The 72,089-nt window shown below is 39.8% G+C and overlaps 4 protein-coding genes across 5 annotated transcripts; 1 reads left to right on the top strand and 3 right to left on the bottom strand.

Moving 5' to 3' along the window:
* Window positions 1-5,788: 5,788 nt before the first annotated feature.
* Window positions 5,789-7,355, top strand: BEX4 (brain expressed X-linked 4). The gene is made up of 3 exons (XM_079911083.1): window positions 5,789-5,946; window positions 6,345-6,422; window positions 6,758-7,355. The coding sequence occupies exon 3, from the start codon at window positions 6,763-6,765 to the stop codon at window positions 7,123-7,125; it is 363 nt and encodes a 120-aa protein (XP_079767209.1). The 5' UTR covers window positions 5,789-5,946; window positions 6,345-6,422; window positions 6,758-6,762; the 3' UTR covers window positions 7,126-7,355.
* Window positions 7,356-32,191: 24,836 nt separating this feature from the next.
* Window positions 32,192-34,390, bottom strand: TCEAL8 (transcription elongation factor A like 8). 2 transcript variants are annotated; one of them, XM_079911376.1, is made up of 3 exons: window positions 34,270-34,390; window positions 33,797-33,868; window positions 32,192-33,183 (listed from the first exon to the last, which is right to left on the bottom strand). In XM_079911376.1, the coding sequence occupies exon 3, from the start codon at window positions 33,139-33,141 to the stop codon at window positions 32,788-32,790; it is 354 nt and encodes a 117-aa protein (XP_079767502.1). In that variant the 5' UTR covers window positions 33,142-33,183; window positions 33,797-33,868; window positions 34,270-34,390; the 3' UTR covers window positions 32,192-32,787. The 2 variants fall into 2 exon arrangements, with proteins under 2 accessions (XP_079767502.1, XP_079767503.1); XM_079911377.1 differs by lacking the exon at window positions 33,797-33,868 and having other exon boundaries at window positions 34,270-34,379.
* Window positions 34,391-52,462: 18,072 nt separating this feature from the next.
* On the bottom strand, window positions 52,463-53,144 carry TCEAL5 (transcription elongation factor A like 5; the record flags this gene model as incomplete). The annotated part of the gene is made up of 1 exon (XM_079911082.1): window positions 52,463-53,144. The coding sequence occupies one exon, from the start codon at window positions 53,142-53,144 to the stop codon at window positions 52,524-52,526; it is 621 nt and encodes a 206-aa protein (XP_079767208.1). The 3' UTR covers window positions 52,463-52,523.
* A 15,612-nt stretch (window positions 53,145-68,756) lies between these two features.
* On the bottom strand, window positions 68,757-70,371 carry LOC307180806 (protein BEX1). The gene is made up of 3 exons (XM_079911308.1): window positions 70,195-70,371; window positions 69,719-69,796; window positions 68,757-69,385 (listed from the first exon to the last, which is right to left on the bottom strand). Exon 3 carries the CDS (start codon window positions 69,378-69,380, stop codon window positions 68,994-68,996), a length of 387 nt encoding a protein of 128 aa, XP_079767434.1. The 5' UTR covers window positions 69,381-69,385; window positions 69,719-69,796; window positions 70,195-70,371; the 3' UTR covers window positions 68,757-68,993.
* Between the last annotated feature and the right edge of the window lie 1,718 nt (window positions 70,372-72,089).

Below are 72,089 nucleotides of genomic sequence, written 5' to 3'. Positions count from 1 at the left end.
TACTTTGGACAATGCAGTAAAAAACTAAATGGTGATGTGATATGACTTGTTTCAGTATTGCGTCATTCTTAATGTAAGCTAGTCCATCATTCTTGCATTATCTCAATTTTTTTAGTCTTTTTAGTATACCTGGGAATAATTAGCTAACAATAAAATAATTCTTAGGATGATGAATAGCAAAATGTCTCAAGATATAGAAAAAATAAGATCAATAAGATCCCATATGTTAATTTTACAAAAGGGCCCAGTTGTCCCACGTGGTGTGTGCAAGGTAGAATGAACACACCATCTCTATTATTATTATCTCTATTTAAAAATAAGAGATAATATTCTCCTCATTCTTAGGAAGATTTCTAAGAAAGAATAGAAAACATAAAATAGCAATCCTTAAAAATACTTAGAAATGCTCAAAGAAAAGCTCAAAAACAAAAATTGGTTGCAGTGGACCCTGATAGTTTGTTTACCAAGAGTTAAATGAGATCCCATCTGGAAAAGCAACCTGAGGTCCTAGATGAACACTGTGCTTCCCAGTAATTACACCAGCAGTCAAACTGAAGATATCATAGAACTCTGCATAATAGGTAACAGACTAATGGTATAGAAGCAATTTCCCCTAGGAAAACACCATTTTTAAAATTGAAGTATAGTTGATTTACAATATTGTGTTAGTTTCAGGTGTACAGCAAAGTGATTCCATTATATATGTACATATATATAAATTCTTTTTCAGATTCTTTTCCATTATAGTTTATTACAAGATATTGAATATAGTTTCCTGTGCTATACAGTACATCCTTGTTGTTTACCTATTTTATATATGGTAGTTTGCATCTTTTAATCCTATACTCCCAATTTATCCCTTCCCCCACTTTCCCCTTTGGTAACCATAAGTTTGTCTTCTATGTCTATGAGTCTGTTTCTGTTTTGTAAATAAGTTCATTTGTACTATTTTTTAGATTCCACATGTAAGTGATATCACACAATATATGTCTTTGTCTGACTTACTTCACTTAGTATGATAATCTCTAGGTCCATCCATGTTGCTGCAAATGGCATTATTTCATTCGTTTTATGGTTGAGTAATATTCCATTTATATATATATATATATATATATATATATATATATATATATATATACACACACACACATATATATCACATCTTCTTTATCCATTCATCTGTTGATGGGCATTTAGGTTGCTTCCATGTCTTGACTGTTGTAAATAGTGCTGCTATGAACATTCGGGTGCATGTATCTTTTTGAATTAGAGTTTTCGTCTTTTCCGGATATATATCCAAGAGTGGGATTGCTGGATCATATGATAACTCTATTTTTAGTTTTTTAAGGAACCTCCATACTGTTCTCCATAGTGGCTGCACCAATTTACATTCCTACCAACAGTGTAGGAGGGCTCCCTTTTCTCTACACCCTCTCCAGCATTTATTATTTGTAGACTTTTTGATTATGGCCATTCTAACCAGTGTGAGGTGATACCTCGTTGTAGTTTTGATTTGCATTTCTCTAATGATTAGCAATATTGAGCATCTTTTCATGTGCCTGTTGGCCATCTGTATGTCTTCTTTAGAGAAATGTCTATTTAGGTCTTCTACCCATTTTTTGATTGGGCTGTTTGTTTTGATATTGAGTTGTATGAGCTGTTAGCATATTTTGGAAATTAATCCCTTGTTGGTTGCATCATTTGCAAATATTTTCTCCCAGTCTGTAGGTTGTCTTTTCATTTTGTTTATGGTTTCCTTTGCTGTGCAAAAGTTTATGTTTGACTGGGTCCCATTTGTTTATTTTTGATTTTATTTCTTTTGCCTTGGGAGACTGACCTAAGAAAATATTGCTACAATTTATGTCTGAGAATGAGAAAAACAGCATTTTAAAAGGTATTTGTTGGTCTAAGCATGAAGCACAGGCCACTTTTATAAGAGTCATCTGGGCTCTTGTTAAAATCGCAACTTTTAAGACCTTACCCTAGACCTTTCCCTGGAGTTTGAGGTTCAAGAATCTGTATTTTGAACAATTTCTCTGGTAGATTCTGATGTTCACTATAGTTTGAGAACTGCTGGATAGCAAATGTCCAAGATTTCTTTAAATATTTTGCATACTGTGATCTCTGATTCCAATGTCAGTTGGTTTTGCCATTCAACTTTAATTATGTTTCTGTTTTGGTGTATCTGGTAGGTAACAATTGAGACATGCAGCACTTGTTTACTGAGTCCTTAAGACAGGAAAGGCCCTTCCCCTTATGGGGTTTACATTCTCTTTTGGATACACATAAAATTAAAAAATAACTAATGTAATTTCAGTGAGTGAAGAATGCCATGAAGTAAATAAAAAAGAGAAATGGGATCAAAAATAATATTTATGGAGAAGGTAGTCAAGGATTTCCAGGGCCACCCAGTTTGACAACTTCAAAGACCATCACTTACTTTGACTACACCATACATGATGATCCCTGGAGCTGTGCCATGCTTTGTCACTAGAGAAGGCCATGCTATGGACGTGACTTTTCAGCTGAGACTTGGATGATAAGAATGAGTTGAGGGTGTGTGTGAAGAACCTTTGATATTAGCCTACGGAACAGCACACTCTGATGTGGGCGTGAGTATGACTTGTTCCAGAAAAAGACAAAAACCAGTGTGGGAGCCTGGTGGGAAAAGTGGGGAGAGACAAAGCAGAAAGAAAGCTATTGTAAGATATGGGAAGAAAACTCAGGCCTAGCAGGCAATTTTACCACATTTCCATAGTCAGTATACTTCTTCAATATCTGAGACCACTGGGGCACAACATCTATTCTGTGCACAAACCTTCAACACTCTCTCACACCTCAACATTCTCAACTGCTCTTTTGGCTTCTTGCTTTTTTGGAAAAATAAATGCTATCACAGAAGAGATTGTCTATATGTCCCCCAGCACCAAACATACCAATTTACCTGCCTCAGCACCTATGCTCACTACTTTCCCTGCAGTGACAAATCTTCCTATGGTAGCCCTTCTCCTAGCAATGGATCACCTACTCCAGGACTCTGATTGTGTGATTATCCCCATTTTCCCTTGAGCCAGCAATATTCCTCTTTCTACTAGATGAGTGAATATATGCATGAATGAACAAACAGATGAATTCATGAAAGATTTGAGAGTTGGGTTGGGGGTATAGAGGGAGGTGTTAGTGTGATTCTCAGATGTTTCACCTGATTATCTGTGTGACAGGTAGTGATATTAACTGGGATGAGCAACATGTAATGGATCCTTTCTGGAGGGAACATGATGGGCCATCCTGATTTCTCAGTACCTTTGTACACCCAAGTGGGAAAGTTAAGAATGCAGCAAGATATTTAGATCAGAGACTGAGCTAGAGAGGGAAATGCAGGAATCATATGTGGATGGACAGCAATTGAAGATATAAGTATAGATGAGATGGCTGCCAAAGGAGAGAACATGGCATGAAAGGGAAAGGTGGGCATGTGCTTTACAAGCCTGAGGAGACCCAAAGCTTTCACCTTGGCTGTCCTTCAGGCTCAGGCAAGTAGGAAGTGAAGACTAATGCAGAGTTGTAAATGGCCTGGCTAAGACTGAATGAGTTCCCCAGCAAGGACCAATTTGCAAAGACTGGGAGAATGTTTCTTCTTTTTTCTTCTTCTTTAACTTTTATTGACTCCAGGTATTTAAAGTAACTGTCAAAACATCAGCTGACCACTAAGCTTAGGCAACAGACTTTAATTGACACACATGATAAAGAATACAGACTTTACAAAAATTGTTTTAAAAAAATCACTAAACAAACAATCAACCACAAACCAATAGCCAGCAACAACAAATCTTGGGGAGAGGGAAGAATATGATTTCCAGAGTCACCACATAGTAATATTCAAAATGTCCAGTTTCAATAACAAAAAATTATGAGGCACACAAACAAAGTACAGCTTATTCACAGGAAAAAAATTAATAGAAACTGTCCCTCAAAACTGTAAATCAGGGCTTCCCTGGTGGTGCAGTGGTTAAGAATCTGCCTCCCAGTGCAGGAGACACGGGTTCGAGCCCTGGTCCGGGAAGATCCCACATGACGCGGAGCAACTAAGCCCATGCACCACAACTACTGAGCCTGAGCTCTAGAGCCCACGAGCCACAACTACTGACCCTGCATGCCACAACTACTGAGGCCCAAGTGCCTAGAGCCCGTGCTCCACCACAAGAGAAGTCACCGCAATGAGAAGCCTGCACACCTCAATCAAGAGTAGCCCCTGCTTGCCCCAACTAGAGAAAGTCTGTGCGCAGCAACGAAGACCCAACACAGCCAAAAATAAATAAATAAATAAATAAATAAATAAATAAATATATATATATATATAAAAGACTTTAAATCAACTGCCTTTAATATGACCAAAATGGTAAAGAAAAAGAACTAAAATAAACCAGGTGAATGATGTTTTGCCAAACAGGGGATATCAGGAAGAAATTATAAAAAAAAAAAAACAATAGAAATTCTGGAGCTGAAAAGTACAGTAGCTGAAATGAAAAATTCAGTAGCAAGGTTCAACGTCAGATGTAGACAGGCAGCAGAAAGAATCAGGGAACTTTAAGATAAGTCTATTGAAATTACCCAGTCTGAGGAGCAAAAAGAAAAAGGAGAAAGAGAGAAAGAAGAAAGATTATTTGAAGAAATGATGGGTAAAACTTTTAAAATTTAAGGACAGTCACAAATACATCCAAGAAGCTCAACAAATTTAAAGCAGGATACACTCACCAAGACACGTTACAGTCAAATTCTCAAAACCAAAGACAAAGAGAGTATCCTGAAAGCAGCAGTAGGTATCAGGTTTTATTTGGACCCTGGTCCAGGCAAACTGTTAAAAAAACTATAACAGAATTGGGAATTTGAACACGGATTGGACATTAAATGATACTAATGGATGATTAATTGTTAGGTGTGATAATGGTATTATGATTGTCAGTAAAAAAGAGTCCTTGTAGATGTGCACTTTGAAATACTTATGCACAAAGTGATATTATGTCTGGAATTTGCTTCAAAAATAATCTCTAAGGGTGGGAAGTGGGTAAGGATATAGATGAAATAAGATCGGCCATGAGTTGTTCCAGTACACTTTCAGTTGTTGTGTACACTGGGTGACGAGTACATTGCCTTTCATTATACTATTCTATTTTTGCATGTTTGAAATTTTTTCATAACAAAAAATAAAGTTAATGTAAACTATAAATAGAAGGAATTTTTAATCAAAAACAGGAACAAAACAATAAAGTGTTAAGAATAATTAGAAACAACTCCATCTCCTTGATTCACTTACTGTTGCCCCCACCATGCATTTGCGTATAGAGAAAACGAGAAAACAGTGGGCATTGGTAACAAGGAGGACAACAGTTTGGGGGTGGGGTGTTTGGGGCACCTTGCTCATCATAGATATTCTTGCATTAATTTTGTTTTTTGAGAATATTGCATTAAAGTGCGATTTATCTTCAGTACAGAGGGGTTTTGCACCCCCTAAAATGTTACGCCTGAATCCTGGAAGGGGGAGGGGTGTATCCTGGGAGCAGAGGAGGGCAAAGGCAAGTCCCCTGAAGAGCAGTGGGAATGGCCAATGGCCCCCTGGGAAGATACTGTCCTTCTACGGCCGTTAGAGAAAGGCCCAGGAACACACAAAAAAAGGAGAGCTTCGGGGCCCAGGCCGGTGCTTGGACAAGTGACACGGGGTGCAGGGGGAGGTGCGCACGGCCGGCTCGGCGCGACCCCGTAGTGCAGGAGAGGGCGTGGCAAAGGCGTGGCGTCCCGCGGTGACGGAGGCCTCACGTGAACGGCCAGCGCCGACTGGCGCTCGCCGCGCTCTAACGGTAGACCAAGCTGTTGCTCGCTGCCTTCTCGGTCCCTGCGGGAGTGCGGGCCGGGGTCGGCCCCCAAAAATAAGAGGCGCGGGAGGAGCAGGTAAGGGACCCGGAGGGGGGTCCCCAGAGGTGGCGTTGGCGAACGGACACGGCCTGCGGACCCCTCCCCGGGGATCCGGTTGCCCCGGGGCGGAGACTGCAGCCCCCATGCCCCCTGCGGCCTAGCGTTTGGCCACAGAAAACGGTAGGCCTTCTCTGGGGGCGGGCCGCGCGGCCCTGAGGCGACTGCCTGCTTCTCGCAACACAGCGAGCTTTTCCGACACCCCCGCCCCGCCCCCTTTCTTCTCGGGGTAGAAAATGGTGGTCGGCGCGGGGGCGGCTGAGGATGGGAGCGGGGGACGCTGGGTGGGGGTGGCCGGGGGTGGGAGATGCGGGGCTGAGAAGGGGCCGAGCGTCCGGATGCAGCAGCCCCCCTTCCCCCACCCTTACTCTCTGCAGGTCTGCGAGTCGAAGTGTTGCGGCGGCGCACTTGCAGCAAGAATCGGGAGGAGCAGGAGACCGCGAGGATAGGCCCAGGTCTGTGCGGGGGACAGTTGGGATGTGGGGGGAACGTGTGGATAGCCCTAAGAAGCCCCAAATACTGCCCCCTACCCCATCCTCCATTTTGGTGCTTGCAGAGACGTGGGCATGGATAGGCAGGGCAAATGGTGGGTTTTGGGCGAGGGAGGGGGAGAGCTTGGACTGGGGGCCCCCTAGAGGGCATAAGGAACCTCTCAGGTGGGAAAACGAAAATTTGAAGAGCCTTTACATCCGGGGCTGGAAGTCTTGAGAGGTGCTTAGTAGGGCCTCTGTCCTCGGTGCTGATCAGTCCACCCAGAAAATAGTCCATTCTCTTGTCTTTTGTCTTCTAGGAGCAATGGCGTCCAAAGAGGAACAAGCAGTAAAAAATCTCAACATGGAAAATACCCAACAGGAAAAGGAAGGCGGAGACCAGGCCCCTTTGCAGAATGGAGAGGAATCACGCGATTTAGGAGGGGGTAGATGCCAGAAGCCTGGAGGAAATGTCAGGCTGGGACGGATTAGACGACTTGTCCCTAATTTTCGATGGGCCATACCCAGCAGGCATATTGATCACAATGAAGTGGGGGATGATGTAGAAAAGCACGTAGGGCAGATGATGGAAATCAGGAGAAAGACTAAGAAGCAGCAAATGAGGCATCATTTGCGCTACCAAACTCCTGAACCTGACAATCATTATGAGTTTTGCCTTATACCTTGAATCCTAAGATTATCCCTGAGGTCAGTAATGTGGCCTCTGCTCTACATGCTTGTAGTTTTTCTGATTTACTTTTTCTGTAAACCTTTTGGTGTTTCCACTTACCAGTTTCTAATTGAATATTGCTTTGTCTCTGTGAAACTTTCTGTCAGCAGGGCAATTTCATCCAGTTATAGGAAAATTATTCTTTTCATAATACGAAATTAATAAAGCAGTTTACAAAGCAATCTTCCTGTGACACACAAGTCTTTATTTTTTGTTAATGTTACCTTTCCTCTCCTAGATCCCTGGACTCAAAATCTCAATTGTCTTTTGACTATTTTTTCTTGTCCTCAACCAGAAAGGATCATATTCATAATTCAGTATCTTTTAAGAATGTATGTCGTACTGTTTTTCAAGGAGTGTGAGTCCACCATCTGCATAAAAATACCTTGATGGGGGAGCTTTTTTTTTTTTTTTTTTGCGGTACGCAGGCCTTTCACTGCTGTGGCCTCTCCCGTTGTGGAGCACAGGCTCTGGATGCGCAGGCTCAGCGGCCATGGCTCATGGGCCCAGCCGCTCCGCAGCATGTGGGATCTTCCCGGACCGGGGCACAGACCCGTGTCCCCTACATCGGCAGGTGGACTCTCAACCACTGCGCCACTCAGGGAAGCCCGATGGGGGAGCTTTTTGAGAATGTAGGACCTCTGGCTCCTATCTTCCAGACCCACAGAGTTGGATTCCAAAATTTCCATTTATTAGTAAACTCTCCAGGTAATTCTAGAGTACACTGAAGTCTGAGGCCACTATTGTTTGTATGTATGTTGGATATCTGTGTACATATGTGTGTATCATTGTATGTATATTCCATGAACATATGTGTGTTTCATGTCATTAAGTGTAAACAAAGTACGTGGAATAACAGGATGAATACTTCCTGAATTCAATGGGCAAAAATGTTAAAAAAGTAGAAGACCCTAAAATAGACTGATTATAAGAGTGGTAGGGACAGTGGCAGATGAGGGTACTGGAGTTCAGAGATGCTAAGTACCAAGGTTACCCTCTGCTGTGCATCTTGGTGGGGGGGGGTCTGATCTGGGACATTTTCTATAGGACTTTGTCATCTGGAGGTGGAGAATATTTGACTTTTGTAACTGATAACAAGCTGAGGAAGATCAAACTCAGCAAGACTGAGGCTGTTGTTCTATATTTTGCTTTTTAGTGTTTCCAATGTAGACACTTTGGAAAAGTGTAGACATTTTAATTTTTAGAATAGAGCAGAAAGAAATCTTAAAGTTTCTTCAATCCAGTGTACTTCAAAGTGAGAATTGCCACCTATTACAACTCTTGAAATCAGTTTTGTGGGTCACAAGCAATTTTTTAAAAAGAATAAACCAAAAAACATCAGAGTTCATCACCCATGAGTAGTGTTAAGAATTATCATTTTGAGAAACTTGTTTTAGTTTTACATGTAAGAAATATTGTCACCTTATAAGATGTATTTCTAACTAGGTCACAGGGTAAAAAAACGAAGTCATTTTATCAGTCCAAACTTCATTTCACAGATGAGGAAACTGGTAGGAAAGTGATTTTTCCAAGGTCACACAGCCAGTGAGTAGTAGAGCTGGGACCACAGTTTCCAGTTCAGGGTGATTGTCTCCTCACCACAGTACCTTCACAAGACATGACTTGGAAATTTTTGCAGTGTGTGCTTATTGCCAGTGGTGTGTATGGACAAACTTACACAACTTATACAAAATCACTGTTTATTTGATGTTCACACTTTAGTCATCAGAGTCCCTGCACGTTCAATTGAGAAACATATTTAAGGAGGACTCTGACCGTTAATATTTTGGGGCTGGAATGATCTTTCATTTTCTGTCTAGAGGAAGGGAGAGTCTGATAAAAAAAAATGCACAGGTGAACTCATAGGCACTTCATAAAGGCTAGCTGATGGAGTGATGTTCGTAAATGGCTTTTTGGTCCCTCAGAAAATCAATACTGTGCCTTCTACCCCAATCCTAGATTTCCCAAAGCAGCCTCAATTTTTTTAAAATATGGGAATGAGATCAGAACTTGACTGGTGGAAGGAAAGCAAGGCAGCTTCACCAGGGTTTTTGGGGATGGTGGGGGATGAGAACAGACTTTCTGGAAGAAGTAAGGGTCAATATTTTGGTTCAGAGTATGGTTTTTTGAAGAACTGAAATCCCCTCCCATTGGTGTTTCTGAGGGAGCGGGATGATGCAGTCAGAACTTTCTGGAAGTGATAAAGTTCAAGGAATAAGGTCACAATGTGATTGTGGAAAGAGAAATTAACATCCCTCTCCTGGGAGTTCCTCTTATGGTAGGGGATGAGTACAGAATTTTCTAGAAGCAGTAAAGTTCAGGGACCATGATCAAAACATGATTGCTTAAAGTCGAACTGAAGGAAGTGCCCTTTCCTGGATGTTTCTGTAAGGGTGGAATGAGGCCAGAACTTTCCGGAAAAAAGTAAAAGTCAGGGAGCCGAGTCAGAAGGTGATTGAAGGAGAACTGAGTATCACGTGAATGTTTCCATTAATTTATATATCCCATAGGAGAGTCAGTTTTTCCTGATCTTGGTGAACAGTACAATCTGACTTTTTAAGGTAATGATGGAGAGATGTCAGTGGGAGTGTCCTAAAGAAGCCTGCAAGGAAATAAAATGAATCTCTTATGAAAACAAAAGAAAAGTGAGTCAACCAGGAACAACAAAAGGAACTAATACATTCATCCCTATCAGTTGTTTATACTTTCATGTTGGTAAATTTTTAGTATCTTGAGGAAAATATGTATGTTTTTACAGATTTTCAAGCAAGGATTGGGATAGAAGTCTAGTAAATAAGGAGAAAACGGGGAGATCTCTGAGGAGGGTCAACCTTTCAGCAGCATATGCTGTTTTCTTCAAATTACAGAAAATGGAAATATCACTGAGGGAGTATTTAAAGAGACCAGCAAGGAAAAAAATGAACTTACAATGAAAAAAGCAAAAACAAGTAAATCAAATATCATGAGAATAAACAACAAGACAGGTTATCACTCTCAGCCTTTTCAGTTAGTACCTACAAGTGAGTAATTATTTTAGCTTTATTAAGGTACAATTGCACAACATTGTGAATCATCTATACTTCAATTTTTTTTAAATGTACAATTAAAGTTTTAGAAGTACCTAAAGTATTCAATTTGATCTGTTTTACATATATTTAGGCCTATGAAACCATGATCATAATCAAAATAGCAAACACTTCCATCATCTCCCCAAATCTCTTTCATCCCATGTGTAATCTCTCCCTCCTTACACCCCCAACCCCACTCAACCTCTGAGCTGTTTTTTGTCACTATAGTTTTCATTTTATAGTATTTTTAAATATAAAATGAATCATAGAGCACATGCTCTTTTATTTTTGTCTGGCTTCATTCTTTAAACATAACGATTTTACATGAAATAATAGCATATTCCTTTCTATTGGTGAGTGGTATTACATGGTACGGTGAATGCTTATCCATTCATCTGTTAATGGACATTTAGGTACGTTCCAATTTTTGGCTATTACAAATAAAGCTGATATGAATATGCACGTACAAATTTTCGTGTAGACATATGTTTTAATTTTCTTGGGTAAATACCTAGGAATGGAATGGCTATGTTGTATGGAAATTGTAAGTTTCATTTTTAAGAAACTGCCAAACTGTTTTTCCAAGGAGGTTTCACCATTTTACATTTCTATCAGTAGAGTATTGGAGTTCTAATTTCTCCTCATTCTCAGCAATACTTAGTATGGTCACGATATTTTTGTCGATATTTAAAAATTTTAACCATTCTAAAGAGTGTGTAGTACTATCTTGTGGTTTTCCTTTTCATTTCTCTGGTGAATAATGATACACAGCATATTTTGATAATGTTTTAATTGAATTTTTTGTTTTCCTTTGCTGAGTTTTAAGAGTTCTTTAAATATTCAAGATATAAGTATTTTATAAGATGTGCAATCTGCAAATATTTTCTCCCAGCATGATTTGCCTTTTCACTCTCTTAACAGTGTCTTTCACAGAGCAAAAGTTTTCATTTTGATAATGTCCAATTTATCATTTTTTTTTCTTTTATGGGTGTCATACTTGTAAATATTTTCTTCTGGTGTCATACCTGAAAACTCATTGCCAAAACCAAGATCACACAGATATTCTCCTATATTTTCTTCCAGATTCTTATGCTTTACATTTACATTTTATGATTTACATTGTGTTGTACATGTATATTTAACACATTTAGATATATTTCAATGAAAATTTAACATTTAAGTATATTATACTTTGAGTTAATTTTTCTATAAGTTGTGAGGTATGTTTTGAAGTCCATTTTTTTTAGTTATGTGTGTCTAGTTATTTTGGTTTCATTTCTTCTTTTCCAATATATGTTTCTTGGAACTTTGTTCATAGACAATAATGTCATCCACAAATATGGAAAATTTTCTTTACTTTACAATTCGTATGTCTTTTATTTCTTTTTCTTGCCTTGTTGCACCAGATAAGACTTCCATTATGATGTTGAATAAGAGTGCTGAGAGTCGATATTCTTGCCTTGTTTTGAGAGAAAATATTCGGTCCTTCACCATTTAATATGTTAGCTGAAGGTTTTTTGTAGAAGCCTTTTATCAGGTTGTGGACGTTGACTTCTATTCATAGTTTGCTAAGAGTTTTCATCATTAATAGATATCGCATTTTGTCAAAAGACTTCTTTGCATCTATGGCTATGCTCATGTGTTTTTTCTTCTTTGGGTTCTTAATGTGATGGATTGCATTGCTTGATTTTCAAATATTGAATTAGCCTTTCATTCTCAGGATAAACCCCACTTGGTTGCAGTAGATTGTTCTTTCTATGTATTGAAAAATTTAATCTGGTAATATGTGGGATATTGGTTTTAGTTTTCTTTATTTGTACTATATTTCTCTGCTTTGGTATCAGAGTAATGTTGACATTGCAAAATGAGTTGGAATGTATTTCTTAGTTTTGTATTAGTTTTCAAAACTATACAAACTAATACAAAAATGTATTAGTTTTCAATTACTGTCATAAGAAATTACCACAAACTTAGAGCCTTAAACAATACAAATATATTATCTTATGATTATCTAGGTCATAAGTCTCACCTGCCAAAAATCAAGATGTCAGCAGAGCTGTATTCCTTTCTGGAGGCTCTAGGGGAACATCTGTTTCTTTTCTCACAAAGACTGTTGGCAGAATTTAGTTCCTTGTGGTTGTAGGACTGAGATCCCTGTTTTCTTACTGACTGTCAGCTAAAGGTCATTCCCAGCTTCCAGAAGTCACCCACATATTTTGGCTCATGACCCTCTTTCTCCATCTTCAAAGCCAGCAATGGCTGGTAAAGTGCTTATTACATTTTGAATTTCTCCTCCTCCTTGTATCTCATCTCTCTGACCTAGATTGGAAATGTTCTCTGCATTTAAGGATTAGATTGGGCTCACATGGATAATCCAGGACAATCTCTTCATCTCAAGGTCCAAACCCTTAATCAAATCAGCAAAGTCCATTTTGCCATGTAACAAAACATGTTCATAGGTTCCAGGGATTAGGGTGTGGATATTTGTAGGACCATAATTCTGCCTACCACATATTCTATTTTCTGGAAGAGAGTGTGTACAATTGGTGCTTTTTCTTCTTTAAATGTTTGGTAGAATTTGCCAGTGTAACTATCTGGGCCTAGAGTTTTCTTTCTGGATGGTTTTAAACTATGAACTTGATTTTTTTAATAGTTGTAGGGCCATTGAGTTTATCTGTTTTATCTAGGGTGCTGTTTAAATTAGACAATATCTATTGATTGTGTTCAAATTAACTGTCTCCTTCCTCTGTCATCTCCATACTTCCATTGAATCCATCATGTCAGTTTTAAAATTTAGTTATTGCATTTTGCAGTTCTAAAACTTACATTAAGTTCTTTTTTATATTTATTTATTTGTTGATAATTTCATTTTTAATTAGTTTTTCAAGAGTGATGGCTCTTTTGAGCATTTTTATAATAGTTGCTTTAAAGGCTAGCAAATATTTACAGACAGCATCTGTCATCCCATCATTGGTGTCTGTTGACTGTCTTTCCCCATGCTTTTTGAGATTTTCATGGTTTCTTATATGCTGAGTAATTTTGGTTCGTATATGGGACATTGAATATCATGTTACTAGATTTTGGGTCTTGTTTAAATCTATCAGTTTGATGGCACTTTGGATTCTGGTTCTTTCCCAATACATCTGCCATTTAATGTTTCCTTTACAGAGAACTCAAATAGCTGCACCACACATTCTGTCTGGTTTTTCACAACTGTGTTCAGTGCTACAGAAAGCTAGAATGTGCCTATTCTATCTTACTTGGAACCAGAACAGCACTGTTTAAATCTTTATGTTTACTTTTAATTTTTTAACTTGAAGAAAAATCACAAACTTAGAGAAAAATTGCAAAAATAGTACAGAGAATTTTTTTCCCTGAATTATTTGAGAGTAATGCCAGCCTGATGCCCCGTTAATCTTATGGTATGCAGAATTTGAAGAGGGCCCCTATGTCTTTCACCTCCTACCATTATGTTACATATATGGCAAAAGCGAGATTATTCAGGTGGGGCTAATTTAATCACACAAGCCCTTCAAAAGGAGAAACTTTTATATGACTGTTGGCAGAAGGGAAGTGAGAGAAATTGGAAGCATGATAAAGCTTGGATGCATCACCATTGCTGGTCTGAAGATGACAGGGATCAAGTGCAAGGACAGAGAGAAACCTCTAGGAGCTGACAGCAACCCCCTGTCAAAAGCAAGCAAGGAGATGGGGACATCAGTCCTGTCACTGCAAAAAAATTGAATTCTGCAAACAACCTGAATGAGCTTTGAAGGGGCTTCTTCCCCTGATCCTCCAGATAAGAGCCCAGGACAGCCAACACCTTGATTTCAGCCTCGTGAGACTCTAAGCAGAGAACTAGTCAAGCCCTCCCAGACTATTGACCTACAGAACTGTGAGCTAATAAAAGGCATTGTTTTAATCTGCAAAGTTCATGGTAATATATTACACAGCAGTAGAAAATGAACATAACCCCAAGCATCTTTAGTGCACATTTTCCACAAACACAGACATTTTCCAGCATAACCACAATACAATTATCAAAATCAGAAATTAACATTGATACATTACTACCATTTAAACTCAGACCCCAGTGGATTTTTAGCAGTTATTCTAACAATGGCAAAAGGATCCAGTTCAGAATCACTGGTTGCGTTTAGTTGTCACGTCTATTATCCTTCAGTATAAAGTATGCCCTCAAGTCATGACTTTCATGACGTTATAGTTTAGTTATTTTTTACATTGCCCCTAAATTTGGGTTTGCCTGATATTTCTTCTTGAGTGGATTCAGGTTATGCATCTTTGGCAGGAATGTCACAGAAATGTTGCTGTAGTATTTTCTTTCTATCCTATCAGGTTTGTGAGGAGCCTCTTCAGACTGACCTCTGTGTCCTTTTGGTATGCCTCCCCCCATCATTTTTTGAGCACTTTGCTTTCTGGCACAGCAAAATGTTCCAGGCCCATTGTGTTCTTTACCTGCCCCATCCATGTAATCAAACATTTCTCCAAGGAATTCTTGTTCTTTTTATTGAATAATGGTATTTAGAAGACAAGATATGGATACTAGGTGTGCTTATTGCTATTGGGGTGCTGGGCTCCTAGGCTCTCTGGGAGAAAGAATTAGAGTGAATTAGAATTAGAGTGGAAAGAATTAGACAATATTGGTATGTGTATACATACACACGCAGACATAGGTACTCACACATATATATCAATACATTCACACATTTACATCTATACTGGGGCATACCTCAATTTGCTGCGATTTGAAGACACTACTTATTTTACAAACTGAAGGTTTGAAGCAAACATGCATCAAGCAAGTCTACTGGCACTATTTTTCTAACATTTGCTCACTTCATGTCTCTGTCACATTTTAGTAATTCTTGCAATATTTCAAACGTTTGCATTATTATTATATTTGTTATAGTGATCTGTGATCAGTAACCTTTGCTGTTACTACTACGACGCAATGAAGACTCAAATGATGGTTTACATTTTTTTAGCAATAAAGTATTTTTAAATTAAGGTAGGTACTTTTTTTTTAGACATAATGCTATTGCACACTTAACAGACTACAGTACAGTGTAAACATAACTTTTTTTTTTTTTTTTGGCGGTACGCGGGCCTCTCACTGTTGTGGCCTCTCCCATTGCGGAGCACAGGCTCCAGACGCGCAGGCTCAGCGGCCATGGCTCATGGGCCTAGCCCCTCCGCGGCATGTGGGATCTTCCCGGACCGGGGCACGAACCCGTGTGCCCTGCATTGGCAGGCGGACTCTCAACCACTGCGCCACCAAGGAAGCCCTAAACATAACTTTTATATGCACTGGAAAACCAGTGTGACTCACTTTATGCAATATTCCCTTTATTGTGGTGGTCTGGAACCGAGCCAAAAATATCTCCAAGGTATGCCTGTATTCCTTTAATTATGTGTATCATAATGTATTGAGCCAATCCTCTACTCATGGGTATTTGTGTTGTTTTCAAATTTCAATATTATCATTATTGTTCTAATTGACATCTGTATACAAACCCCACTCCATAAAGGTTGTGCTTATATATTACTCCCACCCACAGCATATAATAGTTCTATTTACTGACACCCAAGCAAGCACAGAATCTTATCAACCTTTTTAATCTTTTCTGATTTGATTAGACAAAAGAAGGATTTCTTTTGTTTTCGTTTGTAATTTTTCTGTTGTTAGTTGAGTTTCCATTTGTTTATTGGCCCTTTATGCTTCCCTTACTGTGAATTTCCCATTCATATCCTGAGTCCGTTTTGCTATTGAGTTGTTAGAGCCACTCAAATATGATTAACTCCAAATCTATAATACATGTTGTAAATATTGCATTGCATTGCATTGTTTATATGTATTTTAACATGCTTTATGATGTTATTTTGTTTTATGGCATTTATAATATTCTTTATGGAATTTTCTGATTACAGTAATAATACATGCTTATAGGAGAAAAAGAAAAGGAAAAGAAAATTTGAACATGCTAATAGGAAAAACATTCAAAGACTAGAGTATGGTAATAACTTTTCTAATATCCTAAAGTTAAAAACATTAAATTGGCCCAGAGGACACAGCAAGACATAGTTGTTAAGAACCGTGACTTTAGATATAGGCAAATTGGGTTCAGTTCTTACTTTGCACAATTCACTTAACTCCTTTGTCCCTCAGGTGTCCTGTTTGTAAAAAGTAATTCTAATGTATTTCAAATAGTTATTGTTAAGATTAATTTATTTCATTAATTTATTCAACAAATTTATTGAGTACCTACCAATTACTATTTTAGGTCAGTAGTTCTTAAAGTGTAATGGCCAGACCAGCAGCATCACCTAGGAACTTGTTAAAATTGCAAATTCTCATGCCCCGCTCCATACTGAATCAGAACTCTGGGGGTAGGCCTCAACCATCTGTGTTTACAAGTCTGCCAGGTGATTATGATGTGCTCTAAGGTTTGAGAACCACTCCTCTAGGCATCAGGGTTATAATGGAGCCCAAGACAGACAGAAGAAACAGATTGAAGGTTACAAGTATGAAGCACTTGTCTCATAAGCACTCAGTCAGGACAGCCCTGAGAACCAATAAAATGACATTATGTACTATCTTTTCACTATGCTTTTCTAAGCAGGAATTTTCCAAGCACATTTGTTGGTCCACCAAACAGCATGAACTTCTGGAAAGGGAGATGGAGGTTGCAGTACTCCACTATTGCACTAGTTGTAATAGTTGTGGTGAAATTATGGTAAACATTCAACCCAATAAAAAGAACAAGAACAAAAGCCAAATATCAAAGGAAAGGGCCTTTTAAAAATTGATCCCAAGGTAGGTAGGAGTGGTACATTCCTGCCTTGATGGGGTGTTTAATATGTGTAAGATATCTAGATAGTAAGGTACCTTAGTAGGCACTTAGGAGACCAAGATGACAAAAGATATCTTTGTTTTAACTGGGCACAATATATGGGAAATAATGATACTTAACACAGTACTTAGCCTTATAGATTGATTTGTGGGATATAGATTGTGTGAGAGTAAGGAGTGTAATGTTCCAGCTTGAACTTAGTGGGCCTCTATAAAATGAAAAAGTTCAGATAAGCCTCCTGACCTGGAAGAGTGGCCTTAATAGGAGAAAATATAATGACTTGAACTTAATGAAACAGTCAGGCAGACAGAGTTATGCATGTCAGAGTGGCAAAGCAGGAGCAATCCTCACTATAGTGTGGTGCCTGTTGCTCAAATTTAATTGCTTCCCCACCTCCCTAGCCCCCAATGCATTCATCATGGATAGGAGGTGCCTGTAAGTTAAAATAACTTTGTGTTTGTATGTATGATGCATCAGGGCCCAAGCAACAATACCTATCTGGGTAAATATTAAAGTGGAGAGAAAAACATTTTTTGTATTTTTTGCATATCTGTATTTTCTCATTTTCCTGAGAACATGTTTTACTTGTGTCACAAAAATAATAAAATGTTTAAAAATAAAAAAGTGAAAATTATTAAAATAACAAGTCAGTTGATACACACACACACACACACACACACACTACTTTTCAGCCTCCTTTATTCACAGTACAATATATAATGACTTTTTTTCTGTGAAAATTGGAAAAAAATCCCCTACTAAAATGCAAACTTGCATATAGAATCACAAGACAAAATCCAATGAGATACTGCTAATAACAGGAACATCTAAAACCAGTACCATCTCAGTCTCCCAAGGCAATAGAAATAAAAATGAAAATAAACAAATGGGACCTAATCAAACTACAAGCTTCTGCACAGCAAAAGAAACCAGAAACAAAATGAAAGGCAACCTACAGAATGGGAGAAAATATTTGCAAACGATGTGACTGACAAGAGCTTAATTTCCAAAGTATACAAAAAGCTCATACAACTTGACAGCAAAAAAACAAACAACTCACTCAAAAAATGGGCAGAAAACCTAGAGAGACATTTCTCCAAAGAAGAAATACAGATGGCCAATAGGCACATGAAAAGATGCTCAATATTGCTAGTTATTAGAGAAATGCAAATCAAAACTCCAATGAGGTACCACCTCACGTGGGTCAGAAAGACCATCATTAAAAAGTCTACAAATAACAAATGCTGGAGAGGGTGTGGAGAAAAGGGAACCCTCTTACACTGTTGGCGGGAACGTAAGTTGGTGCAGCCACTGTGGAAAACAGTATGGAGGTTCCTCAGAAAACTAAAAATAGAATTACCATATGATCCAGCAATCCCATTCTTGGGCGTATATCCAGACAAAAGTATAATTCAAAAGGATACATGCACCCCTATGCTCACAGCAGCCCTATTCACAATAGCCAAGACATAGAAACAACCTAAATGTCCATCAACAGATGAGTGGATAAAGAAGATGTGGTACGTAAGTACAATGGAATACTACTCAGCCATAAAAAGGAATGAAATAGGGCTTCCCTGGTGGCGCAGTGTTTGAGAGTCTGCCTGCTGATGCAGGGGACACGGGTTCGTGCCCCGGTCCAGAAAGATCCCACATGCTGTGGAGCAGCTGGGCCTGTGAGCCATGGCCGCTGAGCCTGCGCGTCCGGAGCCTGTGCTCTGCAACGGGAGAGGCCACGACAGTGAGAGTCCCGGGTACCGAAAAAAAAAAAAAAAAAAAAAGGAATGAAATAATGCCTTTAGCAGCAACATGGATGCAATGAGAGATTACCATACTAAGTGAGGTAAGTCAGTAAGAGAAATACCATATGATATCACTTATATGTGGAATCTAAAATATGACACAAATGAACCTATCTATGAAACAGAAACAGAATCAGGGACAAAGAGAATAGACTGGTGGTTGCCAAGGGGGAAAGGGTGGAAGAAGGTAGCAGCAGGAGTTTGGGATTAGCAGATGCAAACTGGTATATATAGAATGGATAAACGACAAGGTCCTACTGTATAGCACAATGAACTACATTCAGTATCCTGTGACAAACCATAATGGAAAAGAATATGAAAAGGAATGTATATATATATGTATAACTGAGTCACTTTGCTGTACAGCAGTAATTAACACAACATTGTAATTCAACTATACTTCAATAAAAAATAAATTAAAAAAATAAAACCAGTACCATCAAAAGTTCAAAAGTAAGATGAGCACAGTTATAACTAGAGAATGCCACCAAAAATAAAAGTCAGGCTCTAATTACATAGGAAAAAAAAGAATTGAAGGCAAAAAGCATTAAATCGGATATGGCTGCTTCCTGGACTGTCGTTGCTTCCAATGCATTACTCTAAATTTATTTCTTAATCTTTTTTGTCTCTTCCAGACACTTTTCTATTGTGTTGTTCATTCCATCATCCATCTACTTTCTTGAATCAAGTAAGGGGTGTAAATGTATCTCTCATCCTGTAATTCACTCCTCTGTTCTCTTCAGGTTCTTTCTTGCCTTTCTCCCATACCCAAAGGGCACCTCTAGATTCCCTCAGTCTCTTTCAACAATTTCCCCTTTAGTTCTTTCTATGAGTCTTCTTTTACTGACTGAGGGGCAAGTAGGAGCAGTGTGAAGTCCTAGTTACGTTCTGGCCTGGGCCATATCCACTCCTTCAGCCCACCAGCACCAGGGGCTCCAGTCCAGGGCACTGTGTCATACCTACATGCCCCAATCCCAAGCAGTTTCCTCCTCCTTTTTTCCTCTTGGACTGAGACACAGCTAATGGACATTTGGACCTGCAGACAGATGAGAGACAGTGTGGTATGGCAGTGCTTGGTGAACAGACCAGTACACTAGACAAGGGTCTCCTTTAAGACTGGCCTACACCATCTCTTCAAGTCTCAAATCTCCCGCTCCCCGCCCTGCCTCGCCCCCACCCCCAGCCATGAAATACCCACCTTATTGGAGTAGAGAATTCGTTTTAATGATTTCTTAGTCTTTGTTAATGCACTGTGCGCCCCTAGATAATCATTTGTTTTACCTCCTCCCTCTTAATTTCAAGGCTCATCTCCGTGTTTATCCACCGCTTCCCTGTAGACAGGCTGTAAAATCAAAGGATTATTTCCAAACTATTCCCAAGTCTCTGTGTTCCCTCCTTCCCTCCTGACCCTTCTTCTCCAGCCCTTCCTTCCATCCCAAGGCCCATCATTTTTGTTCCAAAAGGTTAAAGAGGTGTCGATGAAACAGGCCCAGACCGACTTCATTCTTTGCCTTCCTTCGCCTCCACGCACCCACTCATGCCACCATCAACGCAGAGTTCCTGGTCTAATTGCTCACACAGACCTGCTTTGTTCTGGGGAAGTATGTTCATCCCCCTCCCTCTCTTGGCCAGATGCCAGCCTCACTCGATGGAAAAGGGGAGTGAGTACTGCAGAGAAAAAGACCTGAACTAGAGGGACTTATGCACACCTTGGCTCCTGGTCACAGGAGGTCCTCGCGTCATTACCGAGCTTGCCAACCGCCCCACCCCCCTCAACTGGCTCCGAGGACCCCCACCTACCTCTCAGCCGGCAGGCTGTGCATCAGGAACTCCCACCACACTCCTGCCACATACACACTCACAGAGACCGCGCCCCTCCTTACACCCATCTGTATGGGGAGCCCCGACGGCGCACTGCCCTGTCATTCATTCTAGTCCTCACCAATCTGAGGAACTACAAGTGACATCACAGCCTGAGGTTGGAGTTTCCACTTCTCTGGTTTTTAATGAAGGTCTCCATCCACTTCCCATCCTTACTCCCACCAGGCCTTGGCCTTTTCTGCTTTTCTGTCCTCTGCCTCTCCTGCCACCTCCCTCCCTCCTCCTACCTTTCCCCCCAGCCACCAATGCCTACCAAGTAACTTGCTTTTGTCATGCAAGGTGGCAGGGATCTAAAGTGTGATTTTTACTAATTCTCAAGATTTTTCTGCATAGTTTCTTTTTGAAATCATAAATACAATAAAGCTATTTTTTATTTGGGAGGAGAAAATGTTTTTTGTTTTGTTTTTTTTTAAAGATTGTTAACATTCCTCCAGCTCCAGATTCAATTTTAACATTATTCTTTTCCCATTTCTTGGTCATTGGTTGTTTTAAGTTCTACTTTAGAAACTTTAGAAAGAATCAAGGGATTTGAAAAACAGTTTGAGTTTATGCTCTTCCAAAGAGGTAACTTATCATAACTTATCAACTTTGTAACCATAATTCACTTGCATGTAAATGATACCTGAAAATTTTAAGGGGATCAGGGAGGAGAGAGACCTTAACAGAGAATGTGGTGTTATTATCACAGTCATCAAGTAACTATTAAAGTAGAAAAAGATGTTTCTGCCATCTCATATCCTCAACAAACTGCATTTTTACCTGTTTGTTCCCAAATGTATATATGTATGCCACACGCATATACACGTACGGCAGTCCAGATGGATGCATTCTTTATTAACAGTGCAGGCCTTGGCATCAAGCCTCATATAGTCTCTTACATTGCTAAACTGAGCTGGACAAGCTAATACAACTCCTCTAAAAAATAACATTGAGTTTTGGTTCATCTCCACATTAAAACATTTATTAACTACACAATAATAGCTATAAATCACGCTTACACATGTGGCTCTCCAAAACTACCATCTATGAAGTATTTGCTATGTACCAGGTACATTAGTTGCCTATTCACCTCTAACCCTCACAAAAGTCCTTTGAGGTATAGTGTTATTGTCCCAATTTTACAGACAGGGAAACTTAGGTATATAGTTTTAAAAACTTGCCCAAGGTCACACATCTCTTAAGTGTAGAGCTGAATTTGAATCCAGATCAGTTTGACACCACCACTTGTGGTCATAGCCAGTAAGCTATATTGTAAGCCCCCTGAAATATTGGTATACCTTACAGTTCTTTCTAGACCTTTTTTTCATTCTCAAAATGTTTATATTAGTTGCCTATTGCTACAGTATCAAATTACCACAAACTTAGAGGCTTAAAATGACAGAAATATATTCTCTTAAAGTTCTGGAGGTCAGAACTCCAAAGTTTGAGTTTTACAGGACTAAACTAAAGGTGTTGGCAGGACTGGTTCCTTCTGAGGGCTCCAGGGGAGAACCCATTGCTTTCCTCTTCCAGCTTTTAGTTGGCTGCCTGCTATCTTTGGCTTGTAGTTGCACTATTATACTTTCTGCTTCCATTATCACATTGCCTTTTCATCTTCTGAAGTCAGCTCTCCCTTTGCCTCCCTGCATAAGGACACTTGCAATTGCATTTTAGGGGCCACCTGAATAATCCAGGATAATCTCCCCATCTCAAGATCTTTAACTTAATCACATCGGCAAAGTCCCTTTTACCATATAAGGTAAAATTCACCTGTTCCAGGGATTTAAGACCTGGATATCTTTGAGGAACATTGTTCAGCTTACCACAATGTTCAAATAATCTTATGATGTTTACTTTCATATAAGCATTGACTCCTAAATCTGTGTCTCTAGCCTATATCTCTCTTTTGAGCTCCATATTATTTTATCTAACTTACTTTTGGACTTTTCCACCTAAATGTCCTACCCTGAGCAAAGTGTTTTCTCACTTCTTCTCTCTCCACACCCAAAATCTCTCTCTGGGGTCTATAGCTAAATTAATGGCACCAGGATTCAGCCAGTTCCCCACACCAGACTTTCTCCTAGTGTCCCCATGCAATCAGTCACCAACACCTGCTGCTTATCCTCCTTTAAACTACTGTAACAGCCTCCCTTCTGTTCTCCTTTCAACGAAAAATTAATCAGTCCCTCTAAGAAAGAAATGGAAAATTTTATTCGAACCAAATTGAGGATTATAACCCGGGAACAGCCTCTCAGAAAGCTCTGAGAACCGTTCCACCCATAAGAGGTCAAAGCGCGGTTATATGTTTTTGAGACAAAGGGCTGTACATGAAATGACGTATTATTGACAGATCTAAGTGTACAAAGTGAGTAGTGGATCTTGGGTTGTCATGGCCCCTTACAAGATCAAGAAGGAATGTTATCTTTTAAAGAGTTGTCTTATTGGTGCCAGGAGAATGTTGCTCTTTATGGATGAGCAGGTATTTCTGCTGATGAGGAGGTTTGGTCAATGCATAATGCAGATGCACAATGCAAAGTAGAGGGGAGAGAGGAGGCCAAAGGGCAGAGAAAATTTTTTATGTTTAAATTTTTCTTGTCTTACCATAAAATATGAATTTTATTTCACACTTTCTACCTGAAGCATTGCCCCATCCCGTAAAAGGATGATTCCTGAATTCCATACAGGAAGATGTCACATTTAATAATCCTTAAAACAGGCCTATGAAATCAGCATCTCTTTGGGAAATTCTCATTCTGCTTTTGCAGAATTCTCAAAGATAAGAAGAACCTGATGTGTAAAGAACATTTTCGTATATTCTCATATCAACTTTTAGCTGTTACTGGAGATGAACTCCATTTGTGTAATGTTTAGAAGATGAGAGTAAAATGTGGCTCTTGGGGGGCAACTTTATGTCCTGAGAGACCACTATACTATAGCTCTGGTATATTTCTAGTCTGAATCCAGTTGCACTTTTAGCCCTTGTGTAAATACGGAATACAGTACTCTTGCTTTGGATTCTTTTGCTCTACGTCCATCCTTGCTACATCTTCACACCCTGTTACTCCATTCCTAGCATTCTTATGTTTCCTTCCACTCACTTTCTGAACACTTACTCTGGGGTTCCAGACCACTGCTTTCCTCCTGCACTGGATGGTGACTGAATGGGACAGGGCCAACGTTGATCCCTGTGACTCTCTTTTTTTGATACTTTCACTGCTGGCAAAGCAGCTCACATAGTCTGTCCACATCAAGATCTGATACAGTACTATGGGTTTTTCTAATTAAACTACATTCTTCTTTTTGTCTTAATCCTAATGTTGCTCCTAGTCCACTTTAACTGGATACTTAAATGCTCTCAAGTCCCTAACTCTCTTCCTCCCACAGGAGTCTGATCATATTCATGGTGTGTAGATATTACTATTTTAACTCTCACAAAAAAGTTTTGGTGACATGTGGTGGTCTGTCCCAACAAGCTGGCCTATGGAACGATTTCTTACACTATTTGCAGAAGCAGAGTTCAGCCTGCTGTCCCTGTCTTTGTGTTCCTCTAAAGTTGTTTGCATAACCTATCACCTGTGGACAAAGAATGTTACCTGTCATTTCAGTAAACAAAGAATGTTGCCACCAGCAAGCCACGTGCAGCCACCCCCTAACAGTGCACCCTGAGGAGAATTCAGGATGGAAAAGAAAAACAAGATATAGGCCCTAGATAATTAAGATACATATCTAAGGAATAATTTCAATGAGCCCAGATTCGTGCATCTTCCCATGCATAGGAAAGTAAAATCTTTAACTTGAAATGTCTGGTTGTGATTAGCAGTAATCTCTCGTTCCACTACATGTTTTCTGGGGGAGGGTCAGCAAAAACTCCTATATATCCTGGCTCCTCCCTTGCCTCTTCAGAACGGTTCCTCATAGCTATCTGAGAGGCTGTCTCTTGGGCTATAGTCCTCAGTAAGGTCCCCGAATAAAACATAGCTCACAAAGTTTAGGTTGTTTTTCTTTAGTCGACATACCTCATGCTTGAAGATAACTAAATTTGTCAATCTTGATTCTAGATTCTCATTCCGCCACCTTTTCTCCTGGAGAACTGACCAGATATCTCTGTCTTTTCCCCAACCACCACTACCACCAACTTTTTATTTTGAAAAAATTCAAACTTACAAAATATTTCAAGAATAGTAGAGTGAATGCCCATATACTCATTCCCTTCATCTAGATTAGACTCACCAATTAATATTTTCCAATTGCTTTCTCTCTCGTTATGTATTTTTCTATCTTTTTTTCAATGCTGAACTATTTTAAGTTAATCACAGCCCTTATAATACATCAACATTTTGTATCCTAACAACAAGAACAGTCTCCTAAACAACCACAATACAATGATCACATTCAGGAAATTTAGCATCAATATAATACTATTATCTAAACTATAGTCCTTAGTCAAACATTATATTTAGTTGTCATGTCTTTTAATCTGTTTTAATCTAGAACTGTGCTCTAGTCTTCTTTCAAGGCATTGACATTTTGGTGAGAATGTAAGACAACTGAAATTGTCAAACATTGCTGATATGAGTACCAAATGGTACAGGAAATTTGGAAAACTCTTCAGCGATTTCATATAAAATCAAACAGTTGCTACTTCTATGCCCCAGCAATTTTACTGCTGAGTATTTACCCAAGAGAAATAAGAACATATATGCACCAGAAACTTGCACAAGAATGTTCATAGCAGCGATACTGGAATGGAATATTTACAAATGAAATATTTCCTGCCATATCAGCAAACAAAGGGTGTCACAGTCATCAACGATTTCAGCCCTCCAACGTGAGCCTGTGAGCCCTGAGGAAACTCAGGATTTGAAAACACAGGATACTGGCCCCAGAGAGCTGAGGTGCATATCAAAGGAATGATTTCAGTGAGCCCTGACTCTTGCACCTTCCCATACACAGAAAAGCACTAAATTCCTTAACTTGAGATATCTGGTTTTCTTTACAAAACTTCTATGTAACCTGATACCCCGCCTTGCCTCCTCGGGGCAGTTTCTCAGTTACCTGAAACTGTCTCCCCAGCTGCAGTCCTCATTTTGCCCCAAATAAAACTTAACTCACAACTTTCACGTTGTGCATTCTTTTAAGTCAACACAGCTTATAATAGATTAAAAATGGAAACAACTCATATGTCCAGAACATCTGAATAGAAAAACAAATTGTTGTATATTCACGCTATGGAATACCACCCAGCAATGATTTTAAAAGAATCAACTGCCAATACACACAACTATAAGGATGAATCCTAAAAAACATTATATCGAGTAAAATGAGTGACGTGCTAGACACAAAAGAGTACATGCTGTAGGATTCCATTTATCTGAGATTCTACAACAGATAAAAATAATATAAATTGATAGAAATAAGCCGAGTGAGTACTTGTGGGGGGAGGGGGACTGGGAAGAGGACAGGAAACTTTGGAGTAATGGAAATGTCCCATTTTACACTCAATAGTATACACTTAAGATCTGTGAATTTAACTGTATGCAAATTTTACCTCAATTTTTTAAAGTGTGTAAATCAGAATATAAGCATCATGAAGGCGGGAACTTTGTTTTGTTCACTGCTGAGTCTCAGGAACTAACGACGGGCCAGGGCACTTAGCAAGAGCTCAGTAAACATTGGGGAAAAAAGAAGTAGGCCTTGGAAATCATCTAAATCAATGGTATTCAAAGGCATAATGGAGATTTTGACTCTCAACTTTAAATAGTATAGGTATGTCTTGCATTTGAAACTTGATATTATTGATCCACTTCTTGCCTTACTAAGAATCCTTTTGATCACTTACAAAGGTTTTGAAATTAAAAAATGGTTATTACAGCAAAAGTTTCTCTGACTCTAACCCTTTACTTTTCCTGCTTTTTCATACGTTCTCCACTTTACATGGTGAGCCTCCAGGATTAAGGGATAAACTGGCTAAAAGTGATGAGTATGTGTCTATGTAGGGTTATGCCCATATTGTTGGATAATGTTTATCTTAGTCCAAGTGGTCAGTATCAGCAGGCAGTTGAAAACAGAGTCTCAGGAGAAAAGTCTGAGATGGATAAATTGATTTGGCTGACACATAGTTGGCAACCAGTAAGTATTTGTTGAATGAATAAATAAATGAAATTAAATTTGTGAGTCTCTAGCAAATTCAACTGAGTGTATATCCTTCCAATATTTTGCTATACCTGTACATTTTTAAAGCAGAATTAGGAATCATTTTCATAATGTTCTTTGAAATTTTTGTTTATTGCTATTTTATTTTTGAAAAATAAGATCATTTAAATGGGAGAATATTTAGAAAGTAATTATGAAATGCCACCTTGTGACCAAAGACAGGAATCCAGCACAAATTTAGCTGACAAGGGAGAGTGGCAAGGAGGTAGCATAGAGAGGGGAAGCCTCTCAGCCAGGACCCACGGAGTTCTGACACTTATGCCAGGTTCTCCTCAGAAGTAAGAGGGAACAGAAAGCAAATGAGGAACTGCAAGATCCAACAGCCCCTATTTCAGCTAAAGAGAAAGGAGGAACAGAATTATACTATTTTCACCTTCACGACTTTTTTTTCTAATTATAAAAACTGAACGTGCTCATTGAAAATGTTAAAATTGGAAACAGAGAGAAGGATAAAGATGAAGTTATAAATTTCCTGTAATAACACCATCTAGAAATATTCACTTCAAATATTTTGATATTTATCCTTAACCTGTGCTTGTGTTTTGCAGCTGGCTTTTTCACAAAACAGTATGTAAGGAACAACTTTCCGTGTCAATGATATATTTCTAGATTATATTTTGTCATTCCTGACAGCAAGACTTTCCTCATGATTTCACATTTTCTGGCAACTAAATAAAATGGAAATGTGAAGGGAACTTTTTCTCATCCTACAATACAGAAATGGCACCAGAGTTCATATATGATGTAAATGTATATAGAATTCAATTATTTCTTTTATAATTCCAAATGAATGAAAGTTTTTCCATTTAGTTTATGTACTTTGTTTGTACTTTGTTTCTTTTAGGAAAGGGAGAAGGTTGGATGAAAGGAACGAGCACAGACTTTTGGGGTTCCTATTTGAGTATTATCTCAGCATTATCTGATGATAATGATGATGACAATGATAAAGACAACACGGATGATAATGATGATCAAAGAGCTAACATTCTCTGAAAGCCATTATATGCCAGGAATTTCATAGTTTTCTGCATTATTTCCCACTACAGTCTTGTGGGTTATACTCATTTTACAGATGAATGAACCAATCTGGCCTCACACTTCTTATAAGCAAAGAATCCAATTCTAGCCAGTGTTTTCTGATTATACTGGGTCCACCCTTTCAGATGATGGATTTCCAAGGCTTCGCCAGTGATTGTTACAATCCTTCACAGTATGACACCTGTGCCCAACAGGAATCCATTGGTTATTCACTCAGTACTATCCCTTGATCATAATGGTGATGATGATGATAATTATGATGATAACAGCAATGATGGTAATGGAAAGGAAACTTTATTTTTGATCTAAGAGTTTTATGTCCGGACACCCCATGGGTCTCCAAGAAAAGATTTATGCAAGGTCACGTACTATAAGGGGAAGAGTCCAGATTGGAACTCAAGTTTATCTGACTCTAAGGTCATATACATAACCACTTTGCCTTCCTAAACCCAAGAATGTGAATTTCATCTTCACCGTATTGCCCAACCAGAAAAAGTGGTAATGATTTCTCAGATGACAGACCTAAAGAGCAAGGGTCACAATGGCATTGCTTCCTCCACCATCAATGCCTGCAAAAGCATCTTTGTACCAATTCATAACTTGACTGCCATGGCCCCCAAGTTGTGGGCTAGAACTACAGTGCATGGGGTTGTTCAAACAGGAGGCGACACCCCTTTCCTCCTGAGCTGTAGGGTCACATGTCTTTGCAAGCTTCCTCTACCTGGGCTCTCTCCTCTACCTCTGGGTCTGGACTGATGCAGACATCAGAAGCACTGCATCAGGCCCACACAGAACTAAAGTCACTACAGAACCACCCGAACAGGCCCAGACACAACAGAGGCCCTTCTGGAAGTCTGAGCAAGGTGGGTGGGAGAGGCATGACAGAGATCTTGTCTAAGATCTATCCCCGTTTTCACCCCAATTGTTTTGGGAGCTATTTCACTGGACACTGAGAGAAGGGTCAGCCCTTCCTGCTTTAACTCCAAGTTACCTGATCAGATCCAGTTCAGGCAACTGCTTGGCCAAAGGCTATCAAAACCAACATCTTCAGTTAGTGAATTTTGAAGTCTTATCTTCTTCCCTTAAAAAGTTCCCATCCTTAGGTAGGCAAATTCCTAGGTATTTTATTCTTTTTGATGCGATGGTAAATGGGATTGTTTCTTTAATTTCTCTTTCTGATCTTTCATTGTTAGTGTATAGAAATGCAACAGATTTCTGTATATTAATTTTGTATCCTGCAACTTTACCAAATTCATTGATGAGCTCTAGTAGTTTTCTGGTAGCATCTTTAGGATTTTCTATGTATAGTACCATGTCATCTGCAAACAGTGACAGTTTTACTTCTTTTCCAATTTGGATTATTTTTATTTCTTTTTCTTCTCTGATTGCAATGGCTAGGACTTCCAAAACTACGTTGAATAAAGGTAGTGAGAGTGGACATCTTCGTCTCATTCCTGATATTAAAGGAAATGCTTTCAGCTTTTCACTGTTGAGTATGATATTAGCTGTAGGTTTTGTCATATATGGCCTTTATTATGTTGAGGTATGTATATATATGCAATGGAATATTACTCCATTAACAAGAATGAAATAGGGCTTCCCTGGTGGCGCAGTGTTTGAGAGTCCGCCTGCTGATGCAGGGGCCACGGGTTCGTGCCCCGGTCCGGGAAGATCCCACATGCCGCGCGGAGCGGCTAGACCCATAAGCCATGGCCGCTGAGCCTGCGCGTCCGGAGCCTGTGCTCCTCAACGGGAGAGGCCACAACAGTGAGAGGCCTGTGTACTGCAGAAAAAAAAAAAAAAAAAAAGCCATTTGCAGCAATATGGATGGACATGGAGATTATCATACTAAGTGAAGTCAGACAGAGAAAGACAAATATATGATATTGTTTAAATGCGGAATCTAAAAACAAAGGAATTTATTTACAAACCAGACTCACAGACTTAGAGAATGAACTTATGGTTACCGGGGGAAGGGTGGGGGGAAGGGACAGATTGAGAATTTGGGATTGACATGTACACACGGCTGTATTTAAAATAAAATGCCTTTCCATAAAAAAAATAAAGCTTTTCAAACAGTGAAAACAAAAGTTCCCATCAAGCCCCCTTGTGAAAGAAAAAGGGGGTAAAGGAAGTCTAGTGCTCTGACCTGCAATGGGGACAGTCCTTGTCCTCCAGGTATGTATGTCCAGGACAGCCTGGCCTTCAGCCTAGAAGAGTCTGGTGCCTGCTGCAGGCTGGAGCACAGAAACCAAAGTCAGACCACCCTGGAGAGGGATGTGCCTTGGGGGAGCCCTTCCACATCCTGCCCCAGTTCCAAACCTCAGTGCCAGCGCACTGGATTCATCCCATCTTATAATGCTGGCAAGTGAGTTCCTGGACCTTCATCTCACTCCAGCCTGACCAGCATCCATCAGGCTGCCATAACTTTGGAGAATGGGCTGGTGACATGAACACTCCCCCCAAATGGCATCACACAGTGAAAAAATTTTTGAAAAGCCAAAGAGGACAGGGATGGCTCATTGTTTTCTGAGCTGATCACAGGAGAACTTTAATATATTTTATTCATATTGGAAGGAGTGAATGCATGGCCAAACATTTTCTTGATGGTGCTCCGTCAAGAAAAATGCATCTTATATAGCTCCCCCCCTTGATTTTTTATCTTGTCTTTGTTAAAATGAATCTTTAAAATTTTATATATAAACCTGTCAACCTTTTCCTTTAAAAGTTCATACTTAAAAAGATAAATGCTGTTATAGGCTTCTACTTCCTGAATTTCAATTAAAGTTCACCAGTATTTTCTTCTAATTATTTTACTTTCATATTTGCAATAATGGAAAGCATACTGTATATACCAGTTGTCCTCATGCTTCAGTGTATAGCATCATCACCTGGAGGAGTTTGTTACCTGTTACTTCTACAGCCCACCTCCAGGCAGTAAGTCTTAGGTGGGGCCCAGAAATCAGTATTTTAAAGATGCTCCCCAGGTGATACTGATGCAGGTGATTATGCAAGGCTTTGATAAAACATTTGGAGTGCAATCCATTCCATGAACTGTTTCTTTCTGGAATTGCTTGTAACAATACTAGAAAAAAAAGACTTGTGTAAGATTATTGAGTCAATAGCAGAATTTGGACAAACCTACTGGCTCCTTAGCAATAATCAATCAAGAAGTCAATTAAATATTGAAACATGATGTGTTACAAGTAGGTGGCATATCAGGAGGAAAAGATAGTCTTTGATCTGTAAGGAAAATATAATTCCTAACATTTACATAGAAGCCATTCTATTTTAAGTGTATTTATGAAGTTTTTGCCTTTCCAAGTTTTTTTTTTTTTCACGTATCAACTGGGGATGGGATGGGGTGAAGGGAACTGTTCCCTTAGATCTGTTTCCTGTACTGCTTTGTGCAATTTATGCATATTCTGAGTCTTCTGAACCAGTAGGGCAGGCCTGACAGGAGCCTTCAGGGAGAAATCATCCCATAAGAGAAAGAAGACAAAACCTCAGTTCTTAGACTTCGAGCGCAACTCTGACTATAGCATGACATCTTTTGCTCAAATTTGAACCCTGGTCCAACCCCCAAAATGGACTCATCATGTCTGACTCCTATGGAGGAAGTGTCCTGTGGCTGAAAATGGAAGGGGCTGTTTTACTAAAAACTCTGCTAAACACTGTGGCCCAAGCAATCCTGGAACAGTCCCCACCTCTGTTAAGCATCACTATAAAGCAGAGAGAAGCTTTAGAAGACAGAGTGGGGATTCAACGCACTGGGGACTCCAGGAAACTCAACGGGGCTTTGGCACTCAAGGACTCCACTGCACCACCAGCAGCAGGGCTAGCAGAGAGCAAAGGGCCCAGCAGAAAAGGCAGCAGTGCCCAGCAGGCCTGGCAGGACCCAGGGGAGCCAGGGGTGGGGCTCAACAGCAGAGGCCTGGCATGGAAGTCCCCACCTCCCTGCCTATTGGACTTGTTCCTGAGCGCAGGTTGAGTCATGCCAGGACCCTCCCTCCCTCAAAACTGATGTTCTGTAGTGGGTTGGGGTTCTGTATGCATAGGTGGGAACAAGAGCCCACCAAGCACAGCTCAGAGTCACCTCATTTCTTCCCCACAGCAGCCCTGTGAGGCAAATGTTTTCCCATGAAAAGACTGAGTCTTAAGCAAGTATATCTGTAATAACTGCCAGTTTTATTCCTCTGGCTAAGAGATCCAGAAGTAATTTGAGGTTTACATTTTTTTAATAGTTCTTTCATCAAGAATTTAGGTCCCCCCATTGCCCTTATAAGCTGGTTGCAAATTATTTGATTGACTCTTAATTATAAAAAAAAACTTTAATTCTTTTTGTATGTGTGACGTGTTCATTAAAAAATACATATAAGCAAAAAGAAAAAAACTCACACCACACAGAAATAAGCAGTTAAATTTTTGATATATGTATGTATACACACGCACACACACACACACACACAATTTGAGATTTTCTCCTACATATGTGAGCTGATACTAAATATGCTGTAACCTGTTATGTTTTACTTTACAATATGGAATGAACATATTTTCATGCATATGTGTGAAACTTCCCAATTGAAAAACAGACCTGGAGAATGTGTCAAAATACAAAATCCAGATGCTGGTAATAAGGACACTACGTACAACAAAACTCCACCACATGATTAAAAATAAAACAATAGTCAAAGATACATCAGAAAATGCTAACAGAAAGAAAGCAGGGGCCAGATTTTAACATCAGACCAAAAAAAAAAGAATTCAAGGCCTAAAGCACACAGGATAAGGACGGCTGCGTGAATGTCTTTGTTTCCAATGCATCATCACAAACTTATTTCTTACTCTTCTTATCTCTTCCCTAAGCCTTTCCAACTCATCTACTCCTCTTATCATTTCTTCTGGGTCCAAATGCCTAACCGGAGTGTCCTCTTTATATCCCTGACCAGGCTGAGTCAGCCCTCCTCTAAGGTTTCCTTCTGCTTCCTGGCTTTCACCTTCTTCAGACGGTTGAGGATTTCTTTCTAGCTCCTGTGGTACAGCTTCCATAGGGCGGTCTTCCTCAGCCTTTGGCATGTTCTGTGCTTTTCCTTCATTTTCTTCACAAGACTTTTGCATGTTGAGTATTTTTCTCTTATTTCCTTTTTGAATAAATTAACCCTGGAAAACAAGGAAACAAAACGACTAGATGCCAGGCAAATGGACCAGCAGTCAGAGCATGGGTTTCCATAGAGACTGGCCTCTTCACATTCAGGTCCCTAATTGTCAAAGTTTTCCAACTAGAGAAGACTAGATCCTCAGGCTCAGAACTCCCCTGGCCCCACCCCTTTCTCCCCCTCCCCTTTCTCCCCCTCCTGCTCCAGCTCCATCTTCTCGCTCCCGCTCCAGCCCACCATTTCCCAGCAGGCCCTGCTACAGGCCTCTCCTAGCACCGAAACGGGAGCAGCGCAGAAGCAATTAACCCCTCCCTTGCCTCGGGTCTCCCAACACTCCCGCCCTTTTGGGCTTTCCCAAGCCATTCCAACCTCCTGCCTCTCACCTGAGACCAGCTGGTCCAGTCTCTGGCCTCCCCTCCCCCTTCCACGTCTCTCCAGTCTCCTCCCCCCCCGCCCCCGCCCCATTTCCGTTGCAGGCTCTGCACAGGCCTCCGGCGCTTCAACCGGATGGAGAGAGGCGGCAGCGACCCGGGATGGGCTTTGGTGTCGTCCGGACTCACACCCCACCCCCCACAGCCACCCCCAGGGACCTGAGGCAATTCCACCTTTACACTGACCTGCAGGGATCCAGGGGATTTTCCTCCCTCTTCCCTCACTCGATTTGGGTCGCTCCCAAAAGACCAAGAGTCCTGCAGACAGGAGTGCTTGGTGAGCAGGTCAGTACCTGAATCACGGGTCCCTTTCACGATTCTAGGCCTTGTTCGTCTAAAGTTTCCCCACGTCCTCATCCTCTCCCTCCTTTTAAGGCAACCCCGCCCTCCTTCCCCCGTGCCCACCGGTTCCCTGCAAGCAGGGAGTGGGAGACAAGTTATTTCCAAATTCTTTCTATGTCTCTGTCTCGGGACCCTCAATTGGCTGCCCTTCTCCCTCTCCACCCCCACCCACCCCCAAACAGCCCCAAATTTCCTGCACAAAAATGAGAGTTTGGCGGAACCGTAGTGTTGGGAAAGCGGTACCGGCAACGCTTGGTTTGTGCTCTCTGACTCCTAGGCCCCAGGGTCCCGAAGGCAGCGCCCACCTTTATACTGACCTCAAAGGATCCGGGGCACTTTTCTCCTCCAGCAATAGGGAGCTGCTACAGGGAAACAGGCCCTGGACTATAAGGACTTCTGCACACGTCGACTCCTGGTCACGTGAGCGTTGCGTCATCAATGAGCTCGAGTCTTCGGTTACCCCTCCCATTTAACACTGCAGCCCGCCCCCTGCGTTCCCTCCACTTGATACTGTCAATCTTTTTTCGTATTTGCCAATCAGAGACAACAATACTGGTATCTTCTCCCAGCAGTTTCTACTCGTTTTTCTCGGGTTACCAGGGAGAATCAGCCTCTCGGGGTGAATCGACCATTTCTCCTTCTTTGGGGAATCATCTCTCTCTCCTGCTTCCAATTTCACCTCCACGCCTCCCCCAAGGTCCTCCAGTCCACCATTTCCCTTGGAGTCCTGTCTAGCATTAAAATGGGGGAAGGTGGTAGATGGGGGCGGGAGGGCGGCTAGAAAAGAATGTGGGAGTGAGGGTGTGGAATTCTTTACTAGTTCTCTTGAATAGTTTTCTGCTTTGTGTAATGTTTTAAACAATCAGCATACTTTTTAAAAATGATTTTTAGGAAAGAGATTCCACATAAGCAATATTTGGCACAATATGGAGGACAAATTAGTTACATGAATTTTTAAGACTTTGGAAAAGTTTTCTAATGGCTGCAAATGAAATGACAGTTTTCACAACATATTGATCTGTTAGAAAAGGTTTTTAAAATCTTATTAAAGCAGCGCCTTTAAAAACTGACCCCAGGGCTTCCCTGGTGGCGCAGTGGTTGAGAGTCCGCCTGCCGATGCAGGGGACACGGGTTCGTGCCCCCATCCGTTAGATCCCACATGCCGCGGAGCGGCTGGGCCCGTGAGCCATGGCCGCTGAGCCTGCGTGTCCGGAGCCTGTGCTCCGCAACGGGAGAGGCCACAACAGTGAGAGGCCCGCGTACCACAAAAACAAAACAAAACAAAAAAAACCTGACCCCAAATTAATCTGTGGGAAGAGGCCCAGTTTTCCCTTGTGTAGCAATTTTATGTAAGTAATCCACTACTTTTTCTCTTTCTGGCTGAACTCAAGTTATCAAGTATTAGATGTCTGACCTTTTCATGAGGACTGCTGCATGGCTTCCGCTTGAGTTTTAAGTGGAGGCTTTAGGCACACTGCCTCTTCTCATGTCCTCTGTAGGATCCAGTGCCTTGCTAATCAGATGAGTCTATAAAGGAGTCAACTTTACTTTGGAACTCAAAAAAATGTGTTGGAAAATAACTCTCATACATCCTTGAAACACTCAGAGAGTTCCCTCTATCTCACCATTTGGTGTGAGGCTTTTTAACAGGTGGAATTTTTGTTCTTGCATGCCACTCTTGAGATATTCTGATATCATTCACTTTGATCCATTAGAAAAGAGAACTATCAACATGCATAATTGTTTTGATCAGAAAGCAGAGAGGACATCATTGCAGTAAAAATATTAGTTAAAAGAGGAAATTGATATCCCCGCAACCCAGAATCCACTGGTACTTGGAGGTATGTTGGTGCTGGGAATGGCAGTCTGGCCAGTGGAGCCAGCTGGAGAGTCAGGGGAAGCAGGCAGAGAGGGGTCTCTTATCTAGGATGGTCACAGTGGGATGCGGTAGCCAAAAACAGAGCCCACCACAGAGAAAGCAGGGTTGGAAAAAGTATTTTTGTTGTCTTAATGTTTTATCATTTATATTTAAGCATGAAGAATTTATTCCACAGTTGATGGATATATTTCCTATTATTCGAGGGAGAGTTTTTAATATAAATATAGCTACTGAATTATAAAGATGTAACCATTAAGTACCACAAAATATTTCCATCCTTTCAGATGTTATATTTAACAGGGGATAACTGATATTTTTAAAAAATTATTATCATATAGAGAAATGGACTCTTTTTTGGGTGTACAGTTCTATGAAGTTTAAGAAATGTATAGATTTGTGGAACTACCACCACAATACAGGATACAGTTCAATCACCCCCAAAAAAACTTCCTCATGCCACCACTTTGCAGTCATACCTTACCCCCCTTTCCTGAACTCTTGGCAACCTCTGATCTATTCCCAACTCCTATCATTTGTCTTTTTCAGGATGTTACATAAATGAAATCTACAACATGTCACATTTAGAGACAGGCTTCCTTCACTCTGCATAATGCCCTGGAGATTCATCATTTAAGTTGTTTCATGCATTAATAGCTCATTCTTTTCTTTTTACTGAGTAGTATTCTGTTATATGGATGTTCCAGTTTATTTGTCCATGTACCCTCAGTAGGCCATTTGTGGTGTTCTCAGTTTTGAGTAATAATGAAAAGAGTTGCTATAAACATTGCTTCAAACTGGACTACTAGGGTAACCTTTTCTCTGACCCATCTACCTTCAGGCCTCCCTCTCCGTCTTCAATTTACTTTGCACATTACCATCAAATTAAACTTCACTCTTTCTTATTTTCAACTTGTCATTCTCCTGTTCAAAGGCCCTGGCTGGCAACCCCACTATCTGTGAATTAAATCCTACTTTCCTCATCCTGACATTCAGTGTTGATCAGAATTGAGCCACACTTGTCATCTACTTCTCTGCCCCATCCAAAAGGAACTCTCATACACTATGCCCAAGTATGCCGTCTTCTCTCTGTCTTTGCATGATATGTTCTTCCACCTGATTGCACTCCTCTTCCTCCTAGATCCTGGTCCTGCTCATTCTTAGGGACCTAACCTTCATCACCCAGCCTCTAAAGCCACCTCAGCTGGAAGTGATCTCTACCCCGCCCTGCCCCATCAATGCTGCAGGTAGGGTCTGCACCCCTCATATTGCTCTTAGCAAATGTTGCCTTTTACCTTTCCCCTTTCCTGTGTGTTTGTGTTTGTGTTGGGTGGGGGTTATCTAACCAGGCAGATGTTCAAATGTGGGTTGATGGAGAGTGGGGGTCAGGCTCCAGCTCTCATGCTGCTTGAGTGGCTCTTGTGATTTTAAACAGTGCATCTCCCAGAAATCTCAGAGATTCAGAAGGAGCTGTATGCCAATTGGCTCACAGACGATCCTTCTTTCTGCTTGCACAAAAATTGGAGCAGAAGTTTCATTGTCCCCCTCCTCTGCTTATTCTACTTACAGATAGTCAGAACAACCTTAATACCATTTTTATGGAGCTACTGACAGAGGATATTGTCCTGTTTTCCTAAATAGTCATAAGAGAGAGATCAGTCAGCTCACTGGTTCACACCTTACCAAGAGCCAGATGGTACAGGCCTTTACCTTCATCCTCGTCCCTGAGCAATTTCAGTGCATCAATATAGCATTCAGCTGCCTTTGAAATCAAGTTAATCACAGTAGCTTTTTAAATGTAAGATTTTTGGAGACAAGAGCATTCTTGTCAATTAAAAACTATTTTTAAAAAGGAATGAAAAGAGGGCACAAATTGATTTAAACAATGAAGACATGAATTCTGGAGAGTAGACACCATGTACCTCTGACCCAATCAATATTCTGTTTTTATACACCAAGAGGGCACTGGGGATAGCTCCAAAGTCTAAAGCCTTTCAAGTGGTGTGAGGGGAGGAGAAAGGAGCTCTTATACAAGAATATGATATCCAGAATATTGTTTTTTATGTTCTCTTTCGAAGTCATTTCCTGAGGCTCTGTATTCAGCAACTCCTGCATATTTCTTATTGCTCTTTCAAAGCTCATCCCATAGAATAGCTTGAGAGGGCTATTTCTTTCCCTCACTTCTCTAGCACACTATCTATGGCTTGAAAACATCCCTCCCAGTATGGCAAAATCTGCTCCAGATCCAAAGGTTTGGCTGCTGTGCATGGACTCAAAGCAGTTGTCTTCTGAGATGATTTGCCCCTTTGGAGTGCAACGAGACCCAACGCATTTCGTCACTTTGCTCAACTGCGGGTAGTCCACTCATGTTCTGATGTAAATGGTACACATAGAGCCCAGGCTGATTTCCACTTAGACTGTAAGTCTCTGCTTCAGAAAGTAAACTCTTCTACCATCTCTCCTGTCACTACGTTCCCTGACATTTGGAAATTTGGCATGCGTAAGTTTCAGAAGTTCCACAAACTCTTCAGAATAGCCACTGGCCACATCCAAGCAAATGAACTTAACTTGAAGCACAACTTTTCATCTCTTCCAGATAATTCTGCCCACTTCCTGAACTCACAGCTAAATGCTGCACACATTGTGGATTATTGTGGCCAAGAGTTTCTAGTTATCCAGAGCATAATGCTTATGAATTGCTGTGAACCTGAAATGCTGTGTCATAACCACTGCCCTTTCATACGTCCCCATGGTGTCTGTGTTGACCACAGTAATAGGAATCCTTGAGTTGGTCTGCTTAGACTTTCTTACTATGTGACAGAATGCTTAAGATCCACCTTCAGCTAGATTCTTGAGATTGCTTTGCTTAAGCCTTGAGGTTCATATCTATGTAGAGCATATTGCTAGGTTGCGGAGAGGCACACTTCAGCTGTACTACAGCTTGGACCAGGCAACTTTTTCCTGTGGCAAAAGCAGAGTTGTTGGGGAGAGAGTGCTGTTGTTGCTGGCTAGGTGCTTTAAAATATTAAGTTTATAATGGAAAGAAAATCTTTGCTGACCTGTTGATTCTGACTTAGTTGCCTGCACTCTATTTACCCATCCTAACTCTTTCATCCTGTTTTGTTGACTTTCTGCTTTGTATCCCTTACTTATCTGTAAGTGCCATAGGACAAAAACCTTATCTGGTTCAACTTTGTAACCCCTCCAATGTTGAAAGTTCAAGTTGGTGGAAACGATTTAAATTTTCGCTAATATGGGAATGGTTAAATAAATTATCCACACTGTGGAAATTGTGCAGATATAAAAAGTAATGAAATAAAAAATGTGTAGTGACATCAAATTATATTGAAGTTATATTTTTGAGTGAAGAAAGTGGCAGAACAGTATTTAGAGAATACTGTCCCACGCACATACAAATAATGCATACATATATGTGTATGCAACTAGTTTATTAAGTAGTTCTAATTTTCTGGTATAAACATGGAACAATTTTATTTTTTCCAGTAATTGCTGTCAACTGTGGTCTGTCAAATCTTCTGTTTCTCACTGAATGATGAATTCGTTTAATGACATTTCAGTTTGTTTCCTCAACTATTCAATGACTTTCATTCATTAAGAGAGTTTTGTTTTGGGTTTTTGAAACTCACTCTGGTTTATTTTTTAAACTTTTTGTTTTGAAATAATTTTAGTTCTAAAGAAGATAGTACAAAGCTTTTCTGTAAACCCTACATCTAGCTTAGCCTAATACCTGTGGTACATTTATAAAAACAAAGAAATTAACATTTGTGCAATACTATCTCTGACAGTGAGAAACCTGGTTCTCCTTTATGCATAATTTATTTACTTATTTATTTAACTCTAGTATATAGTTAAAGTAGTTTCAGAACTTCTGTCATGTACCCCTGTGAGAAACAAATTTCCCCACCAGAACATAGCATTTCTGTATAGTTCTTTTTGTCTTGACCGTTATAATATCCAGTCACTTTTTCAAAGCAGCTTAGGTCAGCTCTTTTTTTTCCCTACCCTTTTTATTGAAGTTATGGCATACATCTATAATATAGGAGATTCATTTGCAACAGTGTGCTTTCCGTCTAGGGCTCCCCTACATCTTGATTTGTATATTTTTTAATGGACATAGAGCAAAAGTCACCCTTTGTGGTGTGCAGTTCTGTGAAATTTGAAAACATTCATATAGTCATGTATCAACCACCACAGTACCATACTGAAGAGTTCTATCACTCTAAAATTTCCCTTGTGTGACCGCTTTGTAGTCAACTACTCCCCCCATCCTCACCCTTGAAGCCTCTTTTATATCTATATATATTAACCTCTACATAATGTCATATAAATGGAATCAGACAATACATATATTTTTGAGTATGGCTTCTTTCACTTAGCAAAATACATTTGAAATGCATACATGTTGTTGTGTGAATCAGAAATTTGTTCCTTTTAATTACTGTGTAGTATTCCATTGTACAGATGTATATTAATTTATTTTCAGATGTTAAAGCAACCGAACATTCCTGAGATAAATACCACTTTGTTGTAGTGTATGATGATTTTTATATGTTGCTGGATTCAATTTCCTATCATCTTGTTTAGTACTTTTGCATATATATTCATAACAGTTAGTGGTCTGTAGTTTTCTTGTGATGTCCTTGACCGGTTTTAGTATCAGGGTAATACAGGTCTTACGATGAGTTGGGAAGTGTTCCTTCCCCTTCTATTTATGGAAGAGTTTGCTAAGGATTTGTATTAATTCTTCTTTATATGCTTGGTAGAATTAATCAGCACAGTCATCTAGGCCTGGGCTTTTGGGGGGCAAATAATTATTTTTTATTATTATTTCAATTTCTTAACTTATTATTATATTGGTTTATTCAGATTATCGTTTTCTTTTTGAGTCAATTTTGATAGGAATTTGTCCATGTCATCTAAGTTATCTAATTCATTGACATACAGTTGTTCATAGTATTCCTTTTAATCATTTTTTTTCCTGAGAGGTCAATAGTAATGCCCCTCTTTCATTTCTTTCTTGCTTTCTTTCTTTTTTAAAATTTTATTCATTGTTTTTGGCTGCATTGGGTCTTCGTTGCTGCACGCGGGCTTTCTCTAGTTGCAGCGAGTGGGGGCTACTATTCATTGCAGTGCGCGGGCTTCTCATTGCAGTGGCTTCTCTTTTTGCGGAGCACAGGCTCTAGGCTCACGGGCTTCAGTAGTTGTACCACGCAGGCTCAGTAGTTGTGGCTTGCAGGCTCTAGGGCGCAGGCTCAATAGTTGTGGCACACGGGCTTAGTTGCCCCACGGCATGTGGGATCTTTGCGGACCAGGGCTCAAACCTGTGTCCCCTGCATTGGCAGGTGGATTCTTAACCACTGCACCACCAGGGAAGCCCACACTCTTTCATTTCTGGTTTAAGTAATTTGAGTCTTCTCTTTGTTTTTCTTAGTTAATCTAGCTAACAGTTTGTCAATTTTTTCGATGTTTTCCAAGAATAAACTTTGGGTTTAACTGATTTTTTCTCTTCTCCATTTCATTAATTTCAAATCTAATCTTTTCTGTTTCCTTATTTATGTTCACTTTATGTTTAGTTTGTTTTTCTTTTTCCAGTGTCTTAAGGTAGAAGTTTAAGTTATATATTTGGGATCTTCTTTTTTAATATAAATATTTACAGCTATATATTTCCTTTTAAGCACTGTTTTACCTGCATCCTATAAGTCTTGGATGTCATATCTTCATTTTCATTCACCTCATTGTGTTTTCTAATTTCCTTTTTAATTCCTTCTTTGACCCAGTGATTATTGAGGAAAGCATTTTAAAATTTCTGTATATCTGTGTATATCCCAAATTTCTTTTTGATGTTGATTTCTCATTTTATTCTACTGTGGTCAGAGCATATACTTTTTATTATTTCTTTTTTTTTTTACATTTATTGAGATTTTTATGGCCTATCCTATATGGACTATCATGAGGAAGTTTCACTGTGCGTTTGAGGAGAATGTATATTCTGCTGTTGCTGGGTGGAGTGTTCTATAGATGTCTGTTAGGTCTAATTGGTTTATAGCATTTTTCAAGTCTTTGAATTTTCTTGTTGATCTTCTGCTTTGTTGTTCTATGCATTATTGAAAGTGGAATATTGAACTCTTTAACTATTATAGTTGAATTGTCTATTTTTCCCATCAGTTTTCATAGTTTTTGCTTCACGTACTTTTAGTCCTATTGTTAGTTCCATATATTTGTAATATTGTTTTATCTTCCTGACGGATTGACCATTTTATCATTATAAAATGTCACTCTTTACCTCTAGTAACCTTTTTTATTTTTAATTCTATTTTGTCTGATAATAGTATTGTTACTCCAGCTTTCTTATGGTTGCTGTTTTCATGATATACATATTTTTATCATTTTCCTTTCAATCTTTATATGTTTAAACCTAAAATATGCTTCTTGTAAACACCATACAGTTGGATCTTTTAAAAATCTAATCTGACAATCCCTGCCTTTTGTTTGAATTGTTTAATCCATTCATATTTAATGTTATTATTGATATGATTGAATTTATTTCTGCCAACTTTTTCTAAAAAAAAAATTTATTTATTTATTTGGCTGCATCGGATCTTAGTTGCAGCACACGGGATCCTTAGTTGTGGCATGTGGAATCTTTAGTTGTGGCATGCAAACTTTTAGTTGCAGCATGTGGGATCTAGTTCCCTGACCAGGGATGGTACCTGGGTCCCCTGCATCGGGAGTGCGGAGTCTTAGCCACTGGACCACCAGGGGAGTCCCTCTGTCAACTTACTTTTTGTCTGTCATATATCTCATGTGTTTTTTGTTCCTCTCTTCTTTTCCTCCATTTTTCTTACATTAATTAAATATATTCTAATGAAGGATTTTAATTTATTTAATGACTTTTTCATTATATCTTTTAGAGTTATTTCCTTTGTGGTTACCCTAGGACTTGACATATACATCTTAGTTTATTGGGTTCTATTTCAGTTTTATACTAACTTAATTCCAGTGAGATATAGAAACATCACTTCTATATATTTCTATTCCCTTTATCCACTTATTGTGGTATTGTTATACATGTTACAACAAAATGTTATAAAACCCATCCACTGTTACCATTATTACTTTACATAACTTTACGTCTCTTATGGAAAATGAAAGAAGGATAGCAAGTATATATTTATAGAATTTATTATGTTAACCTTTTCATTTATCACTTCTGGTTTTCTTCATTTCTTCCAGGGGATTTTAGTTACCCTCTGGATTTGTTTCCTTAGCCTATTGCAGCTTTGCTCCCACCCATCTCCTTTGTGTTTTTATTGGCAAATATATTTCTTTTCTCTGTTATAAGGCCAATAATACATTATATATATACTGTTTTAACCAGTTGAGAGAAGGAAGGGGAAATAAATATACATTTGAACTGTGTTTTATAATTACATAATTAACTTTATATGTGCTTTTTTTCCCCAGTGGATTCAAATTACTGTCTGGGGTCATTTGCTTTCAGAAGTAGAGAACTTCCTTTAGTATATCTTGTAAGGTGGGTCTGCTAGTGAAAGGTTCTCTCATTTTTTTGTTTTTCTGGGAATGTCTTTATTTTGTGTTCACTTTTGAAAGATAGCTTTGGTGAATACAGGATTCTTGGTTGACTTTTTGTATCTTTGAACAGTTTGAATATGCTATCCCACTTCCTTCTGGCCTCTATTGTTTTGGTGATAAATTAGCTGTTGATCTTATTGGAGTTCTCTTATAAGTCAGGAGTCATTTTTTTTCTTGCTGCTTTCAACATTTTCTCCTTGTCTTTGACTTTCAGCATAGTAAGAATGGCTTTCAGCATTCTTACTATGTTGTGTCTGTTTGTCAGTCTCTTGCGTTTATCCTGTTTGAAATCACTGAGCTTCCTGGATATGTAGATGAATGTTTTTCATCAAATTTGGGAAGTTTTCGGACATCATTTCTTTGTATCTTTTTCCTGCTCCTTTCACTCTCTTTTCTCTCCTTTTGGTATTCTCATTATGTGTATGTTGGTGCAATTAATGGTGTCCCACATATCTTTGAGACTCTGTTCATTTTTCATGATTTTTTCTTTTTTTAAATTAATTTTTATTGAAGTATAGTTGCTTTACAATGTTGTGTTAGTTTCTACTGTACAGCCAAGTGAATCAGCTATATGTATACATATATCCCCTCTTTTTTGGATTTCCTTCCCATTTAGGTCACCACAGTCATTACTTTTTTCTCTTTCTTATTCAGATTACATAAAATCTATGAATCTTAGAGTTCACTAATTCTCAAATCTACTGTTGAGCTCCTCTAGTGAATTTTTCATTTCAATCTTTCTATTTTTCAGAATTTCCACTTGTTTCTTTTTATAATATCTATCTATTGATTGATTGTTTTTCTATTTGATATAATAGTGTCATCATACCTGCCTTTACTTCTTTAATCATAGGGTTTTTTTCATTCTTTGAACATATTGGCCATGTTGGAGTATTTGTTAAATTCTACATCTGGTTACTCTCACAAGCAGTTTCTGTTGCCTGCTTTGCTCCCCACATGTGGGTCATATTTTTCTGTTTCTCTACATGTCTTGCAATTTTTTCAGATAATATATTTTAGCAACTCTGAGTACTGATCCTCTCTCTCTGGGGCTTATTTTTGTTGTTATTTGCTTGTTTTTTTAGTGACTGGCTGAATTATTTCAATCATGTCCATTTCCTCCCTGCTATATGATGCCTCTATGTTGATCCTCAGAGTGTACAGTATTGGTATGCCCATAGTCACTCTGGGATGACAGTGGTTTTGGCAGTCCTCTCTTTACTGACTCCTTACCTGAACATACTTGAATGGTTGATTGCTTTATTGTTTTTGACAATACACGGGGGCATAAGTTGCTCCACAGATTCATGGGATTAAATTTGGGCTCCTTTTCAGATACAGTTTTTGAGGTCATTGTTTGACATTTGTTTGGACTCCAAGAAGACTCTACTTAGCTGTCTATTTTCCTAATTCTCTAGTAGACTAGCTGGCCTAACATTTAGCTTATATCTCTAATGAATCTACTGACCTCCTCTTAATTGTTATTCACTACAACCTCCATTTTTTATAGCACCTGTAGCCTTCAAGTTCACACTGTGTGACAAATGAAGTCAGTTCCTTTGGAAAGAGTTTTGGAGCTCTCTGTTTTAAGGCCTGCCTCTCCCCCTGGGAAAATCTCTGATACAAGGCTCTGGAGCTAAGGATGGTGACAGTAGCACAATTCTCTCTGAGTGACACTGCTACTTTAGGAGCTGTACACTTGACTCAGGATGGGCAGTTCCTTCAGGTCTTCCTGGCTTGCCTCTCCCAGGAAATTGAGTCCCCAGTATTCTTAGCACACTATGCTGAAGGTAGAGCCTCCTTATGATGAATGGGGGAGGAGCAGAAGGAGCCCCAACCTTTCAGCTGCACTCACTTGGAATTTAGCCTGAGCAACAGTCAACTCAAGGCAGGATGAGAAGTTTTGTCTCTCCTGGGAAGATACTGTGACCCTTCAGATGTGAGCTGGGGGAGAAGGGGACCTGTGTTTTTGACTACACCCTTCTGGAGTGAAGTTTCCATCATGCTAAGCTGGAAGTGGGAAGGCAAGAAAAGAATCTTGGTTCAAATGCCACAGATTATCATTGTTCTTATTGTTATAGTAGATTGTCTTTTAAAAACGTTTCTTCATTTGCTGTATGCCCTTAGGACCATTTCCAAAGAATTTAAATGATTGTATTTTAGGAGAATAACTTTTAACAATTTCACTGGGAAATGGATCCTCAGAGTTCCTCATATTGCCTTGCCAAAAGTGGAACACCGACCATAGTTATTTTTAATTTCCTGTCTGATGGTGTCAAGATCTGTGTCATTTCTGATTATTGCTTTGCCTCTTCAGAGTCTTTTCTTTTCTTTTTGTATTTCTCATAATTTTTACTTGAAAACTGGATTTGTATAAGACAGTAATTACTGAGGTAAATGGAGTTTATTATTGGAGATGAGCCTGTCATTCCTACAAAGCTTTTAGTGTGAAGTTTGCATTAATCTAGTTAGAAGTTGGGCTGAGTTTGATGTTTTCTTCCTATTTGGCTCTGAGTCTTTCCACCTGGTTTTGCAGTTTCCCTTTGTATTTCTCCCCAAAAGGAACCTGTTTCTTGCTGTCCTCCACTGTTATTTTTACTCAGTGTTTGTTAGTGTGGTGTTGAGGGAGGGACGAGCATTCTCTGGTGTTCTGATTGTGTCTTCATCTTAGACAACCACTGTGAACCTGAGTTTTGGTGGTGTAATCTTCACATGTGTTCATGCCTCTCCTCCAGGTATAATGCTAAGCCTCCCCTCATAGGTTTTTTTGTTTTTCTGTTTCCCTTTCCTAGCTGCAGTGGGTTTCTACTTTAGACTTTAGGATATGGGTTTTGTTGTCCGTTTCCCTGCAGATTAAGTCTTTTGTTTACGAGGGGAGATAGGTCTGGTTGGAATTTCAGCAGTGACTGCTATCTCCCTCTCTTAGCTGGCAATATGGGGAAAGCTCTCTCAAATTCTCCCTGATAACACCTAGTGGGGTTTCTGGATTAAAGCTTGAAAGAGAGGGAGGGAGACGCAAGAGGGAAGAGATATGGGAACATATGTATATGTATAACTGATTCACTTTGTTATAAAGCAGAAACTAACACACCATTGTAAAGTAATTATACCCCAATAAAGATGTTAAAAAAAAAAAACAATATACAAAAAAAAAAAAAAGCTTGAAAGAGAGTGCAAGCTCTTTATGTCTGTGGACTTCAGGGACTGAACACTCTCATGCTAGCCTTAAGTCTTTAGAAATTCATTAGAAATTTCAAGCTGAATTTTCCTACTGGTCTACATGGTGTTTGGTGGTGTCTATTCCAGATAAGCAAATGCTTGGGTCCTATTTCTCCCTACATGAGTCTCTCTCTAGATTTTGGGATAATCATTTGCCCTGTGACCTCAGTTCTCTAAAGGTTTTAAGAAGATTTGTTATTTTGGGGACTTCCCTGGTGATCCAGTGGTTAAGACTCCATGCTCCCAGTGCAGGGGGCCCAGGTTCAATCCTTGGTCAGGGAACTAGGTACTGCATGCTGAACTAAGACCCAGCACAGCCAAATAAATAAATATTTAAAAATGCAAAATGTTATTTTGCATTTATCCAACTTCTTTTCCTGTTGTAAGTGTGAGTAGCATTCTTTTCAGCTCTCCATTTGGAGCTGAAACTAAAATTTGACTTGTCATTTTACAACTTAAATATAACATTTGATTTAAAGTTCCTTTTGGTTCCCATAAGCAGTACAATCTCTTTTGCTGTTGTGCCTTGCACTGGACAGGGAGTTGAGGCCTATTTCAGAAACATTTCTCTCATTATCCCAAAAATATTCTTGTGTCTGGGAGGATAGTGAGGGAGAAGCAAGGTAGATATTCCTTATTATATGGCTGTCTTTAGCAACATTGGCCATTGTCTGTTGGCTCAAGGTGAACAGGTGAAAAGTTAAATAGTCTGGAGACTATTCCTATCATTGGAATGATGAGAACTCATAAATTGTCAGTCGTAAAGCTTTGCATTTCTTCCCTGTCCTCTTTCCCTTTGAGGTATGAAGGAGACTTTTGTAGAGATGGAAATAAAACTCCATAGCCTAAAAATGTAAAGAATTTCTCCTTTTCAGCTACAAACTAAGACTGACCAGATAATTTTGAGTTTAAAGTAGAAGGGTTGAACCCTTCTCTCAGAGTTCAGTGAAGTAGCGTCCAGAGCAATAGTGATGGGGATGCAGTTGGACAGTAACCCCAAACAACCTTGCTCAGACTCCCAGAAGGGCCTTGGTTGTGCCTGGGCCTGTTTTAGTGGTTTTGTGGTGAATTCAGTTCTGTATCTGCCTGATGCCTTGCTTCTGATGTTTGATTCAGCCCAGTCCCAGAAGTACAGGAGACAGCAGGCAAGGGAGCTTACAAAGGCATGTGGTCCTCCAACTCAGGAGAAAACCGGTGTTACCACCTGTTTGAATACCCTCATGTGTTGTAGGCACAGCATCTGATTTGGGTACTAAGGCAGTCAAGCTGTGAACTGGCATTAAATGCCTTTTTAAGGCATTAATGGTAGAGGAAGCAATGCCACTGTGAGCCTTGCTTTTTAGGTCTGTCATCTGAAGAACCATTACCACTATTCGGACATCCTAAAGGATTGGCTGGGCAATAAGGTGAAGATAAAATTCAAATCCTTAGGTTCCAATCTAGGCTCTTCCCCTTACAGGTATGTAACCTTGTATAAATCACATACACTCTTTGAGCCTCAGTTTAGTCACCTATATTGAAGGCACAATAACACCTCTCTCAAAATTGCCTGTCAGAATTAAAAGAGCTAGAAATATGAAAAAATGGACTGTGAACAGTGATGATTTACATCACTTCTAGGCCACAGTGTAGAAAAAGGTGTGTGATATCTCCATGTATTCTTTTCCTCTGCTGCAGTGGTATCATGATTAGTTTGGATCTCTGGGAAGCTAGGGGGAGCAGAACCTCTCCATCCCCAATTCTCATGAAGTGTGAGAAATAAACTTTTGTTGTGTTAAGCCACTGATGTTTTGGGGTTGGTAGCTATCTTATCATAAGCTTAGCCTAAACACACAAATGGTCCTCAGAGTTAAGCAACAGAATCACTGGAATTCTTGTTAAAATACACTTTATATGTGGGAAAACTATATTGAGAGGCAAGTGATTATGATAGTGGTGATTATGATGGTAAGAGAGTACTACTCAAGTGTCATATCAGAAAGTCTATAGGTAATAACTAAACAAGTCAAGGAATAGCAGTTGTTAAGTCATATGTCTGATAAGGAACTTGCATCCAGAATAAACAAAGAACTGTTACAGCTCAACAATAAAAAGACAATCAACCTAATTTAAAAATGGGTAAAGGACTTGAATACACATTTCCCCAAAGAAGATATACAAATGGCCAATAAGCACATGAAAACATGCTCAGCATCATTAGCCATCAAGCAAATGCAAGTCAAGGCCACAGTGGGATTCCACTTCATACCCACTGGGATGGCTATAAGAAAAGATACAGACAATGACAAGCGTTGGTGAGAATGTGGAGAAATCGGAGCCCTCGTACACTGCTGATAGGATTGTCATATGGCACAGTTGCTTTGGAAACAGTTTGGCAGGTCCTCAAAAAGTTAGAGTTACCACATGAACCAGCAATTCCACTCCTAGGTATATACTCAAGAAAATTGAAAACATATTTACATGCAAGAAGTTAACACTGCTGTATGATATATATGAAATTTGTTAAGAGAGTAAATCTTGAGTTCTCATCACAAGGAGAAAAATGTTTTTCTTTTCTTTTTATTGTACTTATATGAGATAATGGGTGTTAACTAAAATTATTGTAGTAATCACTTCACAATATATGTAACTCAAGCCATTATGCTGTATACCTTAAATGTATACAGTGATGTATGTCAATTATGTCTCAACAAAACTGGTAAAAATTTTAATTAAAAAAAGAAAAAATGGAAAGAAATTACCTTTGCTTCTTCCAGCAGAAATGATTAACTAGTGTATCAAATACTACATACCTGTGTTTTTTATAAATCAGAAACAAAACAAATATATTACAGTACCTCTTCATAAAATGAATCAAAGCATTCAAATGAAGTTAAAAGCAACTTTGGACATAATAATCAGCATGGTCTGAGGTTATCTACATAATAAACTAAGGCAGAACCATCATTTCTGTACTTGAAAATTTTATATTTTGAATTTTCAATAGTTTATTTTAAAAGACAAAAGAAAATGTACACGAATGTTCAGTACTGATATGGACGTGGATGGACCTTGAAAACATTATGCTACATGAAAGAAACTAGACAACAGAGGCCATGTACTATATGATTCCATTTCTATGAAATGTCTAGAATAGGCAAATCCATAGAGACAGAAAGCAGATCAGTGTTTGCCAGTTGCCGGGGAGAGGAGGGAATGGGAGCACCATTATGTGCTAACGGGTATGAGGTTTCTTTTTAGGGCAATAAAAATGTCCTGTAACTGAATAATGGCGATGGTTTCAGAACTCTGTTAATGTACTGAAAACCACTGAATTGTGCACTTTAAGAGGGTGAATTTTTATGAAGAAAAGAGTGAATGTTGTGATATGTGAATTATATTTCAATAAAGGCGTTAAAAAAAGAAATATCAGGACTTCCCTGGTGGCGCAGTGGTTAAGAATCCGCCTGCCAATGCAGGGGAAACGGGTTCGAGCCCTGGACCGGGAAGATCCCACATGCCGTGGAGCAACTAAGCCCACAAGCCACAACTACTGAGCCCACACGCCGCAACGACTGAAGCCCACATGTCTGGAGCCCGTGCTCCACAACAAGAGAAGCCACCACAATGAGAAGCCCGTGCGCCACAACTAGAGAAAGCCCACGCGCAGCAACAAAGACCCAACGCAGCCATAAATAAATTAATTTAATTAATTTTATAAAAGAGAAAGAAATAGCAGCATAAGCATATTCTTCTGAAATACGGAGGTAAATACCAGAAGAAACCAAAAACATTTATGGTAGTTGCTTCTGGACAGTGAGAATGTGGAATGATGAGGCAGACTGCAGTTTTTAATAATATATTCTCTTACACTATTGGGTTTTTTAATTTTATACATATATCCATAAAAATAAAAATGAGCTAAAAACAAAGGACACCTACACAGAGACATATTTTAACATCTTTATTAGAGTATAATTGCTTTACAATGGTGTGTTAGTTTCTGCTGTATAACAAAGTGAATCAGCTATACCTATACATATATCCCCATATCTCCTCCCTCTTGTGTCTCCCTCCCACCCTCCCTATCCCACCCTTGTAGGTGGTCACAAAGCACCAAGCTGATCTCCCTGTGCTATGCGGCTGCTTCCCACTAGCTATCTAAAATACCGTATGCTAACACATATATATGGAATCTAAAAAAAAAAAAAAGGTTCTGAAGAACCTAGGGGCAGGACAGGAATAAAGACACAGACGAAGAGAATGGACTTGAGGACACAGGGAGGGGGAAGGGTAAGCTGGGACGAAGTGAGGGATTGGCATGGACTTATATACACAGAGACATTTTGAGGAAAAGTCAAAAGAGATTCTGATACATTGGATCTGAGGCGGGAGCCAGGATTCTGCATTTTCAACAAGGTAGGTGTTTTCGATGCAGATGGTCTGCTAGTAGCTAGCAAACTTTGAGAAACACTACTATATCCAATGTTAAAATTATTTAACAATGGACTGTGGTATAATCCCTCTCTTGCTGTGTTCCTTTTGGAGTGGCAAGTTTCAATTGCTAAAGAATGAAATTATGTGCTCAAGATTATGTATTCAATCAGGGACAGAACTGGGCCAAGAATTGAGGCCTTCTGACTCAATAATTAATGTATTGATTTTTAAGCTTCTGTCATGTGTTGTAGGTACCAAAATGAATAAGATAAATTCTTTGCTTTGAATAGGGCAAGTCTAGTGGGCTAATTATAATGCCTGAAAATGCATTAATTAAGATTTTACAAAGCGTTTCCCACATTTCATGTCAACTATAGTTTTATAGTTAATAAAACTATAACATGAGAAGGGGGACATTCTCCATAGTTCAGTAGGGAACATAGTGGGGTGTAACTCACTAGAGACTCCAGGGAAATCAAAGGGGCTTTGTTACCTTGAGGACTTCAGCTCACCAGCAGCAGTGGGGCCCTAAGGAGAGTACAGGACACATGAGAAGAGGGAGAGTGTCCTTCAGATACAGCATTACCTGGGGGAGAGTGACACCCACCTTTCAGCTGTCTGGATTTATTTATGGACACACGTGAGAGCTCCCTCAGCCCTCTCCCAAACATTTGATGGGGTTCTGGTCCTGCTAGTGCAGGGGAAAGGGTAGGAACCACACTAACACAGTTCACACACTCAGCATCTCATCTGATCTTCTCCACAGCCCTGGAAGGCAAGCTTTATCCCCAATTCACTGATGAGAAGACTGTTCCCTACGTCAGTGGTTCTGTAATAACTGCCAGGTTGATTCCTCCAGCTGTGAGTCCCAGAGATAATGTGTTTTACGCATCATTTCACATCCTGACAACAGGAATTTTAAGTGTCTCCACTACCTTCATAAACTCACTGAGCAGTTATTTTGATTGCTTGGTATTTTCCTATGTTTCAAATACTTTATTTTATGACAAAAGTAATCTGTGTATTTTAGGGGGAAAAGTACAGGTGAAAGGATAATCTCTACCACCAGCACCCAGAGAAAACCATTATTTTGCTTTTGGTCTACTCAGTTTCAGTTTTCCCTGTACATGGATGTATTGTATAACTTTTTTGTTTTATTTTTTCAAAAACGGGTGGATGCTGTATATGTGGTTCTGAAAACTGGTGTTTTTCTTTATTGTTGTTTTACAGTGTACCATGAACATCTCCTCCATGCACGTGGGTGAAAATCCCCTACTGAAACACAGAGAGCACTGTAGTTGGATCAAAAGGCTGCTGGTAACGAGAGTGACACCTAAAGCAAAGAATCAGCTTAAGGTTAAAGCACATAGCCTGGCAAATGCCTGCCAGGGAAAGCAGGGTCAGCGATATTCTCATCAGAGGAGTCAGAATTGAAGGCCAAAGGCATTAAAGATATGGGATATCATGTAAGCGCCTCTGGCCCCTACCTCCGCCCCTCATTCCCCTGACACCCCGTTGGCCCCTTGGGGTGAATGGATCCTGTACATCTCTTTGCATCCAATGAAAGTCACCCATTTTCTGTCTTTTCCTTAGCTCTTCCTGAGCCCTTGACATAGCTGCACATTCTGTCATCATCTCCTCACTGCCCAGATGCCTTTCCTGTAAGTTGTTCTGATAGTCCTTGGGGGAATCGTCCGTTCCCCTGTCCGTTTTTCTTTTTGCTTTCCGGGGCACGTAGTCTTCATCGGTGTGCTTTTCGGCAGCCCGCGGCTGACTCTCTGGCTTTGCCTGGGATTCCAGCTTGCCCTCACCGTGTGGTTTTCCCTCAGCTTCGGACTTGTCCTGCTTTTCTCTCTTCCTCTCATCTTCTGGTTGTCCCTGGTCTTCTGGCCGTCCCTCATTCTGGAGCTCTCCCTCGTGTTCTGTCTTCCCCTCCACTTCTGGCTTTTCTTCCTCATCTGACTTTCCTTCATCTTCTGTATCTACTGCATCTTTTGACTTTCCCTCATTGTCTGGGTTTCCTTCATTTTCTGGCTTTCCTTCATTTTCTCTGTAGACCTTCTCCATGTTGAGATTTGCCCTCCTTTGCCTGTCCTAGGAGACAAAACGGAGACAAAGGAGACTGAGGACTTAGGTGGTGAAATACAGGTTCTGGTAAGTATTTGCCTCTGTGATTTAAGATCTTCATGGCCTACCCCTATGGGCGGGGTGCACTCCCGCCCATACATTTTCTCCTTTCTTTCCCAGTGTATACAAGGTTGGCACACATGCTAACATGAGCCCACCTTGCAGACACTTCCACAGGTGCTTTTCCCTACATTTAAGTGGGCTGTGCTGACAAGTGTATAAGAGCAGATTTGTCCCTAAACTTTTCTCTGGCCTTGGCTATGCCGGTAACAATTTTAACTGGGTGGTCCCAACTTAGACTGACCCACAAGAAACCTGGCCAGTTTCTTTTTCCCCTTGTCTACAGTTGTAAGACTTGTAGAACTGCAGATATAACCAGACAATGGCCAGTTCTCAGATATTAGAGATACTCTGTTATCTTCAAGGACTTCACAGATGCCACACCTGCCAACTCTCACTTCCTTGTTCTCCCCACTGTCTTCACCAGCCATAAAGCACCAGGTTCCCTTAGGGTCCTGACAGAGGCCATGTATTCTGAGACTGGAATAGGGAGGCTTGGAGGAGGGGTGGCAGGTAGTAAACTCCCCAACTACTGCTCAGGCTTTAGTCACTCCTACTCCCAGGGGTCCTGGGGCAGTTGCCCTCTTCCGTTGACCTGCACTGATACTGCAGGTCTTTCCTTTCCTTGTCTGGGTTGGTGCCTACAACCACAGACCCGAAGACCTGTAGAGAGACAGGAGACAGATGGTGAATGAGGGATTGAGAAGTGAATGAGTGGCAATGAGGACACTGATTCTTTTCCGACTCTAGCTGTCAGTACTTTCCCAGCTCCTGCCATACCCTTGCCCTTTCCCTTGCTTCTCTGATCCCCCTCTACAGCTCCTCCCTAACAGCCTCCTTTTTTTTTTAACCACTGAGAAATGTCAGAGAGAGATTATTTCCAAAGTGTTTCTATGTTTCCCAATCTTCCTTCCAAATTTCTATCTCACTTTTCCTTGTGATGTTCAGGACAGTGATGTTCAGAAGGCATATCCAGTTTTGCTCAGGTCTCTACCTTCCAAACCCTCACCCCAGGGCACCCAGATAGAACGAGCCCATCACTCATTCTGAAAACGGTAATGGTAGAGTCAGGGAGCACAGCAGAAATGTCCAGAGCATTCCTGCCACCCCTTCCCTTTCCACATACACAGAAAGACCACATTTTCCTGCAATGCAAGAGACAAATTATTTCCAAACTCATTAAAAATTTTGGTCCATGTTACCTCCTCTCAACTCTCCCTAGTTCAGGAGTCACTCCTGCCCTATAGGGAGCTGGTCTCCAGACTGAACTTCAGTCCACCTCCTCTGTAGCATCTCTCCCGCTCCCCTCCCCCTCATCCCCCTCCCCCCACATCCTCCCCCCCTGCAAAAAGGACGAAGGTGGAGAAGAGCAGGCCTGGCCCCTTTGCAAGGGGGTCTGCCCTCCCCATCCTGGGTTCACAGGCGTTGCCCTCCTCCCTCCACCCTGGAAGGATCAGGCCATTTCCCCTCCATCCCCCTCCGCTAGCCTTTTCCCTCTGTCAGATGTCCCCTGATAACCTGCCTCCTAAGAGATCCCAACTGGTACCCATTCTTATCCTCTGGCTCCTCTCCATCTCCTCCCACCAAGCCCTCCATCTCTTGCACCAAATGGATGGGCATCAGGGAAGGGGTAGAGAGAATCTAGTCCTGGACCTGCTCTGGTCTTTGCCCTCTGCCACCCCCACCCCAGGTGTTCGCAGGAGGCAGTGAATTTGTGACCATCTCAGGGAGATGCCTCCTTCTCACATTTCTTGCTGCCATAAGCCAGTACTTATCCAGGGAAATAAGAGATGGTACCCAGACCTCTCACCCAACACTCACACAATTTTCTGCGCCAAAATGAATAAGGGAGGGTGGCATCTGGAAAGCAGACCGGATCCTGTGTAGCCTCTATCTGTTACTACCCCTACCTCAGGTGTCCCCTTCCCCACTCTGGCTAGTACCGACCTGCGACCTTGCGGGGCTATAGGGCAGTTGTCCCCTTGGTCCCTCAGTCTGAAATCTATCTTCCTCCACGGAAATAGGGAGCTGATACCTGAAAGAGAGGGACTTCTGCACGCGTTGGCTCCCAATCACATGAAGGAAACATCACCAGTGGGCTCGGGTCCCTAGTTCTCCTTCCTGCAGGAAGTGCCTCAGGAGTCAGCCCCCTTCTTCCCTTCACTGGCCCCCTCCCACCTCACCCTTCTTCAGTATCCTCCCCTGACCTCTTGAGGCCCTGTCACTCATTTTGGTCGTGGCTAATCCCAGAGGTTAAATGGGGCCCCTTCTTCCTGTGGTATGTATTTGTTCTTCTGTCTTATCAGGGGCTGCATCTTCTCCCAGGGCTACTGGCCCCACTGATCCATCTCTGTGGAATTTCTTTCTTTCTCTCGTTTGATCTCAAAGCACCCACCCCCTCCATCTACTTCTCCACTCTGACACTGGTGCTCACTCCTGTCTTCCAGACCTTCACATAAGAGGTACAGGGTGCATTGGTAGGTAGGGAAGCAGGTAGTTGAAATAGGGATTTTATTTTCTTCTAAATAATTTTTTTTCAGTTTTATTTAACTTATTTCCCTCACCGTGTGTTACTTTTATAAGCAAAAAGTTAAATAAAGCTATTTTCATTTGGGAAAAAGAACATGTTTAAGGTAGAGGAAAAACCCAACATCCCCAAATTGTGAGAGCAACGTAAGTTCCTAGTATTAATTTTTACTAGAAAATAGATTTGATTGTCTACTTACAAAAGAATTCTTTAAGTTTTCATAAATAGCTGGTTCTGTCATGTTCTACCGAAAATACGTGTGTTTAATGTTCCCAAACAATAGCTGAGTGTTAAGTGCACTTGCTGGAACATGATGGCTAACACAATATCAGTCTTGAAAATTTGGCCCATGGCTATTTTCATTCAGAGGTTTAGCTGTGCTGCAAGGCAGCTGAGGATCTGAGGGGTGCCGACATGCTCTGATCTTCCCTGCCCTATCAAGAGAGGAGGAATATGCTGTCCCGACCCCTTCTCACCTTTCAGAGCCTCTCATCCTTTGCATTCAGGCACCTGACTGTTGCTTACCCAAAAATATACATGGAGAGGTGACCAAGGTGGTGACTTCAATAAATGCTTTTGGCTCCTTCCCTCCCTCCCCCAAATTCCCACAGAGATTATGCAACTCCAGCAGAGTTGGGAATGCTGTTCTGACAACTGGAAACCAAAACAGATCCCTTCTAGACCCCTGCAGCAGAGGGTTTCCATAAAGCCTGTAGAAGTGATTGCTGGGGGGAGAGCCTCCAGACCTGCTTGCTGTCTACCCTTATTCCCAGTGCCCAGGTGGAAACTTCCTTGACCCTGTCTACTGCTTACCACCTATCTAAGGAGATGCAGCCTGCTGGATCTTTCAACTCTATTATCTTTACCTCCAGGGCACCTAGGAGGAGCCTAGCCACGCTGAAGAGTTGCTGCCTGCAAGTCCACACCCACCCTGGTGCTCTCTCAGCCAGATTTAGACCAGTGTCTAAGGAACTCTGACAGACTGACCATTACTGATTGACCTAGACCAGGTGTTTTCAGCTGAGGAAGTCTGTGGACCACCTGAAATAATGTGCAAGGTAGCATGTGCTTAGAAGGTAGTAGAGTATGTAGACTTATGAAAAGAAGAGCTGTACCCTAGGAGCCTCAGAAACCCTGATACATGATCAGGTTGACATCATGAAGAAGCAGAAGCTATGAGGTAGAGAAAAGACAGAAGAAGAAGGAGCTACTTGGGAATGAGACAGGAAGGAGAAGAGACAAATAGCACCTGAGCTATGTTAGAGGGAGAGCACTTACTCCTTGGGTTCAGGCATTCTTAACTAAAGAAACCCCTGGAGTTATGTTCAAAATAATGTGCGCGTGTGTGGGGTGGTAGGGTATACACATTTTTACTGGGTGTGTACATTTGCCTAGGATAGGATCCGTTACTCTCATTAGATGCTCAAAGGGGTAATATAAAAAAAAGGGAGAAGGTCAACTGGCCTAGAAAATATATTTTCATATACATCTTTTTCTCAAATAGGACTATGTCTATTTCTTAGGAGAAATTAACAGAACAATTAGCCATTTTAAAGTGTACAACTCAGTGGCATATAGTGCATTCATGATGTTGTGAATCTATCACCTCTATCTAGTTCCAAAACATTTTCATCAACTCCATACCCATTAAGCAGTCACTCCCAATTCTCCTCTTCCCCTAGTACCTAGCAACAACTAATCTACCTTCTGCCTCTATGGAATTATCTACTTTGGATATTTCATATAAATGGAATCATTCAATATTTGACCATTTGTGCCTGGCTTCTTTCACTTAGCATAATGTTTTCAAGGTTCATTCACATTGTAGCATGTACAGTATTTCATTCCTTTTTATGGCTGAATAATATTTCATTGTATGTCTATATCATATTTTGTTTATCCATACAAACATTGATGGATATCTGGGTTGTTTCCACCTTTTGGCTATTGTGAATAGTGTTGCCTTAAACATTTGTGTATAAGTTTTTATGTGGATGTATGTTTTTATTTCTCCTGGGTATATGCCTAGGAATGGAATTGCTGGGTCATATGGTAATTCTATATCTAACTATTTGGGGAACTGCCAAACTGTTTTCCACAGTGGCTGCAACATTTTGCATTCCTACCAGCAATGTATGAGGAGGGTTCCAATTTCTCCACATTCTCCAAAGCAATTGTTAATTTCCGTTTTTAATTTTTATAATCCTAGTCGGTGAGAAGTGTCTTTGATTTTCATTTTCCTAATGACTAATGATATTGAGCATCTTATCATGTGTTTATTGGATATTTATATATCTTCTTTAGAGCAATATATATTCAACTCCTTTGCCCATTTTTAATTGGGCTTTTTGTTGTTGAATTGTAGGAATTCTTCATATATTCTGGATACTTATCAAATATATGATTTCCAAATATTTTCTCCCATGATGTGGATTGTCTTCACTTTCTTGATACTGTCTTGTGATTCGCAAAACTTTTAAATTTTTATGAAGTGCAATGTATCTGTTTTTCTTTTGTCGTTCATGCTTTTAATGTCATATCTAAGAATCCATTGCCAAATCCAAGGACATGAAGATTTATCACTTTGTTTTCTTCTAAGAGTTTTAAAGTTTTGGCTCATATATTTAGGTCTTGGGTCCATTTTGAGTTAATTTTTTTAATATGGTGTGCGTTCATTTTTCTTTATGGCTTTATAAGATTTAAAGATTCTTTTGATGGCAGTGCACAACACACTGTCACGCAAATGAATAAAAGGCATTTTTACAAAAAAATATATTACAATTTACCCCCTTGATGTCTTGACATCTGTTTTAAGTTCAATTATTTGGGATATTTGAGTGGCCCAAATAGTAGGGGATATTTACAGAGAGTAGGGAATAAGTTGCCCTAAACAGCATAGAAAACATTTTATTGTGAGAATTAAGAGAAGGAAAACAGGGGCTTCCCTGGTGGTGCAGTGGTTGGGAGTCCGCCTGCCGATGCGGGGGACACGGGTTCGTGCCCCGGTCCAGGAGGATCCCACATGCCGCGGAGCGGCTGGGCCCGTGGGCCATGGCTGCTGGGCCTGCGCATCCAGAGCCTGTGCTCCGCAACGGGAGAGGCCACATCGGTGAGGGGCCTGCGTACCGCAAAAAACAAAACAAAACAAAAAAAAAAAGAGAAGGAAAACAAATAGAAGAATGAGGAGTCTTTGTAGGCCAGCCATAACCAAATTCCCTATTTATATGGTGATAGCCAAGAAAACAGATCTGAAGTTTTCAGGGTCTCTAACAATATTTTTGGTAGACTTGAAAAGTGTTATAAATATGAATTATATATTTTATGACAAAAAGATCTTGGTAACAAGTCCAGTAGTTATGTTGTTGGAGTGTACGAACTGATAGTTTAGTAAAACATATAGAAAAAGTTAGTGGTATTTATAGCCAAGGAGAAGGGGTAGTTGTGTTCATGGTCAGAGACGTAAGACAGGAGGTAGTGGTGGGAAGTTGGAGTGGGGGAGTAGGATTAAGTGCTAGAGAGTGGGAGGTCCTCTTCCCAGGTAGTTGAGGAGTGGTCTAGGAGGTAGTTGCCCCCTGAGGAAAGCAATAATCTCCATTAATTTTTATAATGGCATTAATAGTACTGTAGTAACCTCTATAAGATTTCCCTTTAGGCATAAGAATATAGAGATGTACACCTTTTGGCAGAGAGTAAAACATAAACCAGGGTCATTGGCTAAGTAAATTATGAACTCAGGACATGTAATAAAATCACTAAAATCAAAGGGAGAAAAGCAATAAATTTATTGTGTCCAATTTGTCAGTGCCTTAGGAAAGATAGCATATAGGCATTGCTGGGACTCTAGTCTTAGTGACTGGCGTGAAGTCTTTCCCCATTGAATGATCTTGGCATTCTTGTCAAAATTCACTTGACTTATATGTGAGAGTTATTTTGGGGCACTCTATTCTATTCCATTGGTCTATATGTGTCTTTATGCCAGAACTACCCCGTTTGATTACTGTAGCTTTATGGTAAGTTTTGTAATCAGGAAGTGTGAGTCCTCCAAATTTGTTCTTCAACTTCAAGGTTGTTTTGGCTATTTAGGGTCCCTTGAGATTCCATATGAATTTTTTCAAATTTATTTTTGGCTGCGTTGGGTCTTTGTTGCTGCACTCGGGCTTTCTCTAGTTGCAGAGAGCAGGGGCTACTCTTTGTTGTGGTGCTCTGGCTTCTCATTGCGGTGGCTTCTCTTGTTGTGGAGCACGGGCTCTAGGCGTGCGGGCTTCAGTAGTTGTGGCACGTGGGCTCAGTAATTGTGGCTCGCAGGCTCAAGAGCACAGGCTCAGTAGTTTGGCGCATGGGCTTAGCTGCTCTGCGGCATGTGGGATCTTCCTGGACCAGGGATCGAACCCGTGTTCCCTGCATCGGCGGGCAGACTCTTAACCACCGCGCCACCAGGGAAGTCCTCATATGAATTTTAAAATAGATTTTCCTGTACCTGAGTAAAACATCGTTGGGATTTTGATAGGGGTTGCACTGAATCCTGTAAATTGTTTTGACTAGTATTGACATCTTAACAATACTGTCTTCAATTCCACAAACATAAGATGTCTTCCCGTTTATTTGTGTTTTGCATTTTTCAGTGTAAAAGTGCTTTTCACCCTTGCTTAAATTTATACTGAAATATTTTATTCTTTTTGATGCTATCGTAAAAAAATTATTCCCTTAATTTCCTTTTCAGATTGTTCCCAGTTGTTGTATAGAAACACAACCAATTTTTATGCATTGATTTATCTGCAACTTTGCTGAATTCATTTCTTAGTTCTAACAGTTTTATTGAGGACTCTTTAGGGTTTTCAACCTATAGGATCATGTCATCTGTGAACAGAGATATTTACTTCTTCCTTTCCAATACAGTATGGATTTTTTTCTCACCTAATTGCTTGGGCTATGCCTTCCAGTACTATATTGAGTAGAAGTGATGAAGGTGACCTCCTTCTCTCATTTCTGATCTCAAAGGAAAAGCTTTCAATTTTTCACCACTAAGTGTGGTGTTAGTTGTGGGCTTTTCATAGAAAGCATTTATTATGTTGAGGTAGTTTCCTTCTATTCTTAGTTTGCTGAGTGTTTTTATCATGAAAGAGTGTTGAATTTTGTCAAATGTTTTTCCTGCAACAATTGAGATAATCATGTATTTTTTCCTTCCTTCTCTTAATATGGTTTATTACATTACTATATTCTAATATGTTGAACAATACTTACATCCAGGAATAAAGCCCACTTGGTCGTGGTGTATAATCCTTATAATGCACTGCTGAATTACATTTGCTAGTACTTTGGAATTAATATTCATATGGGATATTAGTCTAGTTTTCATTTCTTGTAGTGTCTTTGTCTGGATTTAGTATTAAGATGCAGCTGGCTTGACAGAATGAGTTATGAAGTGTTCCAAATTTTCTGGAAGCATTTGAAAAAGACTGGTGTTAGTTCTTCTTTAAATATTTGGTATAATTTACGAGTGACACCATCCTGTCTTGGGCTTTTCTTTGTTGAGAACTTTTTGATTATTGATTCAATCTCCTTACTCATTACTGTTCTGCTCACATTTTATATTTCTTCAGTATTCAGTCCTGGTAGGTTGTGTGTTTCTAGGAATTTGTCTGTTTCATCCAGGTTATCCAATTTGTTGACATACAATTGTTCATAGTCCTCTCTTTTAATCTTTTTTATATCTGTAAAACTAGTAGTAATGTCCCCTCTGTAAGTTAATTTTAGGTACATAGATATTCTTTTTTTCCCTACTCAACCTAGCTAAAGATTTTTCAATTTTGTTGATCTTTTTGAAGAACTAACTCTTGGTTTCATTTTTTTTCTCTATAGCTTTTCTATTATCTATTCTATTTGTCTCTGCTCTAATCTTTATTATTTCATTCCTTTTAATAGCTTTAGGTTTAATTTGCTGTTCTTTTTCTACTTCCTTGATATGTAAAGTCAGCTTTTCGTGTGAGATCTTTTTTCTTTTTTAATGCAAGTGTTCGTAGCTATAAGTTTCCCTCTAAACTCTGCTTTCACTGCCTCCCATAAATTTTGGTATGATGTGTCATTTTCATTTGTCTCAGATATTTTCTAAGTTCTCTTGTGATTTCTTCTTTGACCCATTGGTCAAAGTTTAATAAACTTTTATTGAGTTCCTTTGGAACCCAAGATCTCTGGGCAGTCCATCTTCATCTTTCTATCTTCCAGTGTTTTCCTATGCTTTTTGTTGTGATATGTCTTTGGTTTTTCAGTTGTAAGATGAAAGGTGTGGAAGGGATGGTGTGGCTCTACCTTATCCAGAACTGGAAGCCTGCAGGTCAGATTTTTGCTGTTTAATAAAGTTGAATCCAGCTCAGGTCTGGCTATGGTCCTACAGCTTCTCAGATGTATGGCAAGACACTTGTACTCTCTTAGCCTGTGTCCTTATTTATTGTTGTAGAGAGAGGTCTTAGGATTTCTAACACTCTGTCTCTATCCATCTCTGAGAATCAAAATGTCTTTTGACGAGAAAGGATACATTTTGATGAGGTCCAATATATTGATTTGTTTTCTGTTAGAGTTTGTTTTTTTGAATTCTAATTTCAAATTTTTTACAAACTCAAAGTCCCTAAGAGTTTCTCCTATTTTTTTTCCTAGAAATTTTATGTTTTACCTTACATTTAGGTCTTTGACACAGTTTCACTCAACTTTTTATACGATGTGAGATAAAGTTATTCTAATTATGATGATGATGATGGTGATCATGATCACGATCACTAATAAAGGTTCAATTGGAACTAGTTGTTCCAACACCAATTATCAAAAAGAGTGTCTATTCCACCATCAAATTGCCTTGGAATCTTTGTGAAAAGCATATATGTGTGAATCTATTTCTTGACTGTTCTGTTCCATTGATCAATTTGTCTATATTTATGCTGATACCACACTGTTTTGATTATGGCACCATTATTATAACTCTTGCAATAAGGTAGTGAAAGTTTTCCAAAATGTTTCTCTTCTCAAAATTGTTTGGACTATTCTCAGTCCTTTGGATTTTTTAATGTAAATTTCAGAATCAGATTGTCAGTTTCTATTAAAAACTGCTGTGATTTAATTTATGTCATGAATGTTTTATAGCTTTCAATGTACAAATCTTACACATCTTTTGTCAAATTTATCCCTAAATAATTCATATTTCTGATGTTACTGTAAATGACATGTTTTAAATTTTATTCTGGCTGTTCATTACTTGCAGAGAGCTGAATATTTTTCCTTAAAATTCATGTTCACCCAGCACTTCAGAATTTGACCTTATTTGAAAATAGGGTCTTTGCAGACATGGTTAATTGAGAATTGAGATCAGAGCATACTGAATTAGGATGGGCCACAGGCTGAGGAATGCTTAGGGCCACCAGAGCTGGAAAAGGTAAGGAAGCATTTTTCCCTAGAGCCTTCAGAGAGAACTTAGCATTACTGTCATTTTGATTTGGACTTCTGGTGTACTGAACTGTGAGAGAATAAATTTCTCAGTTTTTTTAAAGTCACCAAGTTTATGGTTATTTGTTAACAGCAGTCTCAGAAAACTAGAAATACAGCTAAATTTGTATACTGATCTTTTATCCTGCAACCTTTCTAAACTCACTTATTAGCTCTAGCAGTTTTTGTATATTACATAGGATTTTCTACATGGACTATCATGTTTTCTATGAATAAAGATTTTTCTATTTTTTTCCTTTGTAATCTGTATGACTTTTATTTCTCTTTCTTATCTTATTGTACTGGCTAAAACTTCTAATACAGTGTTGAATCTAATTTGTGAAAGTGTCCATTTTTGCCTTGTTTCTTATCTTAGGGGGAAAACATTTAGCCTTTAGGCACACGTCAATATGTAGGTTTTTCATAGATGTATTGTATCAGGTTGAGGAAGGTCTCTTCTATACCTGGTTGCTGAGTATTTTAATAAGAGATTTTTAAAATTTTAGCAAATGTTTTTTTCATTCTCCCTTGAGATGATCATATGTTTTTTTCTCTTTTATGTCAATATGGTGAATTATGATTTTCAAATATTAACCTTGCCTTGAATCCTTGGGATAAACCTTACTTGATGATGGTGTACTATAATTTTTATATATAATTGAATTAGATTTTACTAAAGTTTTGTTAAGAATTTTTGCATATATGTCCATGAAGGAGATTGGTTTGTAGTTATCTTTCCTTGTAATATAATTGTCTGGTTAGTTATCTGGGTAATTCTACCCTCGTAGGATGAGTTGGGAAGTATTCCGTCCTCTTTAGTTTTCTAAGGATTTGGCATATAATTGGTGTTATGTCATCCTTAAATGTTTAGTAGAATTACCAGTAAAGCCATCTCGACCTATAGTTTTCTTCAGAGGAAGTGTTTTAAATGAAATTTCCATTTACTTAACAACTATAGGCCTTTCTTCTATTCTAATATAAATGTTTATACTATAAAATTTCCTGAGTGCTACTTTTGCCACATCCCACAGATTATTATATGTTGTTTTCATTTTCACTCAGTTCAAAATATAATTTCCCTTTTGATTTCTTCTTTGAATTATTTAGATCTGTATTATTTCATGTTAATTTAAATATTTGGGGATTTTTCAGAGATCTTTCTCTCATTAGCTCCTCGTTTAACTCTATTGTGCTCAAAATAGCATACATTTTATGATTTGAATCCTGTTAACATTATTGAGGCTTATTTTATGGTCCTGAATATGGACAATCTTGGTAAATATTCCACGTGCATGTGAAACAAATGTTCTATTGTTGTTGGTGGCAAGTTCTACAATTGTCAACTAGGTGAATTGGTTCATAGTGTTGTACTTGCTGATTTTCTGTCTACTTATTCTATCAATATTTTAGAGAAGGTGACTGTAATTGTGGATTTGTCTGTTTATCCTTGTAGTTCTATCAATTTTGGCTTCATGTATTTTGAAGCACTGTGACATATGAATGTTTATGATTGTTTTGTCCTCTTGACAAACTCACCACTTAAAATGATGTAATGACATTCTATGACCATAATTTCCCTGGTATTATTCTTTTCTCTGAAATTTATTGTAACTGATATCAATATAGCCACTCAAGCTTTGCTCTGACTAGTGTTAAGATTGTTCATCTTTTTCTATTCTTTTACTTGTAATCAGTTTGTATCTTTAAATTTAAATTAAGGTTCTTATAGGCAGTATATATTTGTGTCTTGCTTTTCTATACAATCTGACAATCTCTGCTTTATAATTGAGGTCTTTAGACCATTTACATTAATGTGATTATTGGTATTGACATGTTTGGGTTTTAATCAGGTATCTTGCTATTTGTTTACATTTGTCTCATCTGTTCTTTGTTCTCTTTTCCCTCCAACATTTTTTTGATTGAGTATTCTTAAGATTCCATTTTATCTCATATGTTGGTAATATACATTTTTAACATTTCAGAACCTACCTTCAAGTGATATTAAGGTATAGAATAAGAACTTTAAAATTGTGTACTTCCATTCCCTATCTCCTGGCCTTTGTGCTACTATTGACATACATTTTACTCCCACATGTTATAAATTCTACAATACACAGTTGGGGGCAATCCGAAGGCTCATGTTGTTTCCCCTCTCTCAGAGAACTTTTCCCTCGACTGTCTGATGTTCAGCAACTGAAAATTGTTCTTTTATATATTTTGTCCTGATTTTAGTTGTTTTAGTTAGGGAAGTAAATCCAGTCCCTGTTACTCTATTTTCATTTGAAGCATAAATGTGGCTTGATGTCTCACGTGATGGTTAATTTTGAAGGCTTTATTTCACTTCTAATCAAAGTGCATTTCCTATGTATCTCAACTCCCTGGAAGAGTCCAGTGTCTGTGCACTCTTCCTCTGGCTAGAAAATTCAAACTGCATTGCTTTCTTTGGTCACAAGGTGGCCCTTAAGTTTATTTTCTGAATTTCCTTCAATAGATTTGTATTTTTAAAGAAAAAAATTCAGTAATTATTTGTATTCAACTGTTATATTATCTGCATTATTATTTCAATTTTGTTAGAAATACATAAGGATTCAAACATGTATCCTTATCATTTTCTGAATATCACTAAGTCTATACTTACTCAGTTTTTCATTCATCAGATATCTACTAGATATGTATGATGTGCTAAAACTCCAATGACCCAGTCCATATCTACATCTCAAAACTTTCTTGAACACCGTTTTTCTTTGATAACAAAGGGAACACTCTCTAATCTCACTGCCTTCTCTTTGCTAGATTTTTTAGGCATTTATGGGAAGAATTGGTCTATCCCTTTTGTGGAGAATGGCCACTGTGAGGGAGAAAAGGAGGCTCAACACATAGAAATGATGTCAACAGGCAAATGCAGCCAGACCTTAGATATAGCTGTTCTCCTCAAAGGAACTTCATGCCCTGCTCCTTTATTGTCTTTTGCTCACTTTCTGCTGGTTGTTTCTTGCCCAAGCATTTTACATGGAGCCTGACCACTCACATACTACTCCCTTAGATGCCCTTTCAGATCCAAACACTCTGTTAAGAGCCAAGGGAAGCTGGTTAGCAGAAAGCATTCTGTCCAGAGACTAGAATCCTAAACTCATCATTCTCTGAGGTTGACAGGGCACCTTGAACCTACCTATATACGAAGAGATGTACATTTTTCTGGGCATATGCATGTCTAACCTATCAAGGTATACCATGGATTCACTCACATATGAGCTTCCAATTTCTTTTCATGAAGGAAATGCTGAATATCCTTAGGCCAAGAAAGCCAGAATGCTTCTGTTTTCCATAGAAGCTGGTGCAAATATTGGTAATCAAGAGTGGTAAGTCTGGGAGACTTCCCTGGCAGTCCAGTGGTTGAGACTCTGCACTTCCACTGCAGGGGGCGCAGGTTTGATCCCCAGTCAGGAATTAAGATCCCGCATGGCGTGGCTAAAAAATAAAATAAGAAAAAGAGTGAGAAGTTTGGTAGGGCATAAGCTTCTCAGTTCATCAATTTTCCTGTCTTTTCAACTTTAGCCTTTCTCTCTATAAACTTGTCTCACATGAATGTAATACCTTGTGTCTCAAGCACCTGGAGGAAGGAGGGCTTTGAAATTGATTAGGCATCTGATTCATGATGTCTGTGGTTTGCTGTGTTACATGTCATTTTCACCTGCCTAGCCACTTTTCCCTTTGGTTTCCTAAGTGCTATTGTGATGTTATATTCTAGAGCAGGGTTACCAAACTTTTTCTGTTAGGGCCAGATAATAAACATGTAGGCTTTACAGGTGGGCCATACCATTTCTTTCACAACTATTCAATTCTGCCACTGTAGGCCAAAACCAGCCATAGATAATATGTAAATTAATAAACATGTCTGTATTCCAATTAAACTTTATGGACACCAAAATTTGAATTTCATATGATTTCTACATGTCACAAAATATTCTTGATTTTTTTCAACCATTAAAAAACATAAAATTTATTCTTAGCTCATTGGCCAAAAAAATAAGCAGTAGGCCAGATTTGGCTCATGGCCTGTGGTTTGCCAACTTCTGTTCTAGAATTCTAAGTTTATTTCCACAAAAGAAATAATATGCATAATATGTATTTCACCTACTTAGCACACTGCAAGGCAACTTTTTTTCCCAAGTTCTACTGGAACACTTAAACCCAAGAGTCCTCCAATCAATCTTCTCATAAAGGTGTCCACATTTGGGTATCCACTGAATTCACTGACATGATCTCCTGGCAACCAACTCAATATAGGATAACTTTTCACATTCATAGGTTTCACGGGGGTGGTGTGAGGAGGCACTGTCTCAAATTTTAAGTGAGCTGTTCCCTCACACATTGTATAGTCTCATGAATTATGGAGGTTTCTTGGGAAAGAACTACACCTAAGAAAGACCCAGACAGGCAAGGTCTTTCCATGAAGCTAAACGGGGAGAGGGGATTTATCCAGTTTATAAAACAGAGTGAAGATTCAATTCATTGGGAATTCCAGAGACATAGTGGGACTTTCTCACCTTAAGGATTCCTGAACATCAACAACCTGTGGAGATGGTGGGAATGGGGCACAACAGAGGAATGGACTTACCTACCCCTTAGCCTATTGGACTTGTTTGTGAGTATAGGGAAGACCTGGCTTTGGGAACTTCCCCAAATAGCTGAAGGTAATATCTAAAGGGTTGGGTCATGCATATGCCACTGGGAATGAGCTTAAAGAAAGCTTACAAACTTATTGCCTCAAGTGCACACAAAAGCCCTGGGAGGTGATTATTATCTTCATCTTGCTGATAAACATAATGATTTTTAAAGAGGTATGTCTCATCATTATTAGGTTTACACTTCTAAATAAGAGACCAAGGTAAGCTAAAACCAAGATTCTGTGACAAGTGCTTAGTAAGTGCTCACATTGCTTTATCAGGTTGTCAATCTCTTTCATTAAGTAGTATGTGTTGTTTTGAAAAATGAGAAAATAGAGGGAGTGCCCTGGCAGTCCAGTGGTGAGGACTTGGAGCTCTCACTGCTATGGCCCGGGTTCAATCCCTGGTCTGGGAACTAAGATCCCACAAGCCAGGCAGCGCGGCCAAAGGAAATAAAAAGTACATGGAGGATATAATGTGTGGGTTGCCAGGACCTCAAATCTTGAAAATGAGGATGCCCTCTGAGAGTTCTAAATGGATAAATCTGATAGACAATGAACATGGCTTTCTGTCTCTGTGAATAACACAAGAAATTATCTGTGGATGTGATACTGAAAACGTTGGGAAGATTTAGTACTCAAATCAGCATCATTTGGGAGTTGTCCAATACAGGTAAAAAAATAAAAAGGGCGAGAAAATAGAGATAAGAAAATAAAAATTATTCATAATTCTACCATAAAGAGATCATTTTACTTTATATATCCTTAGACTGTCTATTCAGATATAAAATATATACGATTTTAAGGGAAAAAAACAGAGAATGCTTTTTTAAACTGCTTTATTAATGTCACAATATATAAAGAACATCTCTCCATGCAATAGGTAAAACTCTCCTGCTGACAGAAACTTACAGATTGGGTCAGAAACACAACATTCAGTTAGAAGCTGGTAATAGGAGACCCACAAGAAACAACACCAAAAGGTTTACAACAAAGGTACGTCACAAACATGTAAGTTTAGGAAGCAGGTGTGTCTCCCTACTAACTTCAGGGAAAACATCAGGATTCAAGGCATAAGGCAAAACTCATCATGATGGTCATGGTGAGGGGGGTCAGTGCTAACTGCCCGCAGACTATGACTCAACTGCTTTTCCCTCAGCTTTTCCATCAGCTGCCTCACCTCCTCCCCAATCCTTTCCATATTCTCTTCTCTCATCCTTGCCTGTGGCTCTTCAAGCCTCTGAGTCATGTCCCATCTATACTGCAGGATGGGCTGCCTAACACGGAACCTCCTACGATTTCCTCTAGGTACACAATATTCACCAGCTTCCAAAGGGAGGGCGAAAGGCTCTCCTTTATTAGCATCCTGCCCCTTTTCATCCTTGTTTTCATTCTCCTGGTTGGCATTTTCCATGTAGAGATTTTTTACTGCTTGTTCCTCTTTGGACGCCATTGCTCCTAGGAGACAAAAGAGAGAAGAGACTATTTTCTGGGTGGACTGATCAGCACCGAGGACAGAGGCCCTACTAAGCACCTCTCAAGACTTCCAGCCCCGGATGTAAAGGCTCTTCAAATTTTCGTTTTCCCACCTGAGAGGCTCTTTATGCCCTCTAGGGGGCCCCCAGTCCAAGCTCTCCCCCCTCCCTCGCCCAAAACCGACCATTTTCCCTGCCTATCCATGCCCACGTCTCTGCAGGCACCAAAATGGAGGACAGGGTAGGGGGTGGTATTTGGGGGGTCTTAGGGCTATCCACACGTACCCCCCACATCCCAACTGTCCCCCGCACAGACCTGGGCCTATCCTCGCGGTCTCCTGCTCCTCCCGATTCTTGCTGCAAGTGCGCCGCCGCAACACTTCGACTCGCAGACCTGCAGAGAGTAAGGGTGGGGGAAGGGGGGCTGCTGCATCCGGACGCTCGGCCCCTTCTCAGCCCCGCATCTCCCACCCCCGGCCACCCCCACCCAGCGTCCCCCGCTCCCATCCTCAACCGCCTCCGCGCCGACCACCATTTTCTACCCCGAGAAGAAAGGGGGCGGGGCGGGGGTGTCGGAAAAGCTCGCTGTGTTGCGAGAAGCAGGCAGCCGCTTCAGGGCCGCGCAGCCCGCCCCCAGAGAAGGCCTACCGTTTTCTGTGGCCAAACGCTAGGCCGCAGGGGGCATGGGGGCTGCGGACTCCGCCCCGGGGCAACCGGATCCCCGGGGAGGGGTCCACAGGCCGTGTCCGCTTGCTCACGCCACCTCTAGGGACCCCCCTCCGGGTTCCTTACCTGCTGCCCCCGCGCCTCCTACCCTTGGGGGCCGACCTCGGCCCGCAGTCCCTCAGGGCCACCGGGAGCAGGGACCGAGAAGGTAGCGAGCAACGGCCGAGTCTAACACTAGAGCAGGGCAAGCGCGAGTTGGCGCGGGCCGGTCACGTGCGCCCTCCGTCACCGCGGGACGCCACGCCTTCGCGCCGCCCCCTTCTGCCCCACGGGGTCGCGCAGAACCGGTGGTGCTCACCTCCCCCTGCCCCCCATGTCACTTGTCCGAACACCGGCTTGGGCCCCGACGCTCTCCTTTCTTTGTGTGTTCCTGGGCCTTTCTCTAACGGCCACGGAAGGGCAGTATCTTCCCGGGGGGCGGGGGGCCGTTGGCCATTACCAGTGCTCTTCTGGAGACTTGCTTTTGCCCTCCTCTGCTCCCAGGACACGCCTCCTTCCACCTGCTGTGCTTTCTGCTACCAATCTCTCCCTTTTCTCTCCACTAAAATGCATAGAAGAAATGTGTCTGGACAAGACCCCAGGAGAGAGGATTTTTAAAAATTCTTTGTACCTCTCTGTTTTGTTCCTTTTATTTTAGACAAAAAAGTCAGTATACTTTTAAAAAAGGAAGTAAATCGTTTTTATTTGAAAAACAGCGTTAAAGTTGGAAAAAAGACCAACCACCTGTCTCTTATGCGAAGTCATTATATAAATATAGACTCTACAGGCAGCTACGTTTTTAGAATTTGGAAAAGGACAAGGCAGCTGATGGCTTCTCTTGTGAGTGGCCTCTAGATACATGAGGCCCTTCCATGAGGTGAGCCAATAAGTGTGTAGTACAGCAGAGCCTTGTTTGTTTTTCAGAACTAAAACAACAACAGAAACTCCTTCACAAATTTCTGATTCAAAAGGCAGTAAGTATGCCTATTTGCAAATCGCATGATCATGTATTGATAGACTCCTAAGGGATCTACAATAAACCTACTGTAGAAGTAAGAATTTAATTTAGCAGGGTTGTAGTTATGGATAGATATACAAAAACTCAGTTGTGTTCCTGTATGCTAGCAATGAACCATTGGAAATTGAAATTTTGTGTGTGTGTATGAAATGTATGATAGGTTCCAAAAATGTGAAATACTTAGGGATAAATTTAAGAAAACATGTAGAAAACTTATACATTGAAAACTACAAAAGACTGCTGAAAGAAGCTAAAGATCAAAATAAATGTGAAGGTAAACCATGATCCTGGGTCAAGAATTTCAGTACTGTTAAGATACTAATTCTCTCCAAATTGATCTATAAATTCAGTGCAGTCAAAATAAAACTTGCAGCAGGCAACTTCATGTAAACTGATAAACTTAACCCCAAATTTCTATGGAAATGCAAAGTGCCTAGAATAGACAAAATAATTTTGAAAAGAAAACCACAAATCTGGAAAATTGCATTATCTGAGTTCCAGACTTATGATGTAGTAGTAAAGGTAGTGTAGTAGTGGCATGTACAGACATTGGGCTTATCAAAAAAAAAATGTCTGCTCTTTGAAAGATATGGTTAAGAAAATGAAGTGGGAATCTGGGAGAAAATACTTAGAATATGTGTAACCAACAAAAGGTTTGTATCCAGAAGATATATAAAGAACTCTTAAATTTCAAAATAAGAAGGCAAACAATGCAATTAAAAATGATCAAAAAGAATAATATATGAAAAACATTAAAAAGAAAACTAAAAACCAAAAATGAACAAAAATTTCACAGAAGTACATATGCAAATTACCAATGAGCTCATGGAAAGATCCTCAATCTCGTTAATCATCAGGAAAATGTAAAAAACAAGACAAAACAAAACCCAGAATTACATATCACTGCACACTCATCTGAGTAGCTAATATTTAAAAGTCAGACAACCCTTAGTATTTTTTTAAA

Source organism: Stenella coeruleoalba (genome assembly GCF_951394435.1).
Source record: "Stenella coeruleoalba genome assembly, chromosome: X".
Taxonomy (NCBI): Eukaryota; Metazoa; Chordata; class Mammalia; order Artiodactyla; family Delphinidae; genus Stenella; species Stenella coeruleoalba.
This window is presented reverse-complemented; position numbering and strand designations above follow the sequence as displayed.

What these genes read in the sequence shown, in the direction of transcription:
- BEX4 (XM_079911083.1), top strand. Translation starts at nt 6,763, where the DNA reads ATGGCGTCCAAAGAGGAACAAGCAGTAAAAAATCTCAACATGGAAAAT.
- TCEAL8 (XM_079911376.1), bottom strand. Translation starts at nt 33,141, where the DNA reads ATGCAAAAGTCTTGTGAAGAAAATGAAGGAAAAGCACAGAACATGCCA.
- LOC307180806 (XM_079911308.1), bottom strand. Translation starts at nt 69,380, where the DNA reads ATGGCGTCCAAAGAGGAACAAGCAGTAAAAAATCTCTACATGGAAAAT.